This window comes from Spea bombifrons, chromosome 1, assembly GCF_027358695.1.
Source record: "Spea bombifrons isolate aSpeBom1 chromosome 1, aSpeBom1.2.pri, whole genome shotgun sequence".
In the NCBI taxonomy this organism is placed as follows: domain Eukaryota; kingdom Metazoa; phylum Chordata; class Amphibia; order Anura; family Pelobatidae; genus Spea; species Spea bombifrons.
The window spans coordinates 31,594,860-31,655,807 of NC_071087.1; the positions used below are offsets into that span (position 1 = coordinate 31,594,860).

The 60,948-nt window shown below is 38.7% G+C and overlaps 1 protein-coding gene across 1 annotated transcript; it reads right to left on the reverse strand.

The window, feature by feature from the left end:
* Nucleotides 1-19,134: 19,134 nt before the first annotated feature.
* On the reverse strand, nucleotides 19,135-58,470 carry CPE (carboxypeptidase E). Its single transcript, XM_053459978.1, has 9 exons — nucleotides 58,022-58,470; nucleotides 30,084-30,280; nucleotides 28,753-28,920; nucleotides 26,458-26,575; nucleotides 24,284-24,466; nucleotides 23,258-23,397; nucleotides 22,839-22,938; nucleotides 21,143-21,261; nucleotides 19,135-19,707 (listed from the first exon to the last, which is right to left on the reverse strand). Exons 1-9 carry the CDS (start codon nucleotides 58,305-58,307, stop codon nucleotides 19,609-19,611), a joined length of 1,410 nt encoding a protein of 469 aa, XP_053315953.1. The 5' UTR covers nucleotides 58,308-58,470; the 3' UTR covers nucleotides 19,135-19,608.
* Between the last annotated feature and the right edge of the window lie 2,478 nt (nucleotides 58,471-60,948).

The window sequence follows — 60,948 nt, forward strand, 5'->3', positions numbered from 1 at the left end:
CATACACACACACACATACACACTGCCCTAACACCCCTTTCTCCCCATCTCTTACCTTTCTCATTTTCCATCCTCCACCTTCCATTCAATTTTTGGAGCGCAAGGTCTGTCACCCCAGGCCTCTGCTTTAGTGCTCCCTCATCACTATGTGCAGGCTATTGATGCAGAGCGCGGGGGTATGACGGCATCATTTGCCAGCGCGTAGTGATTGGGGAGCACGGAAGCCGAGGTCTAAAGTGACAGACCTCGCGCTCCCTAATGTTGGGCCAGTTAGAGGGGGATTGTGATCTCCCCAACCAGTCCTACAGCTGCTGATCGGACAGCTGTGCGTCCCCTCGCAGTTCTTCTCTGAAAAACCTAAAGTGGGATACATCATCTTGCTACTGTCGGGCAAAACTCTCACATGGAATAATGTTTGCATTTCTAACACAGCCATGTTGGATTCGGGAGCTGCTGGTTTATTCATTGACTTTACATTTGGTGCCAAGACTAAGATTCCACGTTCTACTGTATTTCCTCCTATTGCAGAGTCAGTCATCGATGGGTTTTGGTTGCACTATCTCATAACAGACGTCCCCGCTCTGCCGGGTAGGATTTCTTCATCAAGAAACTGTCATTCTTTGTTGTATTCTCTCCCAAAAGTCCCATTATACTGTCCTTCCCTTGGCTACAGACTCATAATATGGCTTCTTACTGGAAGTCAGGGGACATCTAATCCTGCGGTCCTACCTTTTCAAATGCAACTTGCCTCATCCTACAGTTATTTTGCCTGTTAAATATTCCTTATTACCTTGCCACGTATTTGGAATTTCAACATGTTTTTGATAAAACACAAGCCAAAATTCTTCCACCTCACCATTGATACTATTGCCACATTGAACTGTTCACAGACACCATTCCTCCTAGGGGTATGACACACAGGAGTGGGCAGGCCCAGCTAGGGACGTGCTCAGTATGAGCCAGGGGGTATGCCTATGACTCGGTGCTAGGGGCATTCTTTTAGAGTGGGGCAGAATTTAAAACTCCAGAACTTCTGCTGCTAATCACCCTGGTGTGGTCCTGTGTTCTGGCTTTAGTCCTTTGTTCCTGTACTCTGATTTGACTGCTGTGTACCAAATTTTGGCTTGCAAGGCTTTTCTCTCTGTACTCTGACTCCAACTTGTATGACTTCCCTCTCCTTGTACCAACCTTAGCTTGTCTAAACTCCTTGTTTAGTAGATTCATCCCTACCATGGAATGTATGCTATTTTACTTAAACTTGATTATTATTTTATATAGTTGTCTGATATCTCCTGGCCTCTATCTGCCACTTTGGCATTGAGCTTCCTGGGCAAGGTATACAACTTGATGTTATTAGCGTTTTTCTCCTCTGACTTAGATAGGTGACAGATACTGAGATGAATTCCACACATATGTGTGTGTTTTAGTATATGGCATTAATGAATATGTTTTATTGTGTATGGTGTTAGAGTGAGTGTGTTAATGTTTGGCACTAGCGTGTGGGTGTTAAAGTGAGTGTATGTATACGTGTATGGTGTTATAGTGTATGGTGTTAGCGTGTGGGTGTGTTAGTGCATGGTTTTAAATTGTATGCTTAGATTGTGTATGTTAATTTGTACATTAGAACTAGGTTTGCATGGGGACTAGTGGCCCTAGGGGTGCCAAAGTAATCCTGGACCCAGTAACTCTAGGCTCATCTCTGCTCATAACCATGTTGGCACTTTTTAAAGTATATATGATGTTAAAAACAGATACTTGTCTGTGTTTCTCATTCAGAGGCCACCCAGACACTAAGAACTTAAAAATATTAGTCAGGTGTACTTTAACGTTAATAATGAATTGTAGTCTGTTACCTCTTAGTTTTTATCATGTATACATTATTGTTTTGCCGTAAGAGGCAAACTTTTTTAAAGTTGCTTTTTATTGTAAATAGCATTCTAAGTACTGACAGACACAATTCTGTATAAAAATCCAAGGTTCAGTGTAATATATCTGAAATCAACATGCCGAAAAGAATGATTTATTGCTTAAAACATCCCAAATATTTGCTTTTGGACCATATCAGTCCGCATTAGGGAGGATTTTATCTTCTACTGCTATAAAGTTCATGCATGTCTAGAGATATATTCAGATCTTGGTGTGCGAATAACTAACTAATAAAGGGCTTTGGCTTTACCATGGAATTTCAGAGCAGATGATTTTAGATGCGGACAAGCTTTCTAATTGGGCTCTATGGAATACACTGGAATCACATGTGTGGACGGTTTACTTGAAAACAAAACATATGTAAAAGTTGCATTCATAGTTACATATATTTTTATATTTGTTATAGGTAGGTAATTTTTATACAGATTATGCAGTATTATAAGAAAAAGTTATACCTCCCATAGAGATTTGGCTGATTCAGGGGTATCATGTATCAGTATGTATGTCCTTTTCCTGGTTAGGATGTATTCTTGCATTCTTAATGTAAAAAAGAACATTTGTAAAAGCAAAATATTTAAGCTTGAACAACAATTTTTTTACATGTTTTTATGTTTTTTTCTTTTAACCATTTTTACACAAAATATTTTATCAACATTCTATTTTACATTTTCTGTTCGTTTTATGTAATTATACGTTTTTTCTAAAACAAAATGAATCACCTCAATCTAAGTCATACAAGAATATGATGGAAAAAAGATTACCGTTCCTCTAATGTTTTTGTTTGTTTCTTTTACATTTTTATTTTATTGTCTTGCAACTAACTTATTGTTTTGTCTTCTTAATGGAAATATAAAGCAAATGCCTAGTCCATCAAATTCACAAGCAAAGGACATTTTGCTCACAGTAAGAGACATTCATTTCCACTGTTTTCATTTTTATATATATATATATGTCAAGTCATGGACTAACTAAATATTAATGCTGAACTGGCCTACTAAAATACATCACAGACTATAAATACTTCTGCCCCCTTTGCAACAGTATTACATTCTAAAGCAGTCTTTTTTGTTTGGTTTTTGGGTGTTTTAGAACACAGGGGTGTGCTATATGATATATCTCCATAGTAGTAACAAAAGCAAGCTTTACATAAGCTGAATTACATCACTGGCTTGTTATCAAAAATCTTAATTACACAATGCCATCAAATTGTTCACTGTATCCAATGCAACTATTGACTAACCAATAAGTGGATGGCTTCTTGAATCTCTTGTTTGCAGTTCAACGGGTTTAATGCACACATGGGCTCCGTATACAGTACATATGTCTCTTTTGACCACTGTGCAGACCTGGACCACTCCTTTCACTGAAAAACATAAAATATTTGTTTTAATGTTGATGTCAAGTTAACTCTTCTCGATGAAGCAAATAGTATATAATGTATTATTTATCATAACAGTAATATAAAGAATGTGTCTGCATCATACTTGCAATATACATGTAGATTTGTTATAGTGGTATAGAATACTAAGGGAATTCTGATGGGAGACATAAAGTTGGGATGTTTTTGCCATCAGAATACCGGTAGTTGTAACTGAAGAATGGGAAATGTTAGGGAAAAGAAACAGATATCTTCCCAAGGAGACTTGGGAGGAGTAAAGAAATTGTTGATTGTCATAAAGTGACACATTTGTCATGCTGAATTAAATAATGTTGTGGCCATACACATTTTACTGAGATCCAGCAACTGACCTTAGGGTACTTAAATCAGTTTCATGGTTTGGTTTCTCTTTGACATCTTAAGTGTAGCTTTAAGATGTCTTTATTTTCCAATTACAAAAATGGTGTAATATATGGCATGGTCTGGTATTCAAATATGAAAAGATGTGCCAACAAACTATTCAGGTTTTTTCTTGTTGAGAATTTGTTCATTTATTTATATTCTCCATTGCAAGTAACAATAAAAACTACTATTCACATGTAACTCGCGAGATAAATATCATTATGCGACACAATAAGGAATCAAAGGTACTGTAATCTGTGTAGTCAATTAAAAGGAGATGCACATCAAAGATAACAGACAGAGGGGCAATGTGCCAGATAGACCAAGGGGGCAAAATGTACGATGTGGTAGAATTCCTCATCTTCTGTCATTTGTTTACATTGGGCATTAAAGGACGAGTTCTGTGGTGGCGGCAGACCTCGGGTATATTTCTTTATCTATGAATAGATCACTCTCTCCTTGTTGCACTGGTTCACTGTATTAGCCCTAAAATGGATTCCTATATACAAAATAACATAAAAAGCATATTTTTATTATATTGAGTTTGCTTGCCATAAGGGGGGATACTGCTATAATTATAATTTAACTTTAATCTCCTTGGTATCTTTGTCTCTTAGCTATATTTATGAATGTTATTTTCTGGCATTGCATTTATAAAGAATATTTAATTGCTCCATTAGTTTATATTATCTGATCTGGATGTCTGTAATGTGATCAGTTTATGGTTACTGCATTCACCAATGTATTTGGTTTATTTTAAATGGATGTGTAAGTTTTCAAAAATACTAACACAGCTCGGTGATCTAAATAAAATAATGTAATACTGTAATACAATTAGATTAGTGTTAACAATTAGTGTTTACAATAGATTAACCATTGATTAAAAAAAAAACACATTTACATTGGCGGGTCGGCACCACACTGTGTACCTTCCAAGTGTCCCTGTTAAGGAGGGATAACCCCACTGTGCCCCTTTCTCTCCCAGACGTGCCTTATTTCTGGACGTTGTCAACTATAGATAGTGTTAATAATTTTGTAATGCTAAAAGGTGTGACGGTGACTGTTCTCCTTTAAGAGGTTTGTATTCTCTTTTCGTCTTTAAAAGTTCACATGAATCAAGTTGATGTATTGATTAGCAGCCAAATCCAGATACTGGGAGATAGTCTCATGGTATAGGCACATGATCAAAGGACATGGCTCACTTCATTCTAGCTCAGAACGTTGATTAAATATATTTCATATATCTGCAATTAATTTATGACTATAATATCCTCTTTATTGGTTTTATTTGATGAATGAATGCTAAAAGCTTAGATATCTTGATTGTTATTTTATCCAATAAATTTGGAAAAATGATCCCTATCATCTTCTACCGCTGGCTGTACATTCAGACACAGATCTAATTTTGGCTGGAAATTTGTCTAGAACAGCATATTTCAGTCACTAAGTTTTTATTTTATTGTTTACTGGATTCAGGAGAGCGAAGACTCATTCGCCTCACTGTTTAGAAGGTTTTCATCATTTTATTTTGTGATCTGTATCTTTAACTATGTGGTTGTGTTCTGTATTCTAGTAAAGCAGTCAATATCATTATTTCTATTTAAAAAAAGAACTCTTGTCTCTGTGGTAACTAATTACAGATAATATGTTAGACTTAATTTATAAATCACTACCATATGCCATGATATAACCATATACTTGGCTTGATCAGGATTATGAGCAAAAGGTAATTTTACTGGTTGGGTAATCATTTCATTTTGCATGTTAAACATCTTACTTCCTATAGGAGCAGGTCTGATCTGCGTTCAAGTTAAAATATTGCATCTTTTCTTGTGGATCACTAATGATCTTTGAAAGTTTTATAATGCACATTAACCTTCTAGAAAACCAGTTAAATAATCGTAACATTAGTAAATAATAAATAGAACCATATAATTGAATGATATGAATATTCTACTATATTTTAGGATTGAACATGGTGAAAATAACTTTACAAGGACATTGCCGCGGAGTAGTTCAAGGTTACGGTCCTGTTGTACATGCAGTACAGGGGCCTATTCACTAATGGAAGAGTTGTCAGGATAGTGGTGGTTTTAACTCCTTGACTTCATTATACATTATGAAGGTCCAAACCCAGTACGCTCCTACTGGAGGAAGAGCTTGACTGGCACTGTATAATAGTTTAGTTTAGTGAGATTTCCTCGAAGACGCCTTACATATTGAATTATACATTATACAGGGCCATCTTATTCCCTCACATTGTAGAGACTTGTAGGAGAAACCACAGCCCATCTCCTAAAACTATCCTGATAACTGTATCTTTAGTGAATAAACCCCAAAGTCTTCAGTATTTGCCATCCTGCTTCAATTGTGACCCCATTGTAGTTGGAAGCTAATTTTAGGCTGCCACTAACCATGTTAGCCATGCATTCATAACAGTGATTAAAGCAAAAAAAAGAACAAAAATACATCCACCTTTACTTAAACCATCTTATATTAAAATGTCATATACTGAGGATTGTCCTCATGCAAATGCATTCTCCTATTCTATTCTAATTGCATGTGAGTTTCTCACGGTACATTGCTGTAGTAATAATATCATTTATTCAACTTAGAAAGATGTGTTTGTGTCCCAACACTTATACAGGACACATATGAGTGACAAATGTTTTCTTTTCTAGTCCACATAACTAGAGGCTACATGAGGATGGAATGCACTGCACACTATACCCGGGAATTCACAGTGACTAATTACCGTATTTTCTTTACTATACATTGGAGTTTTTTCAGAACTAACTCAGTTCCCAACATTAGCCCACAGGAAGGATATTATCTTAAGAAGTCAGGACCAATAAGGGCCATATTACAAGGAAATTGCATGTGACATAGACTGGAATTTTGGCATTTTATCAAAATGTTAACTCAATATAGCTAAATGTCAGTGTGTCTTCTCTTGGCATTCTCTTGGGATGCAAATACCTGAACGTTGTATGCACTCTACCATTGCCAGACCTCTCAATATACAGAAAAATTGCTTTTTCTGGAGCGCCGATTAGTAGAGAGGCAAAATGTGTGCAGCATAATATAATTGCCCCAACAACTGTTTGCCAATAGTCTGCCTTTTTATTGACCATCTTCCACTGTTTTTTGTCATTGTTCATACCTAGCAATTAAATTGCTGGCCAATATTCTGAATGCAAAATAACAGGATGTTGCAGAATCTTGTAATACCTCTTTTATTGGACTAACAGTATTAAAAAAAAAAAATAAACAATAGACGAGCTTTCGGGAGTCCTCCCTTTATCAAGTCAAAAGCATTTCTGGCCAATATTAATAATCCTTAGGAGAGCAGTCAACTAGAGGGTATATATTTCAAAGTTTATCACACTTCTATTTTAGTATACATGTTGAGACCAGTTTCAATTAAGTTTGTATGGCTTTATAGGACCTCCTAGCAAACAAATGAGTTGTCAAAACATCTCGTTGACCTTGTACACATTAGTGTGTAAAAAAATGCAAGCCATACACTGTATATCAAAGCCAACTATTTTTCTTAACTTTTCCTTACATAGTCTGGAAATTCACATTCTGTTTTTCCTTTCCGGCAATTTTAACAAGTGGAGGATGCTTTCATTAAAATATAAGCAAATATGACTAAAGAGGAAGTATTTCCTGGAATTTAAAGTAAACAGCCGTCAGGAAATACCTGACCCAGAAGTGAATACTGCAAACACAACTAAGCATTTCCTGAATCCCGAGTACGAATGGCCCCTACTTACCTCTCACAATTCCCAAGATAATTCGGTATAATGAATGAACAATTTACTGACTCTGCATGTATTTTAAGTCAGGTTGTAAAATATGAAACCATCATTTCTAAATTGTTGCTATGGATGCTGTCTAAGAATGGCTTATTCATACTAAAGCATACCAGTCAATTATTAAAACAGGTCCTGATTTTTTTTTTTATTAATTAACATAATTAAACTATTACTAAAACATAAATATAGAGACAACAGATCTTATTAAAACAATAGTATTGCAATAAATTATTTGCATTCCAGCCTTTTAATACAAAGATTGGATTACCATGCAGATGCACAAAGAGAGAGTTTAAAAAAATAAATCTGAAACAAAAGGTAGCAGGCTGCCAAATTTAGGCTCGTCGTTGCGTAGGCCTAGGCTGCCCACTTGCTCGTTGATTTTTCATGCAGACTAAGGTCTGACAAATGCTGAGTAACACATATGACTCTCTAGCTGGACTAGAGGCAAAGACAATATCATTCAAAATCTCTCCTTTACTTGCCAGGTTTTATCTGGAGTCTCCGGTTACACAATACACCCAGATCTTCCATACTCACGACACACCTCCCAACAGAGGGGTAGGGCCCGGGGGCTCTGGACGGCCAACCCTAGGACGTTCCCAGGTAGCAATCTACTATGAAAATCAGCAAAGAATAGAACACAAAGATGTATTTCATATCTATTTGCTTTACATTTCAGGAATTTTGGTACTAATTGTAAATCCTAAATTATTACATCAGTTTCTCTCTCCTGTTCTGGCTTAATAGTTAATTTTTATTAGCTCACTTTGCCACAAAATTGCTTCAAGATACAGGAATTTAGTTAACTCCCCATGATACACCAAGTTCTATTATTTTAAATCCCTCTTGTTTATTGTTCGAAATTGGCACTTTCTCTGAACAGTAGTTTTTCTGTTTCATTAGCTGTTGTGTAAAATTGATGTTATTATTGAAGAGGTTATAGCGCTATCTAGTGGCAGTTTTGTATATCAGTAATATGTAGATATAGCCCAAAAAGTGTAATAAAAACCAGAACAATGACAACCATTCGGCCCATCTAGTCTGCCCATGTTGTTTGTAAAAAAAACAATTGGAGGATTGAGGAGAGGGTGTCACCAGAAGTACCACAATTTTGGCGGAATTTCCATCGGGTTATGTACACGGAGATGCGGACTAAGATAGTAGATCGAAAATATAAACGATTGAAGGAAAAGGAAGAAGATAAAAGATAGAAGATGAAGAAGATGCTGAATTGGTCAGCAGAGAAGGTAGGGAAACATTAGGTAGCGTGAGAAAAAAAAGTGAGCAAGAACGAGAGTTGTGAGTGTGAGAGAGTGAGTATGAATGTGCACAACGAATTTCGTTCCCGAATTAAAACTTTTTGGCTGAACCGAATGGGCATGGAACATAATTTGTTGACAAAACGAATGGGCCAAAAACCAACCGAAAAATTTGTCCGAATCATTTTTGGCCCATTCGCACATATCTACTAGGTACACTACTTAAAAAATAGCTATCCCACCAATGGGAAAAAAGTGGACATTTACCTTTTAGCAAATAAGCTTTAGCATATTTGTCATTTGTTCACATCTACGGCAACAAACAGTGCTTACCTTTGTATCACATGACAATGAAAGTTTCCCAGAAAAAAGACAAAACTTAGCAAAAGACAAATTTCTTTATAATGATAAAAATTAAAGAATGATGTCTATGGATGGATTTAGGCAGTTAGCAGTCTCTGATGCAGATTTAGCTATAAAAGTGTTTTATCAGCAGAGTAGCTGATGCCACTTTCCTCGGTCTTCGTCAAAGTATCCATTCAAAAATCTATTAAAGGCTACCTCATCAATAAAGAATGCATATTAAAGTACTCTGTGAGTCCTTTCTTGACACTGAAGGTAAATTAAGAAGCTTAGTTTTTTCTAAGCATGTACATGGGGGGGGGGGGGGTTCTTTAGACGACCTCCCGGAAAGCTGCTAAGCCAGTGCTGACGTATACTACATGGCAGCAGATGTGTTCCGCTAAACACATGTCCTGCACGGCAGATCAATGGACAAATACATAGGGGGATTGCGTTAGCAAGTGGAAACCACAAAAACTTAAAGGGACTACTCTGCTGTCATATGCTTTAAAATGTATATGACGGCTTGAGTGTCCCTCGTCAAAATAAGTTTATCTTTAAATTAGAAACATAATGTAGGCTGGTTGATAGAAAGCTATTTATTTGAACCTATCGTAAAATACAAATGTAAGTCTCCATTTGTTACCACTTGGCATGAAGCAATACCTGCAAAAACTGTTTTTTAATGTTATTGGACATATGATGGGGCATTGTCTTCTTTTGTGATCAATTTCACTATTGAAAGTATGATACAGAAAGAGTGAAAATAAATGTTATTATATTAGTTGGAGTGTTAGATGAGTCTGGCAGCTGGCTGGGGTGACTGGGCACCAGGTTGCACCAGCAGTGACTCTAGAAAATGCCCCATTGTGTAGACATCAGCATAGTACTATGCAGAGGTGCAACAGGTTCTTCCACTATATGCAATGGATGTGTACCAGAGATCTATGTTTAAATGAGCATTCTCAACAAGACATGTCATGTTTGTGCGTGCTGACAAAGATACTCTCTTATAATTAATAATACTCTACAAAAATTACTAATCCTATCTAAACAATTGAAGATTTGCAAACTAACCCAGTAGTTTTCCTGAGCTTAAAACTGATCTATGGTGAGTTCATCCATCCTAGTCCTTAATTAAATGAATGGTATTTGGTAGCATTTGTTTAGACTTTTTAAGTTTATAAGTACTTCTTCCTAATACCTGAGACACCTTAAAATCTATAGGTTTGCTTCACTGTAATGTCTATGTGTAAGTTGGCATGTTTGTAATGACCCACCCTCAAATTTATTTCAATACTGTCATTCCCAAGATTTACTGCAGATATAGCATTAAAATTTGTTAATGGTACCAACATCCTTGAATATATAAATATATAAATGAGTTTTTTGTGCCCTTCTCATAAGCAGAAACGTAGGAGCAAAAAAGTATGTTTAGCAGTATATATAAAGGAAGTCATTATAGCTATACAGAGTAATAGGAAGGAAGTAATTTATAAATCACAAGCTACACAGCACGTACCATTTTGTTTGTCAAATGCTTTTATTGACAATTACGTTAAGTTTATGCAAATAAAATTTGCAGTGTTGACCATTGTTTTTCAAGACCTCTGCAATCTGCCCTGGCATGATGTCAATTAACTTCTGGGCCACATCCTGACTGATGGCAGCCGATTCTTGCATAATCAATGCTTGGAGTTTGTCAAAATTTGTGGGTCTTTGTTTGTCCACTCGCCTCTTGAGGATTGACCACAAGTTCCCAATGGGATTAAGGTCTGATGAGTTTCCTGGCCGTGGACCCAAAATTTAGATTTTTTTTTGGCAAGACACAGGACTGATGGTAGTGCTCACCTTGTCTTTTCTGGTTAAGATTTTTCCAGATGCCCCAAACAATCGGAAGGAAATTAATCAGAGGAAAGTATTTTACCACGGTCTTCAGCAGTCTAATACTTGTACCTTTTGCAGAATATCAGTCTGTCCCTGATGTTTTTCCTGGAGAGAAGTGGCTTCTTTGCTGCTCTTCCTGGCACCAGGCCATCCTCCAAAAGTCTTTGCCTCACTGAGTGTGCAGATGCACTCACACCTGCCTGATGCCATTCCTGAGCAAGCTCTGCACTGGTGGCGCCCCAATCCGCAGCTGAATTCACTTTAGGGGACGGTACTGGCACTTGCTGGACTTTTTTGGACACCCTGACGCATTCTTCACAACAATTGAACCTCTCTAGTTGAAGTTCTTGATGATCCGATAATTGGTTGATTTAGGTGCAATCTTACTAGCAGCAATATCATTGCCCGTGAAAACCTTTTTGTGCAAAGCAGTGATGACAGTACATGTTTCTTTGGAGGTAACCATGGTTAACAGAGGAAGAACAATGATTTCATGCACCAACCTCTTTTTAAAGCCTCCAGTCTGTTATTGTAACTCAGTCAGCATAACAGAGTGATCTCCAGTCTTCTCCACATCTACACTCTCACCTGTGTTAACGAGAGAATCACTGAGATGATGTCAGCTAGCCCTTTTGGGGAAGGGCTGAAATGCAGTGGAAATGTTGTTTTGGGATTAAGTTAATTTTCATGGCAAAGAGGGACTTTGGAATTGATTGCAATTCATCTTATCACTCTTCATAACATTCTGGAGTAACGTAAATTGCCATCATCTAAACTAAGGCAGCAGGCTTTGTGAAAATTAATATTTGTGTTATTTTCAAAACAATTTGGTATATTGTTGAACATGATTATGTGGTGAGAATATTATCAGCTCCAAAAGTAGCCCACATGTAAGTCCTCTACTTGTGTTGAAACAGAACTCCAGTGCAGCCCCAATAAAAGATGAACTTTGAACTTTAATATAGTCTTCAAAAGAAAAAAAAAGTACTGCAGCTGCACCTCCTGTAAACAAGTTGAGCTGTGGAGACACAGAGAAGGTTTGGAGACATTGAGAGAGAGTGAGAAGGAGTATGATAGAGTGTGGGTGACAATGAATTGTAATTCAATTATTACATAAAAAGAAAGAAAAAAACCACCTGCTGCAGTCCCAGTAGACCAATAAAATGAACTTTAGTTGTACAGCTTCCTCAAATCATCACATCACAGTAAATTTTCTGCACTAAGCTACTTGACACTTGAAGTGTGGTAGATAGCTAGATGAGCGTCAATGTAAACTCAATCTAACACTCATCAGCCATCAATCTGTGGCTGGTAATGAAATGTCAAAAATCAGCACACGTATATATCTAATGCTTGTCCATTCTCTTTGTAACTTCTGATTGGCCAGAGAAAAAATTAAGGAAAAAAAACCCCACAGGCTGTTGGACCCACCAATCACAACCATAATATTCAATAAGACCATCGTCCCTACCCTCCTCCAGACAAAACCTTCGTACTTTACCTCATGAAAGAGTGCCAAAACAGGTTTTAATGGCATCGAAATGGCATACAAATCTTAATGAAATTTCTGAGATGTTATTGTTTGTTTTTGTTTGTTTCATTGGGAACCCTTCTCATTATCGGGGATTCTTATAAAAGCATGAAAGTGGTGAATTTCTTTTTTTTTTTTTAAAGTGTGAAAATCTAGTATACAGTAATGTAGATTTGCATTGAAGAAAATTGGTTTTATAAACGACCTATTTTGGATTGCTTTTCCTGCTGATACCGAGCTAATCCTTTGGGAAAGGTTATGCTTAAACAATGAAATCCCTTCCTTCATTGACTTGAATTAACCAGAGTATCAGGCTGGACTGACTGAACCATTCTATTGTTTACCACAGGAAGTATGATAAGGGTATTATTCTGGTAGAATTAGAATAATACAAATGTCTAATATATGGTTGTCTGAAAACATTATTTTATACTACTTATTTTGTCTATTCTAGTAGTACATTACCCTTTAAAGTCTATGGTGAAATTGACTTGATTAGCATAAGCATCATTTAAAACCATTAACTCAGTATGGCACTGCTTACAGTGTGAAACAAATTTCTCTTCAGCTACACACTACATTACTGTAAAAATGTTACCATTTACCACTTAAGGTAATTAAACCCCTTCAGTCCCCTATGAACGTACTGGTACGTCATGACCTTCGTTTGACAGCCTGGACTCATGCGATCGGGCATTCCCTTCTAGGTTGCGTCACTGCTGATATCATCGGAGGACAGGATATCCCCTGCAGGGTCTGTCTAGACCCTGATGGGATATCGGATCCATTCGATGAGGCACTGATCACAGACACTGTCATCTCTATGCAAGTCTATGGAGACTTGCATGGAGATCACAGTGGAGTGCAGGGAGGAGAGTGAGAAACAATGTTTCTTATTCTTCTCACATGCTGAAACACAAATTAACACAAAAAAAAAAGAAAAACAACAATAAAAAATCACTAAAATACAATAAATAATAATAAGTGAGCCTCACTGGCATTAATAACATGTTCAAGAGGTCCCTAAGAGGACCTCTAACATACTGCACTGATAACAGTTGATTTAAAAAAAAAAAAAAATACAAAAACTCAAATAAAAAAATATAAAAAAGATAACAACTTTGGCCGAGTTTCTCTGCCGTAACACATACGTAATGCAAAAAAATCTATGAAAAAAAGCGCAGGAAATAATTTCTGTGCCCAAATACCCCTGATACGATAGTCTGGGTTGTCTGCTTTACAGAAATATATACTTTTGTGGGTATTTTTTGTTTATTTGTTTAAAATGAGAGTTGCAATCCCATCATACCTAATGTAGAAATTCTTCAGTTTTTGTAAAGAATAATGTACCTTATAGTATGCTCCCTATAAGTGCTTGGAAAGTATGCAAAATCTATATAAATTAGGTATTTCAGAAATCAGGACACTTGAATTGATAAACTTGGAGGGGATTTTCCATCACTTTACCTAATTTTGTGAGGATTCAGAGGGGAAAATATATTAAAACATTAGTTTTTTTTCTAATTTTATCTAGTTTTTACTAACTTTCTCATCCTAAGTTTTCAGCTAATTCTCTAACTATGGTATCAAAAGAAAGCCCACTCTCCCCTTGAAAAAACAATATATAGTTTACATTGGAACAATAGTCGCAGGAAAGAGGAATAATCGCTGAACCGACATACCGACAAAATGGCAAAATTGCTCCGGGATTTGAGGTACCAAAAACCCCTGGGACTGAAGGGGTTAAACAAATTCTGTTTACATATGTTTGCATGCAGGAGTGCATACATTGTATATCATGTAGGAGACATTGGTTTCCTCCTCAGTCCAGCCCAAATCACTAGTATCCATTAGTTTATAGAAAAAAAGGCTTTACTGTGGAGGTGTCCCACCCTTTTCCATTTCAATGAACCGTAAACCTTATTTCAGAATCGAGGCAATATCCAAGTCTTTGACCCTTAAAAAAGAAGAAAAAAGGAGAGTAAAAAACTGGGAGGGGGGATTGTGGTTGAAATTGATTACAGTTGGAAGAATGTAGCATCACATATATTTTCCGTTCAGTAAATATAAAGATTCATTGTTCCTTCAGGGTTATATTGACCTTGGCGTCTTCTTCCTTTTCACCTCAAAAGAACTCAATATCTGGCATTTGTTATGTGAGCTGTTAATGGCTTTTTAGAAGTCAATAAAGTTCTTGTTTTAGAATGTCTGATGCTGCAGATCTTAAAATCAAAGATGTTAATTGGGTAATCTACAGCAGGATGAAAGGAAATAAACCACGGGGGTTAATTAACAGGTTAAATGGAGCTGAGGTAACATTGTAAACAATACCTGGCTGACTATTAATAGTGTAACAATTCATGAAATTACAAGGGAATTGCCAATGTATAATAGCAAAAGGGCATCACTAGTGTGAAGAAGGTGAGGTTTGTGAAAGATTGGTTAAAGCACTTACATATATGGATGAGGACTTTCTAAAGGAAAGCCTGTAAGGGTGTCTACCGTAATCTACTTGATCTCTCATGTAACAATTTTCACAAATGTTTTAACACTCTGAGAAATTGAAAGTGGAGGTTGTTGTTCTTCCAATAATTTGACCAAAGTCTGTACGACATCATAGCCCTTTGTATCTAGCCCCAATTATTTAGCCCTTTGTTGTTTTGTTTGTTCAAAATATGTTGTAATGCTAATTTTCTGGCGAATAAATACATATCCTTAATCCAGGGACATTTATCCAAACAGGGGTTAGGTACAAAGGACAATCCCTTTGATAATAATGACACCTGATTGTCCAAAATTAGGTTGGGTGTGGGGGCCGGGTGACTCTGCCTGTCCTCAGGCATCTTTTTGTGGAAATTTCTACTTGTGGTGTCTAGTCTAAAAAAGAAACAGTTTGGATTCTGAGGAAGTCATGGAGTTTTCAATTTTCATCTGAAATAGTGCAATAATGTAAAATTTGTAAAAGGTTTGTGCCAGTAGCTTGTCCAAGGCTCTCGGTCACTACACAAAGGCATAGACATTATTTTTTGTTCTCATTGATTAGTAGCTGTCTTTTACCATTGGCAGAAAAGTAATAATTATGCACTGGAGCATTGTTGCTGCAAAGGTATAATCAATGGTATAATCCATCCTGTTGAATAATTATATATTGGATTCATGGTTGAAGTGCCTACCTTTCATTGATTACTTAAAAAGCAATTTGCTTCACAAAGAGCTGGGTGATATACACTCACTGGCCACTTTATTAGGTACACCTTGCTAGTACCGGATTGGACCCCCATTTGCCTTCATTCTTTGTGGCATACTTTCTACAAGGTACTGGAAACACTCATCAGAGATTTTGGTCCATATGGACATGATGGCATCACACAGGTGCTGCAGATTTGTCGGCTGCACATTCATGATGTGAATCTCCCATTCCACCACATCCCAAAGGTGCTCTATTGGATTGAGATCTGGTTACTGTGGAGGCCATTGGAGTACAGTGAACTCATTGTCATGTTCAAGAAACCAGTTTCAGATGATGTGAGCTTTGTGACATGGTGCATTATCCTGCTGAAAGTAGCCGTCAGAATATGGGTACAACGGTCATAAAGGGATGGACATAGTCAGCAACAATACTAATTTAGGCTGTGGCGTTTAAATGATGCTCAATTGGTACTAAGGGGCCCAAAGTGTGCCAAGAAATCCCCTTTCTTGCCCATTCTGATGCTCGGTTTGAACTTCAGCAAGGTCTTGACCACGTCCACATGCCGTAACGCATTGAGTTGCTGCCATGTGATTGGCTGATTAGCTATTTGTGTTAACAAGCAATTGAACAGGTGTACCTAATAAAGTGGCCAGTGAGTGTATATTCCAGGAGATGGGGTCCTAATCTTGAAGGAAATAGAAAATAATAATAATAATAATATCTGTATTTTATCTTGAAACAAACTACAGGTTTAAAGTAGTAAAAGAAAAAAAAATGTGTTGCAGTATTGTTTTTCCGCATTCAGTATGCCACTAAAAATATGCCAAGAGCTAGTCAAAATATTCCCAAATTAAATGGGATCCCTGAGTGATTTTGGATTCATACTTAACCCCTTAAGGACAATGGGTGGTCCCTAAACCCATTGAAAACAGTGCATTTTGAGCCCGTACATGCACAGGCGCTGTCATTAAGGGGTTAATGTTAGATGTATCGCAAAAGTGTTTCTGTTTCTATGCCATATTATCAATCTGTGCATCACTAAACTTTGCATAGGATATTTCCCAGAAAATACATTGGGGACTAATGCGGTCCTGTGTATTCAGGATTTCACCCATGCTGTACCACTTCTCTGGAATTTCCTACCCCTGTCTATTAGATTTTCTCTTACTAATTTTAAGTGCTCACTAAAACCTACCTATTCAAACTTCCCTCCTAATACCCTCCACCAAGATCTACAAAGAGTTCTCCATCTCGCTCTCACAACTCATCCGCACCAGAGCAGTCCTATCCTATTGTCTCGCTCCTCACAGCACCCTCTTCTCCTTCTTTACCAGAATTACTTAATATGTGTTCGGCATTTTAAATTGCTGTTATTTTTGCTCTCCCCCGCTGCCGATGTGTAAATAAATGTTATGTAACCCTGCACATTAGCACAACCACTAAATCCAAATGCATTAAGGCAGCTGTGTTGAGTTGTGATACAGTGGAGGTACGATTGAGACAAAAACATTTTTATAACCACAATGCACCAAAGTTAGTGGTGCAGAAATGTGACATGTTTAGCAGGTTGGTGAAATTGGATCAGATTATATTGTTGTAATGTATCACAAGAACAAAGTCCTGTCTTTTTGACAGAACGTAGGGTTTGTGGCATAAAACATCACTCATTTATTTGATTCCCTTGGTGCTGGTTTGAATGCATCAGTTCTATAAAATATATATCAAGAATCAATCGACAAAGAAAACATGACATAAAACATGCACTATTTCATTCTTTATTAATTGCTGCTTGTGCTTATTGACAAAGCAAGTAATACAAGGGAGTAAAGCAATATACTGTAAATGGGTTATTGAGATGATCACCACTTGTTATAGTACAACACTATGCTGGATCCAAGGCCTTGTGATATTTGAGTATAAGCAGCCTCAGATGAAATGTTATTATAGATATTGCATTAATATTTTAAAATGCATACTTTTAATTGGAAAGCAGCAAGTTCTGATTTTCAGTTCTCCTTCATCAATGCTTCCTCAAACGACAGATAATAAGAGCATATGGGATATCCTGAATTGGGATATTATGTTTCAATTGTAAATACAACAGAATTAGGTTCATGATGCACATATTTGCTTAGCTGGTAATGCTGCAATATCTATTTTTACAATACAAACACCAACACAATACACAGAACAGAAGATGGGCAATTTAAACCAGATAGTTGGTGCATTTGCTAATTTGGTTTGTGATATTAAAAAGGGCAATTCTAGTCAAAGTAATAAATCAACAGGAACATTCAAGTGGTTTCCATGGTGACTATTTCACATTAGTGAAAATAGTCGTAATAAAAATTGCTCAGCGTTGCCTAAAACACCCAGCATGAAATCAGTTGTTTGGGAAATACATGGCCCTCTAGCAACTGCTAGACAATAGCTCTTCTAAAACGGCCAAGTCATGGGTTTCGTAACTCTCCTCCATTTTGCCAATGGCACAGGGGCAGTACAATTCAGGCGTGTTCTTAATGTGGAGCAATTACTACAGCAACCAATGTTTTTGCAGCTTGCTCTACATTTAGCACTAGAATAGCCTTTTGTAAATATGGAAACCGTGTTATTACCAGGACAAAGCAACAGTTATGTTATGATGGGCTCCTAAATGTTTGCCATTCATCATACTAATTCATACTTAATTCAGTGGATTGACCAGAATATGCTAAGAATGCCTACAAAATATCTAGAGAGGAAGCTGTATGCCCCACCAAACGATGACACTGATTCTGTGCCACAATGCACAGCCAAGCCGCCACATTTCCATTTATGAACCAGCTTCCTGCAAAGTCTCTTTATAGTACCTTTTGTTTTTCGGTGTTGTTCAATTGTTTTGCAAATATTTCGTTTCAAAGTTTGCCTCATACAACCTGAGATTTGAGGCATAGGGTGGCTAAGTTAGTACTATTTGATGTAATCAGTTGCCTGTCCTGTACCTTCTCTGCCCCTTCCCTACTGACATGGACAACTGGGCAGCATTTTAGGATGTTACAATGATACAAGATCCATTGCAGACCTCATCAGAACTCTAGTTGGTGATTGGAAGATAGAATTTAGTAAATCAAAGAAAATTAAAAAAGTACTGTATTGACCTAAACAGTAAACAGACTAATTTGTGGGCCAAAATTGGAACTTTCTTCTAAATACATCCAAATTTAAGGAAGAAGAATATTACGTTATTAGAATCAGTTTGTAATCTCTTGTACCTTCCTGGCATCTTTCAGCATGGCATGAACAAGACTAGAAAATTAGACCTATATTGTAATGTTAGCAGAAACTGTAAACATTAAGATGCAAATCACATTTGTTTATGAATGAAACTAAGAAAATAAGAAGCAATGGCAATACAATTCTCCCATGACAAATTTAATTGACATTGTTTCTACATATTTACTGCCAAAATATTTTTGGCAAAAGCTGTGCTTTACTATTATATAAACTACTATACACCCTACAACACATGGCTTGAACATGGAATATTGCATTTTGACTTGAATTCTCTCATTTATAATTCCTATATTAGGTATAAAATTGAAAATATGTTTTTGTCACAGTATTAATTGCGCCAAGTTGTTCCTACTTTCCTAGCCGGAAGCCTAACCTTTCTAGAGAATGCAGGTTTCTATCTAAACTGGTACAGAAAAAGTATACATATGCTGAATGTTCAAAATCACACATTATCCATTAACTGTAAGAATATGTGACATATAAAAGCACATATAATATATATATATGTCTTTATTTGTATACACATATTCCTACATATATAGTCCACATTATCGCAAATCAGCTCAATATATAATTAACATAAGGTTGTGCTGATCTCAAAAATTTAATGTTTGGGACATCATCTTCCACCACTCAATCAATTCTTCCTTTTCTTCCTCTTTTCTTTCAGATAAAGACTCCAGATCAAAGTCGACCTACAGTAAGGAAAACAAATATTACTGAAAATATCATTGCAGTCTTTATCTATAAAGTACCATTGTACTGAGAAGTTCTGAATGCAGTAGGAAATAATTGTGTGTTTTGTCATGCCTGTGCTGCGAGTTTTGTAACTGTCCATGTTTCGCAATCAATGCTATCGACAGGTTTCTATGTTATTTCATGTACTTCATGAACAAGAATTGAAGTTATGGGGAGCAGGTGTGCCCAGAGGCTTTTCCATAAAGTAACCTCCTGGTAAACTTCTGCAAAATGGCAGAGCTTTCAGGCACACCCTCACACCCAAGGGAGAGGGTGTGTCCCGGAGAAGAGGATCTGCCAAGAAGGTCTGCCATTTTGTGGAAGGGCACCAGGTGGTCATGTCCCTGTCCAGTTGTCCACATAGAAGCGAAAGAAGAACAAAGACTTTTTAGAGCAGAGGAAGAAGACTGAAGAAATAAGTAAGAAGGCAGAAGAGCAAGAAGATGCAAGATAAGAAGCGGAGCTTTGTAGCAAGGATACAGGGACACGGAAGTGGTCCACAGACAAGGTAGGGAGACATTCTGGGAGAGTGTGAGGGAACATGAATGAGAGAGTAGGCTGGTGTGTGAATGCGAGAGAACCAAGAAAATGTAAACAAATATTTGTAAAAAAAAAAAAACCTCTCCCCTTCTTTTCAGTGATTTGTACTAATTCACAAAATTGTCAAACTTTGTTAAAATTTCAATTTGTAGGAATCTGAATGAACAACTCTAATAATCAGTACATTCCATATAACTGCAAAGTGTCCATCAAACTGTCCTGTGGAATTGTTTTAAATTGAAAAATTTCACAGAAGTTTATCCTGCTCAACTAGCTGAGCTGACACTGCATAATGCATAGTTAAATTGGTGAGATTTCACTATACATAATACAGCTATCCAGGACCTTCTTGCAGGAGAAGCTCATCTGGGTACCCAGTTCATAATAAAGACAGGGAGTCGAAGTGTTCCATGGTACCATAACAAAGTTAAAAAAATGTAACAGTTACACTAACCTTAAACCATTAATGTTACAGCAATCAAAGCAATCAAAAAACACATATTTATATTGTTAAAATGTACACTATAATATAATAATGGGATTTAATACACAGATGACATTGCGATCTTCAGTTGTGTATCAAAATGAAAATTAAGAGTGCCTCCTACTGGTATGTGGTATAAAATACAGCTAAATTGCCAAATCTCCGGGTAACTCTAGAACATACACAAGAGGCATGGTCTCTAAGTAAGTTATATGAACTATAAACAGCTTTGGCAAAAATACTAATTATATATATATAAAATTCTTCTTTTCACTTAAATGAAGTATCTAATGAACAAGGAATAGCCGGCAAATAACACTGGCAGTTACCTATTCTATATAAATATATTTTCATTGCATAATCCTTACCTTTACAGCTGGGCTATAAGAAACGGCTACTTTCTTTGTCACAGCGAGATATCCAGGAGCTGAAGCGGTCACCTTATAATTTCCTGGTGCTAGCAGTCTCCAGTAATCACCATCCTTTGCTAATTATACATAAAAAACATAAAAGTTTATTCCTATCTGCTATCACATACATAAAACTTTGAAGCAAAATTACTCCAAATATTTCCAGAAGAACTTTATCTAAAAGCTTTGTTTCCTATAATGTCCACATAGATTGTTGTTGATATTAAATGTTTAATTAAAATAAAATGAGTTCACCTTGGTATAATATTTGCTAGTTTTAGTACATGATGTTTTTACTGTAATACGCGAGTTTGCTTTTGGAAAGTGCAGTTGCAGTGGGTATTGTAAATATATGATAACCATATTATCACTCAAATTGCCCCTTTTTAAGTGGATCAGTCACTCTTTGGGATTCAAATCCTAGGTCTCCCAACAACAACCAATAGTCCTGGTTTTCACAAGACAGTTTTCATTATTTGGTGCACCGTCCCTGGTGGTTGACCCCCCCATCACACTTTTATGTGCAATGGGGAGCATGGGCTATTCCCTGACCCAGGAAGGTGAAAAATCAATAATCTGCAGATCCCACATGTCCCCTAGTTACCCCCCTAAATTAAAACTATGCTATCAAACAGTGTAGTTGGGTTTTTTGGAGATATTTGGTTTAAACAAAAGGACTGTTACCTCAAGCAAGTGGGGATTTGTGGCAAATTAGCATATATGTTTTCTGTCCTAAAATCCTTTCTTAAAATAGAATCAATTAGTTTCCCCTAAACAGGAGCTGTAACTTAACCAAAGGAAAACATACACTATATGGACAAAAGTATTCGGACTTGACTCTTAATTATTGAATTCAGGTGTTTTAATCAGATGCATTGCCACAGGTGTATAAAATCAAGCGTCTTGCCATGCAGTCTACGTTTGTGAAAAAACTGTGTGGTAGTGTGATAGGGAAATGTCATCCCTGCTAGATATTCCACGGTCAACTGTAAGTGGTATTATTGGAAAGTGGAAGCGTTTAGGAACAGCAGCAACAGCCACGAAGTGGAAACCCACGTAATGTCACAGAACGAGGCACATGATGCGTAAAAATCGCTTTGCTGATTCTATAGCTGAACCGTTCCAAACTTCCACTGGCATTAATATCACCACAAAAACTGTGCGTTGGCCGAGCAGCTGCATGCAAGCCTCAGATCACCAAGTACAATGCTGAGCGTGGGATCAAGTAGTGTAAAGCACGCCACCACTGGACTCTGGAGCAGTGGAAACGCATGCCCCCCAACTGTCCTGATTTGGGTGGGACAGTCGCGATTTTGTGTCTCTGTCCCGCTGTCCCGCCTATCCCTAACTTTGTCCCGCTTTCGCTTTGAGCTTCTAATACATATATTATTTTAATTTGTATACACATTACCTTCATAAAACACAATATATTGTTAAATGCAATTCTTGAGCTAAATTGGGGGAAATTAGCAAAAACTGTTGACATATTTAGAACTTTGCTCCAGAATTTGTTTCTAAAAATAACTTTTTATGGTTATAAAATTCTTGATTTCTTTTCGAAACAGACCTGTGGTGCACCCAACCATGCTGAGAACACCAGTATGTGAATATTATGCTTATTGTCTTATTATGATGTTTCTGTTTGAATACTGACCAGAGGTAATGTCATGTTCTATTCCATCAACAGTTATAGAGGCATTAGCAATTGGATTGCCCTGATGGTCTTTAACAAATCCTTTTACACCACGATGGACCTGAAATGAAAATATAAAAATGACACCTTATAATTAGGAAATCATTAAATGGTACAAAGGCATCTGATCAAAATTTATGTTAGGGAAAAGTTGCTACATTAATACCATTCAATACTATTACTAGATCGAGGTCCACACCATTACATCATGTGTGATGATAGAGGATGCTCTAGAGGAAACAGCTGTGTCAGACACTGCATGATTATTTGCGAACAGCCATGAAGATAAAAAGGAGAGATAAATACATTACAACCAGTAGGAGAGGTAATAAAACAATGGGTTTTAAACAAATGCACCATTCAGCATTGTTTTCCTTTACCTGCTGTATGTAATTCAGAAGCGAGTCTTTGTTTTGCTCCCAGTAACTCTTTAACATATCTTCAGGTGGGAATTTGTCACAGCTGAGCTCTACGGTTATCTCAAAACAATTACTGCTCAGATAGTTAAAATCTTGCATACCTGCACAAAAGGAATATATTTATTGTAACAGTAGAGACTAGTGAACAGTTATTCATTGTAAAAAATACATTGAAATGGGGATCAAAAACCTGAACCAAATACATAGATCCATCGAAGAGACAAATGCATGTAATGGGCACTGCACTAAATCATATGCAACAGGAATGATTACATGTTCGTCAAACCATAGAGGTATGACACTTACAAATCATTCTGATGTCTTGATTTCTTCTTAGACAGGTATCAAGAAAAGGCTTATACTTGAAGATAGCAAAATGATGGCCAATAATAGATCCTAACTATCTATAAAATCCAGGTAGTGTAGGTGCAAATACAGTATGTTATGTCGATATTTTAAAAACTGCTGAAAATACTTAAACAGTAAAAGTGGTTAATCTACAATTGTCTTTAATGTGTTTGTGGAGAGAGAAGAAGTCTGGTTTCCCCAATGGGCACGTGTAATGTTCTGTACACTCCATTATGCAATTGTTCTCTTAATAGGCTAATGCTTACTTTAGCACATTTTATATACTTCTGACCTATTTCGACCCTTTAGCTTTGGAAGGGGAAAGATATATACTACCACCATTGTCAAGTGAAGAACCCCAAAATACATGCAATATTACAGCGGCTAGACATACCTATTTGTAAAAGTAAAGATTAATATTGTAATACTACCGTATATACTGCAATATGTTGAATATATTACTGCATATATTTGCTCTTTCAAGTTAATATATTTTCTTCAAAATTTTCTACACTAACTGATATTCTTCAAAACTGATACAGTTTCTATTCTATTTTTCCAATGTTTTCAATGTGACTATATCGTAATGAAGGACCATACCAATACTACAGCTACAAATGTTGTGTATGAAAAATGTACCTCCTGGGACACTGTACCAAGCTGCTCCATTTGTTGTTCCATCAACAAAACTACTGTCGTCATCATTCTTGCGGCATGGCAGCCTGTTTGGGTCTGACATGGCTGGGTTGAAGGAGGAGTATGCACGTGCCAAGGACTGGAACATGGCGTCATCAGGGCATGCACTGTATTCATGAACACTGCCTGCACAAAACATAATCACAGATTTCATTAATTTTAACCATCTAGTATGTAAGCAGATAAGCCATAGCAGGTCTGTGATTTTATTTTTTCCTCTGAAGGTTAAATCCTATAAAAATAATGCCGAAACTTTTAAGACGGTTCTTCCGTTTCAGTGCTTGCATTTGTGTCACGTGAAATTTAGGTATCCCTGCCCAAAAATATGTTAGACATGCATAAAGGTGCATTTAGAGAAGCACCTTTAGATATGTGTGAAGTCAAGAACAATTTTAAGGTTTTTTTAATCCTGTTTTTGGGATACATGGCCAGACTTGTGGTTTTTAGAAAGTACTACTAATTTTATTTTCATTTATGCCAGTAACGAGAGAGTGGGAACATATGTATTTTTTTTAGCGTTCTTGCATTCTTAATCAGAAAACATTTTCAATCAACTGTCATTCTACTTAGAGAATTTCTTTATGGTTTATTATTTTTGAAGAGCTGCAAAATGAGGACTCGATGGCTTTGCTTGACATTGATGGAAATTCATCACATGGTAAATGTTTTTTTGTTTTTTTTAACTATATTTACTGGTTGCAAAAATAAGCACAAGGTGGAACATATCTGCACCTTTTTTGACATTTGATTTGTTTTTCCTAACTGGACACAAATGAAATGTGAATTAGTTAAGCCAAGTTGTCAATTGTGTAGCTGAGTGTATTTTGTATTTACTGATAAAGCAACAGGCCTGTGTTTCATAATATATTAGCTGCAAAACTTCATTCCAAGCAAAGGTATATGGCTCATAGTGAATGGGATGTTGTCTTTTGAAGCATTTTGTCAATAACAATATCATGTAGTGAATACAGTATAAAAATGCCAGAAATATTTCCTTTTTTCTAACATGTCTGTCATGCATGTGAATTACATATACCGTATTGGCTCGAATATAGGCCGCACTTTTTTCCCCCACTTTAAGTTTTTAAAGTGGGGGTGCGGCCTATATTCGGGGTCTAGCGCCCGACGCCCGGGACATGCAGTCCCGGGCGCCGGGCAGGCAGCGGGGTTAAGATACAGATCCCCCGCAGCGGTGCAGGGGACCTGCATCCTACTCCCTGATACGCTCAGACAGCCTCCCCTGCCAGCACTTCCCACGGGGGGGAGTACCGGCACGGGAGGTTATCTAAGCGTTTTACCTCTGCCCCCCCCTCCTCGACTTACCGGAGCAGACTCCCGGGTGTCTTGCGGGGCTGGCGGGAGACATTTACGCAATACGCGCATGCAACTTCCGGTACCGGAAGTTGCATACGCGTATTGCGTAGATGTCCCTCGCCGGCGCCGCAAGACACCCGGGAGTCTGCTCCGGTAAGTCGAGGAGGGGGGGCAGAGGAGGACAGCGGCAGCGTATCGCGGGGAGGGAGGACAGCGGCAGCGTATCGCGGGGAGGGAGGACAGCGGCAGCGTATCGCGGGGAGGGAGGGCAGCGTATCGCGGGGAGGGAGGGCAGCGTATCGCGGGGAGGGAGGACAGCGGCAGCGTATCGCGGGGAGGGAGGACAGCGGCAGCGGATCTCGGGGAGGGAGGACAGCGGCAGCGGATCGCGGGGAGGGAGGGCAGCGGATCGCGGGGAGGGAGGGCAGCGGATCGCGGGGAGGGAGGGCAGCGGATCGCGGGGAGGGAGGACAGTGGCAGTATATCTCGGGGGGGAGGACAGTGGCAGTATATCTCGGGGGGGAGGAGGACAGTGGTAGCATATCTCGGGGAGGGAGGACAGGGGCAGCATATCTCCGGGGGGGGGGGGGGGACAGAGTGGCAGCATGTTTTTTTTGGTGCTTTTTTAAAGAAAAAAACTTTTTCTTTAAAAAAGCACCAAACTTTTAGGGTGCGGCCTATATACGGGGGCGGCCTATATCCGAGCCAATACGGTATAACAAATATCCCATATTTTTAGTCTTGCTTGTTTGTTCTTGACTTGTGATGAATGTGGTAGGAGGCATGAAATCTGTAGAACTTACCACCACGAGTCTTGTCATATGGATAATTGGCAACAAGATCACCTCCATGGAGGTTTGCAGACAGCACAAATGGGATATCCATAATCCAGTTAATTACTGCTCTAGTCTCAGGAGCCAGCTGAAAAGAAATGAAAACACACAATTATATAACTATTAAAAATACCACAACTACCAGTGTCATGATTATAAAGGGTCATCAGTGCTAAAATCCATAAAAGTAGGTACCAAGAAGGGTCATAATTAAGCAAATATACCTCGATTATGTATATTATCACCCCCCCCCCGTGCTGCGTGTGTCTACCTTACATATTGCTACCTGCATAGGTATGCACAATTTAACAAAAACAAAATCAGCACTTTGTTCGGTTTGGCATATACTGGAAAATGATAGGAAAATAAATTTCATTGTATTTTAAGTTATTTATTTGGCATAATTTGATCATGTGATGATTGCCTTAACCTTAAATACCTTTTCTTGTCCTGCAAATTGTTACAAAATCCTAGCAACTCAAAAGGACCAAAAATGTAAGTTTATCAGGGGGAACAACTGGGTTATATTTTTGGGTTGATTTATTCCCTTGAATCTTGTAGTTTAATTATACAGCTTCTTACCATAACAGAGTTAAATGGACATTACAAAGTAATCAGGGAAAATGCCTTAATACAGGGCTCGACAAATCCCAGGCGCCAGGTCGCCATGGCGACAGAGAATTTTGTCCTGGCGCCTAGGTTTTGTCAGCCTCTTACATCCAGAAAAAATTGTGGATGTAAGAGGCTGAGTCACCACACGGGGGCGCTGCTGCTACTCCGAGCCCGCCCCCGAGCCTGAGATCACTCCCACGGAGTGATCCTGTAGGCTGAAAACGCGGTTGCTGGAAAAGCAGCAGTCGTGTTTTCAGCTGCCACAGGCAGTCTCAGGGAAGGGGTTTGTGTGTTGATTGGGTCCCCACACAAGTCTGGGGACCTCACCCAACACCCCCCAGCTGCCTGATCGCTCCATGGGAGCGACAGCGCAGCGTTAACCCCTTCAATACCGCGATCGCGGCATTTAGGGGTTAATTCCCGTTTTGGGGGCTTTGCTGCTGGTGGTCTGCCTGGAAGCCCAGGCAGACCAGCAACAGCAAAAACGAGCCCCCACAAGCCCTTTGATGACTCCTGTAGGAATAGAAGCCTACAGCAGTCATCAAAGAGACTCCCTCTGCAATGGCTGGTCTATAGACCAGCAATTGCTTCCCAGCTGCCAGAGGCAGCTTCAGGGACAGGGGGAGAGGGTTCTTTGGTCTTGCCATGAGTGTGGAGACCAGCTCCAACACCCCCTGCTGCCTGATCGCTCCATGAGAGCGACAGTGCAGTGTTAACCCCTTCAATGCCACAATTGTGTATGACACATTCGTGGCATTGCAGGGGTTAACATTTGTCCCCACAAACTTGTGGGGATTAAATATCTGTCAATGCTGTGCTCCAATGGAACATCAGCATCGAAAGAGTTAAAAAATGAAAAAAATTAATAAAAAAACAAAACAAACAGCACTGACCTGAAAGTCCAGGGTGCTTCCAGGTCAGATGCTGTGAGTTTAGTAAGTGGGCTGATGATGATCGGATTCCTCCCGACCAACTGTTAGTTTAAAAAAATCCTGGCTCCTAACTTTTTTACCTGGCGCCTAGATTCACAACAAATTTGTCAAGCCCTGCCTTAATACCATGTTAATTACGCCTGAGATGTGAGTACACTTCCCACACACATATGTGTATTTTGCAGAATCTATATATGCATTGCCAAGCAGAAGCAGTCCAATCATGCCTAGCTCGCTCCCGCTAAGATTCTGTATGCAACAGTAACTGCATCTGTGTGTTCAGAAATCCTGGCAGCATATCGGGTACATGTTAGTAACATAAGCTTTAAAGATATTTTGTTCCATATAAGTAAATATTATGGGGATTCATATACTCTTTATAGGGAGCACTGTTCAAAACACAGACCAACCTTTCACCAACTGAGCTTCTCCAAAATGTCTCTTACACCACTGAAACGGTTAACAAGTCCCTAATCAAGGCCAAGTAACTGGAACATTACCTCCTCGGTGGCGGCGTTTACTGTGGCACAGTAAAGTAGGTGGTTAATCAATACCTGCCTGGTAATAATGTTTGCCGCATTGCATATTAATTGACTTGAGGCTGTTCAACTCGCTATTAATGGAAATTCCAATTCCACACTCCAAGGTTCCTGAACGTTTACAAAAGTGCACAACAAAACAATCAAGTAAAGGCATTTTTTGTCTAACCCAACATATTAACCTTATTATTCTGGTAAACAGACTTCTTCAGGTTTTGCAGTAAGTGATTGTTTGTGCCTCCTTCCTTCTCATTAATGTATACAATACGATCAAGATCAGGGAAATTTCTATTCAAGTCTATTCCTTGAGCGTTGCTTCGACCGACGAACCAGTCCTTCATGTCTCCAGGCTGACAAAATATGGGAAAATTCGGTAAGCTGCATGTTATACAGGAAACTAAGTATTTCATTAAATGACTTTACGATAGCATCTTTATGTACTAATAATCGAGACATGCGTTCCTATATCTCTAGCTTGGGCAATAAATGGTTTGCAAACTGACCAGTGCCGTTTTTCTAATTATAACCAGGAGGGGGCACAAGTAGACTAAAAACACAGGTAAACTAAAGATAAGCTACCGGTATATGGCAACCAACTGTATGCATTTCAATGTCCCTTAGTCAATTTTCTGTGCATAAATATAACCACATTTTACAACACTATATTAATAAACTTGTATTTTTATCCAGGGCACAAAATATTTTTTAAAATAACATTTGGCAATAGTCATTAAAAAGTAAAAATTAGATGCACAAAAGCAATTGATGTATCTACCATATTGTTACATTTAGAATAAAGCCCAATATAGTTATTGGCCAACTGGGGGCCCATGAGCGAGGCGTATTCCAAGTTTACGGTTGCTGCTTGGAAAAGCTCATAGGCTATGGTGTATTACATTATCAGTTTAATAGCCAGCACATGCTGTATCCATTTTGAGTGCTTTTGGAAAACAAACTACACTCAATGGAGAGGACGAAGCACAAAGGTAATGGGCAGCTGAGGTCCTGCCTTGAGTGAGGTCTAGGGTAGCCCCAAGCTAAAATATTCTCCTATTAATAGCATTTGAGCCCAAACAGGCTATGCTTCTGAATGGTATGCAGCCACATTAAAAAGTTACCATGTGGGTAACTATATACCAATAAACTAGTCTTCTTTTATTTAATTGATTAGGTCATCTACCACTCTATGATTTTATCACATAAACACAACACCGAAACATTTAAAAACCTTTTTCCGTTTTGATGAAATATATTTTGTGACACGTAAAAACTCCATTTTACATGATTAAATCATTATTTCTTGGGCGGATTTGATCATTAAACCATTCTAAGAATGATGTTTTTAATGTAGCAATCGATTCGGTTACAAAATTGTTAAATTCAGCATCGTAAGCATACCAGATCCTTTATTGGAAAATATCAAGGTTAGAGGTTTTGAATGCAAATCACACATTTTATAAGCATGGTTTATGAGCAAATGTGTCTGCTGGCTATTTCATATTATTATACAAACCTGCTGGGCAGCTTTCTCAAACCCATCAGGATTGAGAGAAGGCATGATGTGAATACGGGTATTGTGAATTAAGTTGACAATTGTTTCATTTCCTTTCTGGTATTCATTGCAGAGATACTGCGCCAAGTAAATTAGGAGCTCCCTGCCGACAGCTTCATTCCCATGCATATTGCCAATGTATTTAAATTCAGGTTCACCTGTAAAATAGGAAGACAATATTTAAATATTAATGATGGTGGTCAATGAGTATGGCCACTAGATGCAAAAGGGACGAGGTAGCAGAAAAAATGAATCAGTTAATCATGTGAGGGAAACAGGAACCCAGCTTACCCTGTGCGGAACAACAGAAGAAGTTGATCGCACAGAGTACAAGCAACACAGAAGGAAATGGAGTAAATGGATGAGTGAATTAATGAGTCTCTGAATGAGGGAGTGAATGAATATATGCGAATGAGCATATGTAAATGAGTGAATGAGAGAATTAATGAGTATCTATGAAGGAGTATATGAATGAGTGAATTAATATTTGTAAATAAGTAAATGAATATCTGAATTAGTGAATGAATGAGTATCTGTGAATGAGTATTAAAAAAAAAATAATGTTAGGTTAGCCCATCCCGGATGTGGGTGTCAGTGTGGCAGAGCCTGTCCTGGTGTGTGTGTTTGGGGGTCGGTGTGGCAGAGCCTGTCCTGGTGTGTGTGTTTGGGGGTCAGTGTGGCAGAGCCTGTCCTGGTGTGTTTGGGTGTCTGTGCGGCAGAGCCTGTCCTGGTGTGTGTTTGGGCGTTGGTGTGGCAGAGCCTGTCTTGGTGTGTGTTTGGGTGTCGGTGTGGCAGAGCCTGTCCTGGTGTGTGTTTGGGTGTGTGTGTTTGGGTGTCGGTGTGGCAGAGCCTGTCCTGGTGTGTGTGTGTGTATTTGGGTGTCCTGGTGTGTGTATTTGGTCATCTGTTTTCTGGCACTTTACTTACTGTAGGAACAAATAGGAAGCATAATTATGGACTGAATGAGAGACAGGAAAGCTAAGTAGTTGGCACCATCTAGCACCAACACACCTATCTGCCTGGGTTGACAACAAATGTCATCTGAATTGAGTTATTTAATCACTAAGGTTGTGGGGTTTTTTTTTTTTCAAAAGAAGATCTAAGAACTTTAGTGTGCAATAATGCAGAAAGTCAGACAAGGGGACGATACTTTTTTCAATAAAACTCTATAATGTATGTAAGTATCCAAACTAGACATGAGATCATTGCCCTGTAAAAAGATTTATTACCAGAAAGGTGTGATCAATTAAAGAACATTTAGAATATACGTGTGTAAGAATACATAATACATCACTTGGAATGATAATGTATTAACCAGATCTGCAAAAACAGTTTATTTTTAACATGTAAATGTCAGAATCAGACATGATTTTACATCTGGAAAGGCTATTAGTCACTGTCCTGGTCATGTTCTGTTCTTAATAATGGTAGAGGACATTGACATGAGTAATTCATTGATATCAGGGGTTAAACATGGGTTGCAGATGGAGCTGTGGAATTAACACTAGGGTCATTTTCTGTTCAATCTGTCTTCCTGTAAATGCAAATGTCAAATTTAATGAGAACCTAAATTAGCATAGTATTTACCATATGTGATTGTAATCTAGAATTTCTCAGAAAATACACACTGTCTAAAATGTATACAAAAATTACATACTGCACATTACGTGGACACAACTGGGGAACAGGGTACAGTCAGCTATAATATGCATTAAAGAGTATATGATGGCTGGGGAGTCCCTTTAAAAGTGAGCAGTTTCAGTAAGATCAGTTAAAATAGTGGCTCTTTTAACTGCTCTCTGTGATAAGATATCCTATGGTGAAATAGATAAACATTTTATTCAGTGTTTATACAGTGTTTCTCCTTCCTCAGGATGAACTTGTTCACAATGCGCTTCCAAGTAATTTCAGGAAAGGAGGCATAAGTAAACAAGGATGGGTAACTGGCCATACAAACATTCACTAAGTAACTTGTAAGGAAAAAGCCAGATGGGGAAAATAATTGGGAAGTACACAAAATCGGCAGCTGATCCAAAAGTATGTTTAATTAAATATAATTGTGGTTCACCACATGTGGCTCATCAGTCATTTGTAAAGTTGTAGTTGGAAATATTCCGGAGATGTCTTGAAGATGATTTGGTCATAAAAGGACGTAGGATGAGGAACTTAAGAATAACTTGAAACATCAAGATTCTGTAAAAAGTAAGAGCCTCCATTTCTGAGTTACCGGTAATAGGCGACAGCACTTAGCAACTGTTACAATGGTTGGATGTGTGCAGTGTTCTTGGTGCTTTGCTGTTATTTAACTTTAAGAACTTTGGGTATTGTCCTGTGTGTAGAGAATTCTCTCTTTTATGAAGTGAGATAACTAGCGTGCAGGCTGTAATTAATATGATGTGTACTGTTCCCTGATCAACAACTATCGTAAGCAAAAGATGGTGTAACCAGATTTTTGGGGATGATTTATTTTTCATGAAAATGCATGAAATCAGAAAGGGGCAAATACTTCTTCACACAACTCTATGGTACATCTAAGAATCCCAACCAGGCATACGATCAGAAAGGTTATGATCAACTATATAAGATTTAAAGTGTATGTGTCTAAGAATACATGTGATGTTAAGCCAAATCTACATATAAAGTCTGTGCGTGTGTGTGGGGGGGTGTTAACAAGAAGATAATCAGAATAAAACATGATTTCATGGCCATGATGGAAAATCTGCAATATAATTTACTTACTAAAGTCTAGTTAAGATTTCAAAACTTTGTTGCCTCTTAAATGTAAACTAAATATTTATTCTTATTTGAATAATTGAGTGCTTCCAGAAATTATACAGAATCACAGTTTTTGGAAACAATAAGGGATATTTCCGTTTGCATCAGACATATGCTGCGGCAGTATAGCGATTTAACACAGCACACAGTTTCTGCCAGATCAATTAAGCTACTGGCTCTTTAAACTGCATTCCGTGACCATAGAAAAACCATCGTAGAAAGGTATAAAATATTTGATATAAACTTCCCGTAAACAATGTGTTGACAAAGAAAGCGTAAAAAACAAATATTGTTTTCAAACTCACGTGTTTGCAACCATCAAGTGAACAGTTAGGAGAAACAAGATTCTTGAAAAGATAAAAGCCTCCATTTTTTAGTTCCCAGCAAGTATCTAAGGCTGGGTTTGTGTAGCAGACTGGGTGCTTTGCAGTTGGGTTTAGTGATGCCCTCAAGGATTGTTGTGATGGTCACATATGTAACAAAGTGAAATTCCTAAATTGCAGGCTGAGATTAGTACCGTATTTGCTCGATTATAAGACGACCCCCCAAAATCTGAATATTAATCTATGAAAAAAAGAAAAAGCCTGAATATAAGACGACCCTATAGGAAAAAAGTTTTACCAGTAAATGTTAATTCAGGTAAACTATGTGAACAATTGTTCGTTAATAAAAGCTATGATTGAGAAAAATATTTTATTTTTATTTCCTTTTTTTCAACCCCCCCCCAGTTATGCACATCTGTCCCCAGGCTTGCCACTCTGCCCCAGAAATGCCTTATACCCTCTAAATGCCCCATGATACCCCTTTTAAGCCTCTATATGCCACTGTGCCTCATGATATGCCTTTTAACCCCCTATGTGCCACTCTGCCTCCAGAATTGCCTTATACCCCATATGCCACTCTGGCATTTAGGGGGTTAAAGGCATATTATGGGGCAGAGTGGCATATAGGGAGGTATAAGGCATTTCAGGAGGCAGAGTGGCGTATAGAGGGTTAAAAGGCATTTCTGGAGGCAGAGAGGCATTAAGGGGGTTAAAAGGCATTTCACAGAGCACTCTGCCTCCAGAAATGCCTTATGCCCCCCATTTAACACTCCCTCCCCCTCCCTCCTCCAAACTTACCGGTGCTTCTGAGTCCCCGGTGCTTAGTCCGGGCAGCCTGTAGAGCTCTACGCGATTCGTGTAGAGCTCTACAGGCTGCCCAGACTAAGCACCGGGGACTCAGAAGCACCGGTAAGTTGGGGGGGGCATAACACAGGAGGATCCAGGTCCCCTGCATCACTGCGGGGGATCTGGATCTTAGTCTCATAGTCAGACCTATTTGAGGTCTGATTATAAGACGACCCCGTTTATAAGCATTTGCTCTGGAAAAAACTTTGTATTATAATCCGACAAATACGGCAATATTTACAGTATATTCCACAGTCACTCTTAAAAAGAAACCCCAGATGTTTGGTCATCATGATGATTTGGATGCCCATCAGTATTATACAGAGCTGGGTTTTTCTTCTCACATGTACAGGAAATTTGCCAAGCACTGCTTTACAAGGCAACCACTGCTTTAAGGACCTCCTTCAGGAAGGTAAGGGTGGGAAATAGGTTCTGGCAGAGTAAGATTTGAGAATCTCAGGCATATCTCACAGTCAATAATGTTAAATAATCTACTCTTGCTCGTCTGAATTACAGGATTCTACAGAAATTGTTTTGTAAAATAGGAAGCAATATGGATATACAGTGGGGTAAAAAAGTATTTAGTCAGCCACCAATTGTGCAAGTTCTCCTGTGATTTTCACCATAGGTACACTTCAACTATGAGAGACAGAATGGGGGGAAAGAATACAGGAAATCACATTGTAGGATTTCTAATGAATTCATTGGTAAATTCCTTGGTAAAATAAGTATTTGGTCACCTACAAACAAGCAAGATATCTGGCTCTCACAGACCTGTAACATCTTCTTTAAGAGTCTCCTCTGTCCTCCACTCATTACCTGTATTAATGGCACCTGTTTGAACTTGTTATCAGTATAAAAGACACCTGTCCACAACCTCAAACAGTCACACTCCAAACCCCACTATGGCCAAGACCAAAGAGCTGTCGAAGGACACCAGAAACAAAATTGTAGACCTGCACCAGGCTGGGAAGACTGAATCTGCAATAGCCATTTATTCGAAAATGGAAGACATACAGGACCACTGATAATCTCCCTCGATCTGGGGCTCCACACAAGATCTCACCCCGTGGTGTCAAGAACGGTGAGCAAAAATCCCAGAACCACACGGGGGGACCTAGTGAATGACCTGCAGAGAGCTGGGACCAAAGTAACAAAGGCTACCATCAGTAACACACTACGCCGCCAGGGACTCAAATCATGCAGTGCCAGACGTGTCCCCCTGCCTAAGCCAGTACATGTCTGGTAGAAACTCAACTCGTCGTGTTTGGTTGCTGAGTTGCATCCAAAGAACACCATACCTACGGTGAAGCATGGGGGTGGAAACATCATGCTTTGGGGCTGTTTTTCAGGACGACTGATCCGTGTAAAGGAAAGAATGAATGGGGCCATGTATCGTGAGATTTTGAGTGAAAACCTCCTTCCATCAGCAAGGGCATTGAAGATGAAACGTGGCTGGGTCTTTCAGCATGACAATGATCCCAAATACACTGCTCGGGCAACGAAGGAGTGGCTTCGTAATAAGCATTTCAAGGTCCTGGAGTGGCCTAGCCAGTCTCCAGATCTCAACCCCATAGAAAACCTTTGGAGGGAGTTGAAAGTCCGTGTTGCCCAGCGACAGCCCCAAAACATCACTGCTCTAGAGGAGATCTGCATGGAGGAATGGTCCAAAATACCAGCAACAGTGTGTGAAAACCTTGTGAAGACTTACAGAAAACATTTGACCTCTGTCATTGCCAACAAAGGGTATATAACAAAGTATTGATATGAATTTTTGTTATTGACCAAATACTTATTTCCACCATAATTCGCAAATAAATTCTTTAAAAATCAGACAATGTGATTTATGGACTTTGTTGTCTCATTCTGTCTCTCATAGTTGAAGTGTACCTATGGTGAAAATGACAGGCCTCTCTCATCTTTTTAAGTGGGAGAACTTGCACAATTGGTGGCTGACTAAATACTTGGCTATGAAAGTAATATGTAAAAAAAAACCTCTTTAGGACATGAAGGACTGTTACAGTTCAAGGAAGAATCCTGAAGCGGGAGGTTTTATCCTTTACGCAGAGTCTAATAATAGCAAGTTCATAAATTAAACATTTGGTGTCAGCAGGAAAGAGGAAATATTCTCAGAAGTGCACACCGACAGCAATCCACAGTATGAATTCAGAAGCACAGACTGACATCAATCCAAAGCATGAATTCAGAAGCGCACACGGACAGCAATCCACAGTATGAATTCAGAAGCACACGGACAGCAATCCACAGCATGAATTCAGAAGCGCACACCGACAGCAATCCACAGCATGAATTCAGAAGCGCACACCGACAGCAATCCACAGCATAAATTCAGAAGCGCACACCGACAGCAATCCACAGCATAAATTCAGAAGCACACACTGACAGCAATCCACAGCATGAATTCAGAAGCACACACTGACAGCAATCCATAGCATGAATTCAGAAGTGCACACTGATGCCAATCCACAGCATGAATTCAGCACACTGACAGCAATCCACAGTATGAATTCAGAAGCACACTAACAGCAATCCACAGCATGAACTCAGAAGTGCACACTAATGCCGATCCACAGAATGAACTCAGAAGCACACTGACAGCAATCCACAGTATGAATTCATTAGCACACTGACAGCAATCCACAGTATGAATTCAGAAGCACACTGACAGCAATCCACAGTATGAATTCAGAAGCACACTGACAAGTACTGGCGATTCAGCCAAAGGGACCAACACTAATATGACATTTTGCTATAACATCAGGAACAGAGCCTGATGAAGAGATGCTTCGGTCAAACACATCTCCATGGAAAATAGTTGGGGGGTTGGCAAATCAACATGAGGGGGTTCTAAATAATTTCCCCATCCAGTCGCAATGGGTACACTATGTAGATTTAAAGGGACTACTCAGCTATCATATGTATTTAAGTTCATATGATGGCTTAAGTGTCCCTTTAATCATATTGTGATGGTTTCACATACCATCGTAATGTCAACTAATATTCATTTTCTAAAATAATTGTATGAAACCATCCAATATTTGAAGGTTATACTATGTATATTAAAATACTAGTACCTAAGGTAGACCCAAGGAAGATTTCCCGGTTGTGTATAGCACACAAATAATTTACATTTGTGGGTCCTGTATGCATGTGATAAATGTTTTTTTTGCTTATTTTGCTCCATGTTAATGACACTCATACAGTTCTATAACTGAACTGTGCTTGTCATGTGAGTTTGGATTTTCACATAAAGTATAACAAAGCATTTCAGATACAGTAACTCCATCTGTCTTTTCATTGCTGGCAGAAGAATAATATATTTGTCAGGAATTTATAATAGACGCTATTTACGTGAGTGTTGTTCAGTCCTTCATCAATAAATAAACAAATAACAAAGGCTTTAATTATAGCTATCATCAGAAACAAGATTAAAGCATTAACACATAACACATATATAATTGGATATCTGGATCTGAAGTTGGTCCAGTTTCTTTGTATGTGCTTTGATGACAGCGTTCAATGCAAATTAATAATTACAGTACCTTGCAAAAGTATTCACCCCCTTTGCATTTTTCCTATTTTGTTGCATTACAACCTAGAATTAAAATAGATTTGTTGGTGGTTTATGTCATTCGATTTATACAACATGCCTACCACTATATTTTTATTGTGAAACAAACAATAAGACAAAAAAACTGAAAACTTGTATGTGCATAACTATTCACCCCCAAAGTCAATACTTTGTAGAGGAACGTTTTGCAGAAATTACAGCTGCAAGTCTCTTGGGGTACGTCTCTATAACCGTGGCACATCTAGCCACTGGGATTTTCTCCCATTCTTCAAGGCAAAACTGCTCCAGCTCCTTCAAGCTGAATGGGTTCCCCTGGTGTACAGCAATCTATAAGTCATACCTCAGTTGGATCATTTAAATGTTTCCCCTTAAGTATTTCTTCAGCAGTATTCTTAGGGTCATTGTCCTGCTGGAAGGAGAACCTCTATCTCAGTCTCAAATCTCTGGAAGACTGAAATATGTTTTCCTTATGAATTTCCCTGCTAGTTTCCCAGTCCCTGACAGCATGATGCTGCCACCACCGTCCTTCACTGTGAGGATGGTGTTCTCAAGGGGATGAGGGGTGTTGGATTTGCGCCAGACATAGCATCTTCCTTCATGGCCAAAAAAGTACCTTCTTCCATATGTATCGGGAGTCTCCCACGGCAAACGTGTTTTCTTATTCTTTTCTTTAAGTAATGCCCCTTTTCTGGTCACTCTTCCATAAAGCCCACAACTTTTCCGTTTCTTATAATTTATTTTAAAAGTTATTTTCACCCACTTGTGTATGTCCATTAAATGAAATCGAATCGAAATAAAAATCCATTTTAATTCCAGGTTGTAATGCAACAAAATAGGAAAAATGCCAAAGGTGAATACTTTTGCAAGGCACTGTATGCCCATTAGATAAAATCCATATCATTTCTTTGTGGTAAATTTATAGGTTTTCAAAGGCTAAGAGATATTATTACAGAACATAGGTACAAAAAGTAATAGCCCAAAGCTACATAAGTAATACTACAAAGCTGAAACACAGACAATATACCTGTATCCTACATTTGTAAAACTTTTTTTTTATCCAAAGTCTGGTATGGTTTACATGTTCTACAATACTATGAAATGCAACAATAGTTTTGTAATATAGTTAACAGGTTTTGTAGACATATTTCATCATTATTTAAATAATCTCTTGGTAGCCTTTTTATTTAGAGAAGAAATAGAGTAATTGAAGTTGTTATATATTTTACTAAAACATTATTGGGCATTTAATAGGCACTTCCCTTCTGATCATATATATATATATATATATATATATATATATGTTGACATGTAAATCAAAGTAATTTAGTATAGAAAAAACCAAAGTCCATCAACTTCAACCCTTCTATTTATCTTTCGCTTAGCGCTTAGGTAATTCTGTTTATTGCCAGAAGATGCACCGAATGGCTGTTCTGTTTACCCATCATGCTTATTAAAAACAGGGGTAACTAAAAATGTTAACAATTGTCACCATTTATGAATTTTGTTCCTTAAGGAAACAAATCATTATCATCTGTTGGATTTTTTTGTGATTTTTTTTATTTCTAGTGATCACAGGAGACCGTTTCACATTGATGAAGTCATTTCACACAGCTGTTGTATTGTTTTTATTTGAGAAAGCGTTGAATTTAAGTGTCCTTCAGTTCTGGCCTTGTAGTTTTTATAGGTTTGATTGTTATCTTTTGTGTTCTGTTTAAACTGTGATTTGATATATACTATTATTGAAAACCAAGAAAGTAATATTTTGAATGTTAACACTGAAAGTGTAAAGTTGGACTTTCTGTGTTAAGAAAAGTGTCCAACTGCACCTTGTCTGATAAGAAGACAGGCCTACTGGTACCTTACAAGGTATCTACTAAACTCACATTAGAAAGCGTTTTGCCAACAACCATATAAATGGATTTAATTTCTCTAGCTGATGTGCCATGCATCTGTATCGGCAAATTATACTGTATACCTCCCAACAGGTCACTAGTTTGAGGCACTGTCCCATCGCCCTCAGTAGCTGCCCCGCTTTTGCGAGCAGTGGGGATATTGGGCTGGTTGGGGAGAACCTCTGATTTGCAATATGCAATGATTTCTGCAGTGTAGATTTCAAACAGATAAAGGGCATAAGGTTCTGTATTATCTCACGTATGTGTGTCCCGTGGTATTCATACTAGATTGAAAAGCAGATTTTTTTAAATTATATTTTAGTTACATAGTACATAAAGTTGAAAAAAGACTGAAGTCCATCAAGTTCAACCCTTCTACCTAACCTTCCTACTCTTGATCCAAAGAAGGCAAAAAAAACCTAATTAAGCTACTTCGAATTCTGCCATCAGGGGAAAAAAATCCTTCTTAACTCCAAAAGGTAATCGTATTTCTCCTTGGATCAAGAAGCTCTAAAATATGAATTCTATTTATAGCTCTGTATGTCGTGTCTTTCTAAAAAAAAAAATCCAGACCCCTTTTGAACGCATTTAACGTACCGTATTTGCTCGATTATAAGACGACCCCGATTATAAGACGACCCCCCAAAATCAAAATATTAATTTAGGAAAAAAACAAAAAGCCTGAATATAAGACTACCCTATAGGGAAAAAGTTTTACCAGTAAATATTAATTAATGTAAATTATTTTCATGTTTAATAAAAGCTATGATTGAGAAAAATATATTTTTTAAATTTCCTTTTATTTGCCAACCTGCCCCCCCCAGTTATGCCACTCTGCCCCCAGAAATGCTTTATACCCCCCTATTTGCCACTCTGCCCCATGATATGCCTTATACCCCTGTATGCCACTCTGGCATATAGGGGGTTAAAAGGCATATCATAGGGCTGAGTGGCATATAGGGGGGTATAAAGCATTTCTGGAGGTATATAGGCATATCATGGGGCTGAGTGGCATATAGGGGGTTAAAATGCATTTCTGGAGGTCCAGAAATGCATTTTAACCCCCTATATGCCACTCAGCCCCATGATATGCCTTTTAACCCAGCATGTACTGGCTGCCTTGGCTTGATAGGAGTGTGATTGCTGTTAGCAGTTTGATATATATATATATATATCAAACTGCTAACAGCAATCACACTCCTATCAAGCCAAGGCAGCCAGTACATGCTGGAACCTGGGGATGATAGCAGTGGGATTACAGCCTCCATATGCCATGCTACAACCCCCACCCCCCTTACACATCCATGCTATCACACACACACTCACACTCATTCACAAACATTTAAATACTCATTCATTCCCTTAATCACACACACTTCACACATACTCAAAAACCCTCCCCCACCCCCTCACCTGAACTGCAGATCTCCCACTCGCAGACTTCTGCAGGGGACCGGCTGTAGCAACTTCTCTGGCCCCGCCCTCAGAGGAGGGAGGGGGGAGATAGAGTTCTGTGAGGACGCTGCAAGCTTCCTGCCCTGCTTCTAACAGAAGAGACGCTGCTCGCGACCGGTAAGCAGCATGGCGCCAGCATTTATTTGGGATCTGATTAGAAGACGACCCCGATTATAAGACGAGGGGTATTTTTCAGAGCATTTGCTCTGGAAAAAACCTCGTCTTATAATCGAGCAAATACGGTATTTGATAACACCACCTCCCTAGGCAGTGAATTAGATACCTTTATTGTCCTTACTGTAAAGAATGCCTTCCTCCACTCTTCCAGTCTCAGAGGGTGACCTCTTGTTCTTTGTACATTTCTGTTAATGAACAGGTCACTGAAGAGCTCTTTATATTGGCCCTGCTTGTATATATAATGTTATCATATCCCCTCTAAGAAGCCATTTTTCCAGTGTATATAATTTTAACTTTTTTAGTCTCTCTTCATAACTAGTACCTCCCAATGTCCTTATTAATTTTATAGCCATCGTTTGCACTTTTTTCTTGTTCCATAATGTCCCTTTTAAGGACCGGTGCCCTAGAATTGTACCGCATATTCAAGGTGAGGTCTTACCTAGGGCTGCAACTAACGATTATTTTAATAATCGATTAGTTGGCCGATTATTTTTTCGATTAATCGATTAATCGGATAAAAAAAATTTAATTTTTTCATTTATTTAAAATAATTTACTAAACAAATGATGTTAAATACAAACAGCAGAATAAAAAAACTTTGATGATACATTTCTTGTCTTTATTTCCCAACCAGCCCCCCAATATATGCACATTTGAGCCCAGGCTTGCTACGCTGCCTCCCAGACATGCCATGCTGCCCCCCCCACATATGCCACGCTGCCTACCACAGCACTCCACGCTGCCTCCCACATATACCACTCCACGCTGCCTTCCACATATGCCACTCCACGCTGCCTCCCACATCTGCCACTCCACTCTACCCCCCACATGCCACTGTGCCTGATACGCCTTATACCCCCTGAAACACCACTCCATCCTCCCCAGACATGCCACCCTGCCCTCCCCACATATGCCACGCCATGCTGCCTCCCACATCTGCCACTCCACAATGCCTCCCACATATGCCACCCTGCCTCCCACATCTGCCACTCCACGCTGCCTCCCACATCTGCCACTGTGCCTGATACGCCTTATATCCCCTGAAACCCCACTCCATCCTCCCCAGACATGCCACCCTGCCTCCCAGGCATGCCACTTCTCTACCCCCAGATATGCCTTATACACCCTGATACACCACTCCGTCCTCCCCAGACATGCCACACTGCCCTCCCCACATATGCCTTATATACTGTATATGCCTTATACCCCCAGATATGTCACTTCACTGCCCCCAGGATTTAGATTCCCCTAAATTAACCCTAAACGCCCCATTAACCATAACTGCCCCTAAATTAACCCTTAACACCCCTTAACCACAGCATCCCCTAAATTAACCCTAAAGACCCCATCAACCACAGCATCCCCTAAATTAACCCTAAACACACCATTAACCACAACTGCCTCAAATTAACCCCAAACACCCCATTAACCATAGCTGCTCCTAAATTAACCCTAAACACCCTATTAACATAACTGCCCCTAAATTAACCCTAAACACCCAATTAACCATAACTGCCCCTAAATTAACCCTAAACACCCCACTAACCATAACTGCCCCTAAATTAACCCCCACCTCCCCTAACTTTCAGTAGCCCAAATATATATATATATATATATATATATATATATATATATATACATATATATATACATATATATACACATATATATATATATATATATATATATATATATATATACACACACACACATACACATTATATATATATATATATGTACATATACTTACAGTTAGATGAGTGTCACAGCCATGTTCTGGCCTGGAGAAGGAAGGGGCGGGACCAGTTGTCACAGTGATTACAGGGAGGGGGAGTAAGTAGGAGCTGCTGCTGTGAGACGGTGAGTCAGACTAAACGGATTATATAATGAGGGGGATTTTTCAGAGCGTTTGCTCTGAAAAAACCCTCATTTTATAATCGATAATAATCGATTCAACTAATCGATAATGAAATTCGTTGCCAACGAATTTCATTATCGATTATTATCGATTTTATCGATTAGTTGTTGCAGCCCTAGTCTTACCATTGACCTGTAAGGAGGCAAGATGATATCCTCCTCCCGTAAATCAATACCTCTTTTATGCATGCCAAAACCTTATTGGCCCTCGCAGCTGCTTGCTGGCATTGCGCACTGTTGTCAAGTCTGTTGTCAACCGTTATTCCTAAATCCTTCTCATTGGTAGTTTTCCCCAAGGATATTCCATTTATAGTATAGGTTGCATTTTTATTATTTTTACCATAATGCATTTGCATTCATCTACGTTGAACCTCATCTGCCACTTGCACGCCCAGTCCCCAACTCTGTCTAAATCCTCCTTCAAAGAAGAAACATCCAGATTAGTCTGAATTACCCTGCTTAATTTTGTGTCATCAGCAAAAACTGTGACATGGCTCTCAATGCTGCTTGGGAGATCATTTTTAAATACATTAAAAAGAAGAGGACCCACTCTTAATACCTGCGTACAGTCTGAGAAACATCCATTAACAACAACTCTCTGCATTCTATCTTTTAGCCAATTTCTGATCCACATACAGACATTTGCCCCATAAACCTATTTCTGTTAATTTATAGAGTAGCCTTTTATGTGGAACCGTATCAAATGCCTTTGCAAAGTCCAGATAAATCACATCTACAGCCACCCCCACATCTATATTTTTCTTAACTTCTTCATAGAATGCTAATAAGTTGGTTTGACAAGACCTGTCTTTCACAAATCCATGTTGACTTTTGCTAATTGGATTATGGATCAAGATATGATCTTGAATGTATACCTTTAGCAATCCTTCAAATAATTTCCCCACTACCGATGTTAAGCTTACTGGCCTGTTGAGATTTTGATCCCTTTTTAAATATGGGCACAATATCTGCCTTGCGCCAATCTAATGGAACTATGCCTGAACTGAAAGAATCCCTAAAGATCAGTGATAATGGTTGGGCCAGAATTAGGCTTAGCTCCTTAAGTACCCTTGGGTGTATACCATCCGGTCCAGGAGCCTTGTCTACCTTAACAGTATTTAATTGCTTGAGCACCTTTTCTTGCATCTGCCAATCCCATGTTTGTTGTAATGGTTCCTTAAAATTAGCCAGCAGGGGCTAATTGATGTCGGCTTTCTCTCTGTCCTCACTAACCAAGTTTACGGTTTCAGATAATAAAAGACCAACATTCTCTACCTTTAACTTTTTCCATACTTCAAAAAATCATTGGGATTGGTTTTACTCTCCTTGGTAATTAGTTTCTAATTTTCCAATTTAGCCATTTTAATTGCCTTTTTGCAGGCTTTGTTGGCATCTTTGTATGCCATAAATTATACTACTGATCCCTTGTTTTTATAATGCTTAAATGCCAATCATTTATTTCTTATTTCCTGTTATACTTTCCTGGTAAACCACATTTACCACTTTGGTTTTGATTTGCTTCTTTTATATACTGGAATACATGGGACAAGAGGACTTCTTAATAGTTAGTAATTACCTAACCTAACCGTGTATGTCAGCAAGACAAATTCAATTGCACACAGACTAAGCAACAGAAGAGAGCAAATGCTGATGACGCATCCTGGTAATGTGCGTGGGCAGATAATAGGAACCACAGATCAAAAATTGAGAGAACTGACGGAATGGAAAGACAGGGCAACAGATGGCTATTTTATTTAGGTAAACAAAGGAAAGGCATATTGTACGTGCGATGTCCTTATTCACTAATGATCAGCTAATGCACAAAACTAAAATAGCCCTCAGGATTCAATGGTGTATGTCAATATACAAATAATGCGTACAATGGAAAAGAAACATTAAAGGAACAATCAACCTATTCTTATGACGTGAATTGTAGGTTTCTAACAGAAATGTAGTAAAACGTCTTGTTTTTCCAGGAAGCATATGCCCATTTTTCATTCATTGTGGTTGCCTATTCCCTTGCTTACGGCCACCATGCTGAATACCCCATTGGAACAGTCCTTATTTTTTAAAACAGGGAAGGCGAGGGTTAAGCGGGGTCACACAAGACAAATTTATGTGACCCTACAGAAGCACTAGTAGTATGTGTGAGCTGCCCTTAAGACAGGCCCTGTGCGGGGTACGTGAATGACTGAATGAATGAGTGAGTGAGTGTGTTTGTGTGTTACTGTTTGTAATGGTGCTAGTGTTTGCATATGTTAGAGTGGACACTTGGTATTTAAAATGTCTGTCAAATTCATGTATATAGACTTTATATCTTCTTATATGCTGGCTCAGTATGGATACGGTTGCTCCACAGCACAATATGACTGGTTCTTGGTTACTATGGTAACAAATGTAAAGTATATGCAAGAGAAGGCTGAAGGTGGGAGTACAATCGTAACCACCCTGACTGATTTCTTCTTAAATAAAACAGTGGCAGTTCAGTAAAAAAAAAAACAGCACTTTAAGGTTACATATAAAGTAACATAACAATAAAAATACCTATAAAGGGACAGAATTAGAGCTCGGTGGGACATCGGGATTCAGGACCACACATTATATTTTTTTGCAAATCAAGCATTAGTACCATTTTCCATCAATATGAGCACAAGGAACATATTTCATGTTTAGTACAGCTGGTGCAATTGGACATGAGACATTTAAACATCAGGTAACAGGTCACTAGATATACCGACTAGATATTGTAAGCTAATGTTAGATTATGTTTTCCATTTTTGCAACAGTTAGCTAACACGGGCCTTGGCTCAAGAAAGGTCCAAAGTCCTGTTTTGTACCATTAAAAGTGGAAATCTAGTTAACAATGGCAGATGATTTTCAAGATAGTAATTTGAGATAGACGAGGATCATTGGAGTTACAGATCTAACATCTGGTGCTATCTTCTTCTAAAGGGTAGAAATCAGGCTTAGATTCAGATATTTGTAATATTCATAGCAAGGTTAGATACCGGACTGTGCAATCTCAACGAGGCAGGACTCAAATCATACTAGAAGTCACTTACAAATTGGTCCTCAGACAAGACGGTAACTGTCTCCTGATTAGATATAGATATTATCAGTTCTTCCCAAATATTTGTAAAGATCCCTGTAAAACTCAAGCACTGAACAGACTCCAAAACTATTGCTACTAACATCATTCTATCGCAAGAAACCTGTCATTTTAACAACTGTTATATTCTATCTCTTATCACTTAGCAATCACTAAGTCTAGTATATATCCTATTAAACTAATGATAAAAACTGGTTTATATTTGATGCCAAAGCGCCAGTTTTTTCTGCACAAACTGGACAGCCCTCCATTAGCATTTTCCCAAAATTGTAGCCATACAAATATTGGATTTCCCTTACTGCGGTAAAATGTAGGAAGGATACACGTTATCTTTGTCAATGCCCTTGTTCTCCCGGGAACAGAATTCTCTATGGCAACACTATCTGTTCTCCGGATTTTTGCCCTTATGGGAAGCATTTCACTGTGCATACACTATCAGAGCATAATGAGGATATTACTTCAGCACTTCAGATGTGTTGTTTGCTTCAGCCCAGCTAGATAACAGCATGACCATAGCATTAATGCAGTATCATGCTCTGTAAAATGAATCTAAGATTCTTTTGACAAGATGAAATAATATAGAGACGCTACAAATTCTCCCTGCACAGATATTTTAATTTAATACTTACGTTCTGGATCAGAGCTATTCAACTTGAGACCTTTGGGCTATACGTACAGAGAGGGGGGTTGGTAAAACTCAGTCCAACCAATTGGTCCTGTGATACAGCAGCTGAAATATAGTTGACAGACAACATGGCCGAAACAAAGCAAAAATTCAACGCATACCCAGCTAGTAAGGCATACGTATTGGAGATTCTGTCACATTATATGGCCATATATTGCTTAGCCCACCATTACATTAAAGTACCTTAAATTTGGCGAGTTTGTTCTCGTTACTTATTATCCTTTTTAGAATTTATGACACATACTGTTAACCCTTGCCTGCATTAACATCATAAAACACATGTTCTCAGGTTCGGAGCTAATTGCAGAAATGTAATTCCCATGCAGCTATATCGCTTACCAAGGAGCTGAATCAGTGGGACTGCATCTTAACCCAGTGAGACTTTCATGCAATTTTAAAGCTTTCTCTGGACACCATTAACAAGGGTCCTGTGTGGCAGGAGGGGCTGTCTGACCCTAAGGCTGGTTCAGAACCTGCAAATATTCATAGCAAAAACAATACGCAAGCTAGGGAAGCGCACAACCTAAAAAGCATAAAAGCACAACACGCTCATTTGGCACAATATATATATATTCACCAAAAGGAACAGTAAAGAAACGGCACAATAGGAGCAGACAATGGATCCAGTCCAATGCCTGCTGGATTGGATCCACATAAAGCAAAGAAAAAAAAATGAATCGGTAAAGGAAAAAAGTATTTTCTTCAGCCATTTTGTTTTCTGCTGCAACATCATCTGGCCAACAATGCACAGGTGTGCTGCTCATGGATACACAGGGACTAGAAGCAAGGTTTGGGCTGAACCTGTGTTGCTTTCCTGTGTTTGAATCATGATAGGATTGTCAATGTTTTATTTAGGTGGAACCGCAGGGAAAATATAAAAATGCATTGACCTTTGCAGTATAATGTGACTTACTTGTTTTTAGTTCAAAGTATTGCGCGCTATTGTGTTCAAATTGTTCCACACCTTCTGCATTTTTTTAAATGTCATTTTTTTAAGCATAACCTCTTTGGACAGCTCTGTAGGATTAGCTTTTACTAAAAAGTGATAATAATAGCCACTAAAAACAGTTGCACTGTGAATACATATTTATTTAGACAGGCAATGTTTTGGTTGAAACTGTGAATACCTATCTTTAGCAAACTATATACTGTATATTCTGTGCTGAGGTAAAGCTATTTATAAAAGAGGTAAAAGAGCATCGTGGGAATTCCACCTGGAAATATGGGTATGGCTTTTACTAAATACCAAATGGGTTCATACATGCTTGCATTCTAGGCCACAATAATTAGAATTATATAACCTGGCAATGGGACATCCATATCTTTTTAAATTATCCTATGCCTTTTAAATTACCCGAAATGCATGTTCTTCAAACATATTAGTGTAGGTTTCACTTGGTACAATATGTCCTCATAAAGTGTTAATGTTAATTAATGCAGAGTATCGAGGAGTTCAAATTTGTCAGAAAATACCAATTGACCTAATTCTCTATTCATTTCCTCCAAATCCTTATACTTTTATTAAAAGATATTAAAGAAGATGTAGTACTATTTAGGATATTTAATAACGGTTCACTGTAGCAAAGGTATATTATTCTTTAAACAGAGCCGAGCATTTCATGGTCTGATAACAGATGGCCGCTGCACATAAAGCAGCAGGAGTGAACATATTAACGTTACTAAGAACAGCAACAAGGGCCAGAGACAGCCCAAGGAAATCATCTGCTAATCCTCTCTGTAGTCATGGCAACAGCTCTTGGACAAATTGTTCATGCCTTAAACAAATGACCACAAGAGTACCTTTACACAACCGACGGCCCTGTTAACACAGTCATAAAAACGTCATATGAGATGTTTCCATTCAGGTGAAAAAGCTAGAAGACTACAAACAAGAAGGGGTAATTTCTTTGGGAGACGTCGGTCAGTCCACTTATGGGGATCAACTATTCCCAAAATGCACTGCCAGACTTTTGGCATTTTAAGAGTCATTGCCAAAAGGTGGTAGGAACCCTAGAGAATATTTGTGCCAATATTATTGTAATTATTATTATGTATTGTTTTATATAGCGTCATCATATGCCATAGGGAGAGTCCAACCTAAAGACCCAATAATGTAAAAGACCACAGACACACACTTATTAAAAAAACTACTCCCCACCAAGCTTAATGTACACCAAGGAAATTCCCACTGGATGTGGCACCTGGGCTTGATTCTATTCAACCTGCTAAAGAAAGAAGCCATAACTAAGGAGCATATTTTGTTCCTGCATTTCTCAAAGCAGTTATATTTGTAAACACCTCTATGGGAATTGGAGATAATGTCATCTAGCACAATAACCGTTGTGTTTTATGGGAGGTTTATTGCGTTTAATGAATGTGAAGCACCCTACGTGTCTATAACATTTATTCATACGTCTCATTTATTTTTTCCTAAGCTAAGGAAGAAAGAACATACTGTACAGATATATTAATCTTATCGTAATAACCTTGCTTCAAATTCTACATTGTACTACACATGATCCATCCCATTGATGGGATGGTGAAGAACACAAAAGAAGTGATTTCATAAAAAAAATGCTGCAGAAGGAAACAGAGCCTTGCCTTTGAATGAAGTGTAAGACATTGTCTTTGGATATTAAAGGTGATCTGAAATACTTTTTTTCCCACAACATTATGACATATTCACAATGAAAAATAACATTTTTAATATTTTCTTTTTCTTGTAGGTTATATTTGCTTGCTAATTTATACAGTAATGTAAATTAATGTATGAAGCATGCATGCGCTTATTGTTCACAATAGGGTGGTTTACTATCGCAATCAATACTGTATTAAGACCCTTTGGGGCCCCTGCACAATAGATTTTGGGAAAACCCCAAAATAAATAAAACCACACATGCTCTATGTATGCTCTCTTGTGCTACATGACCCCCTCTGATTTGCAGGTGGCTCTAAAGCACCAGAAACCCTCAAAGCTCAATGGCCCTAAGCGTGTGCATAGTGTATACAAAAAACAAAAACTGTCTGCACTTCTCATCCTAATAAAGTTAGCAATAAATATATAAACATAATATAAATGAGAGGTTTTGGTTTTATGAACTGGTCAAAGCATCACCCACCACATCAAGGCACACTCTCAATAGGGGGGAACCTAATCTCACCTTCAACATAGTGGGCACACAAAGCAGTTTATACTGCAACCAAAACCGTATTAATGTGTTGGGGGAGGTGCAAGTAAGTGCATAGTGTGCCTAACGGATAATCCAGCTCTGATGAGTATTAGGTCACATTTACACATTTCTACTATATGTGCTCTTGATACTTAACCACCATCGACCATTAATGCAGAGTTAGGAGAAGCATTATAGATGCTTTTACCGCCACTGAGACAGAAAACCAGTGGTGCATAGTTACTACAACGGAAAGAAGCGTTTCTGCCAAGTTAAAAATGTTGGTACATACGGTAGGGTTTTCACAGATTGGTAAATTCTACACTTCTTCTATACTTCTACTATAAACAGGTCTATGTAGGCATTGACCTGTTTACATTAGAGACCAGCGGCCCAGCTAATGTGTAGCCAAGGGAGCCCGGACACAGCTCTTTGAGTTAGACTCTCACACATCTTACCAAAAGTCCTCAGAGGGTGAGAAAACTGAAAATTTTCTGTGGTCCCCATCTCGGCAAACTGGGCTAGCCAATGCACTGGGTTCAAGTTTGGCAATAGCCAACCCTGACATGCCCAGCTATAGTTTATATAAGTATCTTAAAAACATGTCAGTGCCTCGGTTTGAAATGCTTATCCCTAAAAGAAAAAAAAATATGTTACTGTCTCTTTAAATAAATTATGATATTATTGAGGTTTCTCTTGAAACCCTGAACTGTCTGAAAGACAACAATGTTCTTGCATCAGGTTAATGTATTCAGAAAGATGAAGGCTGAAGCAGCAGAATAAATTTAAATTTGCTTCACAGGCAAGGGGTTTATTTGACAAGGTTACCAAAACAAGGAAACTTATTCTCTTACAACAATATTAAGTTATTTTGATAACTAATTTCTCTAAGTTTATCAGAACCAATGTACATTTATATCTGAGGATATGTGTGCTTTAAATAACAAAACATAATAGAAACATAGAGCATAATGATCACATATTATATCTAGTATGCCAGGCTTACCTAAAGGTCATTGTGTAGAAAAATTAGAAAATTCTCCTAATGATTAGTTATTTCAGCTAAAGCAAGTGATGTCTAGCAACAGTCCACTTCTGATATAGTCACCTAGGTTTCCACCTTTGGGCAATGAGTGGGGACAAACCCTATTTTGATGAAATGGTGAGCATTAACATAGCAAAAGTAGCCTTGACAGGGTGTTTGGCTGTGAGACACAAAACAAACAAAAAGGAATACCAAGGAATACAATATTAATAGTGACTGTGATGCACTAGTGATAAGGATTGCCATCTAGCAATTTTTAATGGATTTTGCCCATAAGGTACTCGAGGCATTTATTTAAACTACTGAGAATGGGATTTGAATGCGTTCGATTCTATTCTTTGTGCCGGCAGTAAACTGGCGTCACTCCCTCACTTATATAAATCACTTATATTTTTCAAGACTGAAAATTTGTAAATAAACACAGTATATAGGCTTAAAAGCAATATGTTCCAATGTTTAATATTTCAAATGTCACGGGCACATTGCTTCCAGCATTTTTCAGCTGTTGTCAAACACAGTGCCAAGTACCGCTATTTCCTTTATCTCCATTTGATGCTAAAAGTGATTGCTTTATAACTGTATTATAATAGTGAAATTGGACATTATGTGTGTCCCAAATGTGCTAATTTTAGCTATAAAGAGCCCAAGGCCTTATTGGGTCTGTATTATATCCTTTTATAACATTCCCTGTTATTGATTCTGATGTTTTCAAGATTGCAACGGCTATCAGAATTAATATAAAGATATTAAAGGATATTAATAAAATTATATGAGAATATGTTAGATGTCAAGTTATTGTGTGTGTTTGGCTGCTGAATAAACTATGTAGATGATATTTCAAAGGATATACTTCTGGCAACAATATAACAATTTGCTCCGAATATTTACAGCCAGTTCTTCAGTCTTTATGGTTATATCAGTGACTTTTTAAAGGTAATTGAAGTGTCATGAACAACAGTCACCATTAAGTACAGTATCTAGAGCTAGAAGAGGATTGGCGGATGAATCTGGGGAGATATCTGCATACGTAGTTTCCATATGAAAAATGTCAGATTTCGCTTGAGAAGCTATAGCCTGGGAGAAGCTGGAGATGAAATACAACTCACTTTACAAGTATTGCATGCGCCTGCGTGATACCTCATATTTTCTCATATTACAATAGTTTTTTCTATAAAAAAATATAAATAAATTTGAACATAAATGTACACACATGTGCATGCCTCACTTCAGTCTTGGTTTTTGTGGGTGAGTCCAGATTTTTGAGCAACGTTCCACTGTCCTGTGTAGCTGCCGCACTGTCCCACTCTTGCAGGCGGAGGTTGGGAAGATCCTCAGATATCGGTATATACAACATGGGGATGTGCACTTGGTTTCGGATGTATTTGGAATATAACTTTGGCTATCAATAAGTTGATATTGTACTCGCGTTTGGTGTGCAGATCTGGTGTGTTGCGTGAGCGTAGACATCTCCAAATAGGCTGCTCTTGAATCATGAACTTTAGCTATACCTTTACCACTAAGTTTATTTCTATGAACAGATAAGACGCAGCCTTACAATTCCACCAAAATTCACCATATAAATCACCAAAACAAACGGGTGAAGATCCACGCTGTCTAAAATCTTTTTGCATCTAAAACATATGAAATCACGTACAAGCAACAATGCCTGTGCTTTACTTCTACTTCCAGAGCAGACATATGATGGAAACAATACGCTATTTCTCAACCTAGCTGTTTGGCCAGCACTCATATTGACTAAATTAAAATGACTGTTTTAAAACCGTATCTCTGTGAGACAAACCAGAAACTGATCATTCTCGCTGTTCTCCCCAGATGTGTAAAGCAGATGAGTTCTTCTACACATGTGTGATGCCAAAATGTTTCCCTCCTAAGAAACAATATATATATTAGCTGTTCATCTTATATAACGGCAAATTTGCAGAGTGGGGTGTCTTTTTGCTGATGACCACAACATCAATATCGTTTGGATTGTTGGAGATTCAGCCAAATACAGAATAGAGACGAGCTTTAAAAGACACTCTGCATAATATTCAAGTCGATCGCCCTCCGCAGACTAGTTAAATTGTATCTTTTGGCACTGTATTGGATAGTATCTGGATGAAGTCTGGACACTAAAGAAAGAAAGCAAGATGTGTTCTTTTCAGAAATGTAAGTATAATATCGTAGGTATACCGTATTTGCTCGATTATAAGACGACCCTGATTATAAGACGACCCCCCAAAATCTAAATATTAATTTAGGAAAAAAACAAAAATCCTGAATATAAGACGACCCCATAGGAAAAAAAGTTTTACTAGTAAATATTAATGTAAACAATATTTTCATATTTAATAAAAGCTATGATTGAGAAAAATATATTTTTTTTATTTCCTTTTATTTGCCAACCTGCCCCCCCCCCAGTTATGCACATCTGCCCCCAGGGTTGCCACTCTGCCCCCAGAAATGCCTTATACCCCCTATTTGCCACTCTGCCCCATGATGTGCCTTTTAACCCTCTATATGCCACTCTGCCTCCAGAAATGTCTTATACCCTCCTATATGCCACTCTGCCCCATGATATGCCTTTTAATCCAGAGTGGCATATAGGGGGTTAAAAGGCATACCATGTGGCAGAGTGGCATATAGGGGGTTAAAAGGCATTTCTGGAGTTATATATATATATATATATAAACTGCTAACAGCAATCACACTCCTATCAAGCCAAGGCATGCAGTACATGCTGGAACCTGAGGATGATAGGAGTGTGAGTACAGCCTCCCTATGCCATGCTACCACCACCCTTACACATCCATACTAACACACACTCATTCACAAACATTTAAATACTCACTCATTCCATTAATCACACATACTTCACACATTAATCAAAAAAACCCTCCCCCACCCCCTTACCTGAACTGCAGATCTCCCACTCGAAGACTTCTGCAGGGGTCCGGCTGTGCGTGCAACTTCTCTGGCCCCGCCCCCAGAGGAAGGAGGGGGGGAGGCAGAGTTTTGTGACACGCTGCTAGCTTCTTGTTCTCCTGCTGCTCGCGACCCAAGCCCGGTAAGTAGCATGGCCCCAGCGGGCATTTTGAGGTCTGATTAGAAGACGACCTCGATTATAAGACGAGGGGTATTTTTTCAGAGCATTTGCTCTGAAAAAAAACTCGTCTTATAATCGAGCAAATACGGTATGTTTTACAACTAAATAATATATATTCTTCTCTTTTGGTTTTCTTCTTTATTGCAATCGGTGGAATTGCATTGGAGATATTTAATTTAAAAGTTCCCCTTGTCTATGGTCGAGGCATCAATATGTAATCCACTTCTTAGCTTGAAGCTCTTTCCCTTCACTCCACCCTTACAAAGGATGCCTTAATCAATCAACATCAATCAGCAATTTAACCAGTTAACTCGTTGTAAGCAACGCGTTGATCGCAACCTTAGGACAAGTTAACTCGTCATGTAATTAAGAGGACGGTGTGCTCTGTACTCAGCACTTCTAGTTGTTCCCGGGATCCAGGACACTGCCTCGCAACTTAGGCAGAATTATTGGACCCGATGCGTGATCGTGGGGACCACTGAGCTCACATGACAAAGTCAATGTTGTGAAACCCTGACTTTGTCTCTGTGTCACCCTCTGTACCTCACACACTGATGGGGAGGCGAAGGGAGTGAAACTGTGTTACACAGTGTTCCTACATGTTCTAAAATCTTCTAAATTACAATTTAAGTTAACCCTTCCTGGTCATAGTAGCTCTGATTAGTGTTATTTTCTTTTTGGGGCAGATTTTTTTGGTTTAAAAATGTATTTATCCTATTTGTTTATTTTTTTTTACACTTAAAAGCTTTAACCATTGCAGCCCCATGCTATTGCTTGGGTTGCTCTGGTAAGTAAATGGTACTGCTCAGTTTTAGTTTTTTTCTTTTTTTTGGCATATTACTTTACGTTAGTTAGGTGGGCTATTGGGTGAGACAAGTTGGTTAGTGTTTGGTTGAGATAGATGTGTGTGTGTATATATAGATAGATATATATATATATATATATATATATATATATATATATATATATATATATATCTATCTATATATACACACACACACATATATACATGTATATACACACACACGTTTTTAAAAAATACAGCACTCATGTCCTATACTGTGGAGGAGGCTTATGCAATTCTGGTGTCTAGTTCAGATACCCCAACGGCTTTAGATATTAAGCCAATTATTGACAGTGACCTTTCAGGGGGCTCCACTGCCAGCTCCCAACCCTCAAGAAGGAGGCTTAGAGAGTCTATGCCTGATGAAAATCCAATGATGCCACCTAATTTGGTGCAACTGAACATACCCCCATTAACAGCCAGGCATCACAAAAAATATTACTGAAAATTATGCAGCTGTTACTCAGTAATTCATTATTGAGGCTATTGCTGCTCAAACAAATCTTTTTGCCCAGCAGAACATGGCAGCTTACCCCACCTTATATTATGCAAGGCAGCCATAATGACCATGCAGAGATCTGATCAACTACTACCCTTCCTCCACTTCAATGACCACGCTCATTATCTGCCAAAAAAATGATCCTTCATCCAACAGGCTCTATAAACTAAGTCCCCTTCTAAATGACCTGTCAAAAAACATTTCAAAATATATGTGTCTGACCAAAAACTCTGCTTAGACGAATCGCTTATGCAATTTAAAGGCCAATTTAAAGGACATACCATCAAAAAGATCAAGATAAGAAATAAAATCCTATTAAGTTTGCGAAAGTAGCACAGGGTATATTTTTGCCTTTCACATTTGAGGGTAAAGACACAAAAAAATACTTCCACAAACTTTGATAAAGAGTTGTGACGTTAAAATACCAGCGTTTTACATATCCTGTTTTCAAAAATATATGGTTTAATGGGGTAAACTGAACTGGCCAAATTCAAAGATGTCCCAAACAGGACATGGATGCGGAACGACCAGATTTCAAAATTCCAAGTTGAAAACCTGTAATCTGCATGTCCTAAATGTGGTCTTTTGCCCCCCCCCCAACAACCAGACCAACATATGCATGTGTGGTATTGCTGTACTCAGGAGATTGAACAAAAATTGGGGTATTTACTTGACAAATCAGCTGGGAAAATCATGTTTTTATATGTATTTTAATACTAAATTGTAGATTATTTACATATATGTATAGGGTACCTAAAGAAAGCTCTAACTGTCCCTATAAAACAAGATAAAATGTGTATGGGTGCATGAAATGACAGAGAAGACAAGTACATTTAAACAACCACATATCAAAAATGGAAAAGTCCAGGAATTTGACTCAGGAAAATACCTGGACTTTAAGGAGTTAACTTACACCTCCTGTCTTGTGCTATTAGTTTCTCTGCAGCTGCACTGTAGATGCACCTTGTAGAACCTGCTTTTTAATACACATACTACTGATTAGAGTGTCGTTTTGTACAATCTTATTGTACGATCCGGTGCACCTGCCTATACGTGGCTCTCAAGTGAACGCACCACAGAATTCCCTTCACAGGCCACAGCATAGTGAGGGTTCGTGCGAATTACACGTGTAAACACATCCTGCTGGTAGGTAAACAGATACAGATTAGAGCCTTCATGGATTATTACTTCAGCAAAAGCCTGATATTGTGTGCGATGAGGATCCACATACACTGTGTAAAAGGAAGCAGTTGCACACATCAGTCCTAGTTTGGCTGTTGTAACTGCATGTACCACGATATTATAATCGAGACATAAGGGTCCGGGGCAAACTCCCCCCAGCCAAAATAAAGAATTTGATGGCAGATAAGAAGCTTTTGGTCCATCTAGTCTTCCGTTTTTTCTCGATGTAAAGACTCAAACTTGAATCAGCTGCTCATACAGACCTTGCCACCGATGCTTCCCCCACGGTCTGTGTGCTACCTGCCCTTTTACCCCCGTTAAAGACACCCCCAATAATAAAACAGATTATATGGAATGCATTGAACTGATTCCAAATGTAAATATATGTTAAGAATGTATGAGTTCTATAAACCCCGGAAGCTGCTTATTCTATGATTATGATGCGTTGAAGCTGTCCTGTGTACACGGGCGGGATCAGAACATAAAATGCAAAACAAAGAGCATCCCTATTTAAATTCTTGCATTGTGCATCTTGTAAATTCATACACAGAATGCCGTAGATGCTAAAGGGTTAATTAGACTCCAACTGCGTAACCTTGTTGTTCACCAACCATCCCCATGAATTAACCATAACGATAATAATAATAATAATAAATAATAATGGTGAAAATGAGGGGCGCGTAACCTCCACCGGGTTCACAATCCTCTACCCAGTGCCGTTGTTTGCCTGTAAACTTGTATAGCCCAGCATTGTGTTGTGTCAGGGAATATGCCATTTTCGGGGGCTACTGGTCAGTGTATTATATTCGTACACAGCATGTATATAGCCGGATTACCGGATAACTCGCTCAGCCCCTGTTCTTGTATTCATCTGTGTTTGTTATTCCTGGAGCTCCATCGATTGCTGAATTATATTTAGTGTATATTTTCTCCTCATTACATATACAATATGTTTGTATCATTGTGTATCATAGTGTATCGTGGGTCACTCTTTATACTGGAAGCTTCCACGCTGTGTTTGCTATTGACAGTATAACTGCTATATGGTGCTGTCGGTGTGACAGTATACTGGGGTGTATGGCTGTCAGTGTGCCGCTGTGTATGGCTGTCAGTGTGCCGCTGTGTATGGCTGTCAGTGGGATAGTGTATGCTGTGTATGGCTGTCAGTGTGCCGCTGTGTATGGCTGTCTGTGGGATAGTGTATGCTGTGTAATGCCGTCAGTGTGCCGCTGTGTATGGCCGTCAGTGTGCCGCTGTGTATAGCTGTCGGTGTACCGCTCACCTGGTTCATGCTGGCCGGGGTTGTCAGACATCTCTATGACGAGCAGCAGCCGGCCCTCGTAGCTCTGCCCTATGGTGTACAGGCGACTGATGGACGGACACTGCAGCCACACGGACACCAGCGCCTCCCGTAGCTCGCGGTAACGGTGATACTCGAAGGAGATGCCGCCCGGCTCCCGGCTCAGCCTGCGCCTCCTGCCCGTAGCCACAGAAGACGAAGAGAGGGAGAAGCATCCCAGCAGCAGCCAGCAGGCGCACAGCCACCGATAGCCCCGTACGGCTGCCATCCTAATGACACCTGCCTCTCTATGGGTGCGTGTTCGGCTAGGAGTGAACGCTATACCGCCTCCCTCGCATGCACCTCCGGCTAAACCCGCACAGCAGCTACCGTCACCCCTCCGGTAATCCCCGACTAATGTGCAGCCGCGTCCCGTCTCCTCACTGAGCGCCCGTCCTTTGTCTCTGCGCCCAGATGTCTGTGACAGCCGGCTCCTCCCCTGTGCTCCGCCCGCCCTCCTACTGCATCCCGCAGCGGACCGCAACCCCGAGGCGGCACCGACCGGGCTTTATACCTGGAAACCTCAATCCATCCCTCCTTTACTCATATAAATATATATATATATATATATATATTACATAGCCTGCCTATAAATAATGATATAACGGGATTGTTCGGATATCAATGATAAAATCGTGACGTCAATAGCAGGGTTCTGTAACATAAGGAGCCTGTAGCATCTTTTACCTTGTGTGTATATATATATATATATATAAAATATATGTATAATGTGTGTGTGTGTATATATATATATATATATAATGTATAGTGTGTGTGTGTGTATATATATATATATATATATATATATATATATAAATATATGTATATAATTTATAGTGTGTGTGTGTGTGTGTGTGTGTATATAATTATATAAAATCATTTCAGCTTTTTAATTAAAAGAAGCAATAGGGGTTATTAATGTTTTCGCTCTGCCTTTCTGCGCCCGGTAGGATAATTATTCACACCGCTCTACATTGAGAAGTTTGCCAGCAGGGCAGTCTTCACGTAATGTAGCAGTTGGCCACTTCTAGTTTTGTCAGACCCTCTGAATGAACATACTATAATAACCACGGCATAAACGGAATAAAAGACGATATACATTCACCCGACGGTGAAAAAACAAAGAATCATCACAATACGTTCTATTTATTCATATAGCGCCCGCACATTCTGTAGCCCTGAGGTACAGTGAAAATAAATTAGACAATATAAACAACATGTATTAAAAAAACTATTGTAAAAGCAAAGTAATGAAGACTAAATAATTAACTTCTTCTTTACTGAGGGTGTTTTATGCCCCAAAACCTGACACTCGTCCGGCTCTCTAGAACTGAGAGCGTTAGTAGGCATAAATGAAACAATTTCAGATTTGGAAAAGGGAACGGGGATGTTCGATTTTGTGTCCGATAACTTCCAAAATTTCTTTTAAAAAAACTGTGCATGTTGGAGTTTTTTTCAAATTCAAGAGACATTAATATATTTTGTGGGAATTTGGACACCTGAACTGGTTGAGCACCATTTTCATTATAAAATATTAGATATTTGTCGTGTTTTTTACAGCGATACCACCCATGCGTGTGTTTGGAGGCTAAAAGGCCAAATTTGGGAAGTGTGCTTGGGAGGGGGCCAGGCATGGCCCCTGATGCTTATCTCATTGTTGCTGAACGCCTCAACATTGAGGCATTACAGCAACACCATTTAAGATAAGACAGCAACCATAGATCGCTTTCAAGTCTTGTTTAGTGCCATGACGATGTAGGGACTGTAAGAAGCGCTGCGGAGATTGTTGGCACCATATAAATAAACGTTAATTATAATCAGCGTGAGTAATAATGAATGTGACAATTAGCAGTTATGCAAATTGTCACATTCGTTATTACTCACGCTGATCAGACCTGTGGGTGCTGTTCAGCAAAATTAAAATGATATGTATTGTTTTATGTAGCACCATCATATTCCACGGCGCTGTTCAAACATGTCACTGTTGTAGATTTTACAAAGACTAACTTTACTTCATTTGCAGATATGCGTTTTGTTGTAGAGATACTTTTCATTTAAAACTTCCACTTACTTATATCCCTGCTGAGATTAGATAAATGGAACAGCCACCCATCAGTTGTGTTAAAGGGTTTTAAACATGCATGGGATAAGCATATGGTTCTAAGACAAGTCCAAGGACTGAGTGAGGTCAGAGTCATTACACCAAGAATTATGGGCCAAACGGGCCATGAAATTCTATGTTTCTGTGATATTAGTCAGGGAGCCGCTACAATGTCACGGACTGCTTTGGGAAAAGGATATAGCTGTATTGGTCCAACAGAAGATGGAGTCAAAGCCCAGAGACATTTAAAGTTTAATAAGCGATGAACCTAGAACTATTTCTGCTGGTAATATCACTTTAACATCTCCAGCTGCATGACATCATAAACTACAAGCTACAAGGATAGCTTGCTGCATGATGTCACAGTAGCAGCAGAGTAAACAAGCCGCCGTCACGGTGAGTTAGACAGTCAGTATAGACCCATGTTGTTAGCATGATGTCTAGACAGATCCTCTTGCTGTTTATTCTCTTTTGCAGTGTGTGCGCCTTACCCAAGGGGCAAGAATCACACGATGGCTCCAGCTCTAAAGGTAATCGGGGGTATTATAAACTGTTTGCGTCGTACGGGATTATTTTAACTGTTCTTTTCTCCTTCTCTGAATTATGTCCCCAACACGATAGAGGCTTTTAATTTAAGTTTAATTTCTTTATGTTTTTATAGCTTTTCCCCCCTTCTTCAAATTAACTAAACCTTATTTTCAGTTTTACCTTTTTCATCTTTAAAGTTTGGATTCCAAGTCAGACTGTGAAACCCAGCACGTTTCATAAG

What these genes read in the sequence shown, in the direction of transcription:
- CPE (XM_053459978.1), bottom strand. Translation starts at nt 58,307, where the DNA reads ATGGCAGCCGTACGGGGCTATCGGTGGCTGTGCGCCTGCTGGCTGCTG. An exon ending in AGAACATGACATTACCTCTG is followed by an intron (nt 21,262 to 22,838) that starts GTCAGTATTCAA and finishes ATGTATAATTAG; the next exon opens with CAAAGGATGGTGATTACTGG. An exon ending in CTTATAGCCCAGCTGTAAAG is followed by an intron (nt 19,708 to 21,142) that starts GTAAGGATTATG and finishes TCCTTACTGTAG; the next exon opens with GTCGACTTTGATCTGGAGTC.